The following is a 71,588-nucleotide window of genomic DNA, read 5'->3' as shown; positions in this document are numbered from 1 at the left end:
AGAAAAACCTATTAATTTTAATCCTAAACATGATATGTTTTTAGGAATGATGCAAATTATTACTGCTCATAAATGGTACATCAAATGTATTATTCTCATTAATAATAGTTTCTCAATTACAAACATTGCCATGATTGATAGTGAAGCAGATGTTAGCTGCATTCAAGAAGGTTTAGTACCTACGAAATATTTTCAAAAAACTACTCATATGGTTAGATCTGCATCCGGACATGCTTTAGATATAAAGTATAAACTTTCTAATACGGGTATTTGTCAGAATAAAGTCTGTATTCCTCACTTCTTTTTCTTGGTAAAAAACCAGTTATACCCTCCAATTATACTTGGAACACCGTTTATTAACGCCGTTTATCCTTTTACTAGCATAGACTCGAAAGGTTTTACTGCTACTTATAAGGATAAAGAGATAAGTTATACTTTTGTTACAGATCCAGTAACTAGAGATATTAATGCTTTAATTGATATGAAGCAAAAACATGTTGATTCTTTACAATTAGAAATGTTTAGTATGAATATATTTGATACTCTGAATTCTACTAAAGTACAGGAAAAAATCAAATTGATTTCCGAGCAGATTGCTATTGATATTTGTGCTGAGCATCCTAGTGCTTTTTGGAATCGAAAAAGGCATATTGTTACTCTTCCATATGAAGATAATTTCACTGAGGATGATATTCCTACTAAATCTTCGACCTTGTCAGATGAATGCAGAATTGGTAGAATTTTGCAAAAAAGAGATTGATAGTCTGCTATCAAAGGGTTTGATAAAACCCTCAAAATCTCCTTGGTCTTGTACAGCTTTTTATGTTAATAACGCAGCTGAAAAGGAACGTGGTGTTCCTAGATTAGTCATTAATTATAAGCCCTTGAATAAATATTTGAAATGGGTTAGGTATCCTATTCCTAATAAAAGAGATTTATTGTCTAGATTATATGACGCCAATATATTTTCAAAATTTGATTTAAAATCTGGTTATTGGCAGATTCAAATATTTAAAGAGCATACTTATAGAACTGCTTTTAATGTTCCATTTGGGCAATATGAATGGAATGTTATGCCTTTTGGTTTAAAAATGCCCCTTCAGAATTCCAAAAAATTATGAATGATATTTTCAACCCTTATCTAGACTTCGTCATTGTATATATCGATGACATTTTGGTATTTTCCAAAACACTTGAAATGCATATTAAGCATTTAGATATTTTCAAAAGAATTGTTATACAAAATGGTTTGGTAATCTCAAAACAAAAAATGAGCTTATTTCAAACTAACATTCGATTCCAAGGATATTATATTTGTCAGGGGAAGATTACTCCTATTCAACGATCGATTGATTTTGCCTCAAAATTTCCCGATGTTATTACTGATAGAACTCAGTTACAAAGATTTTTGGGAAGTTTAAATTATATTTCACCTTTTTATAAAGATCTGTCACGTGATTTAGCCCCCTTATATGATAGGTTAAAAAAGAATTATAAAAACCCTTGGACTGATAGTCACACTACTTTGGTAAAAAATATTAAACAACGTGTTAAATCTTTACCTTGCTTAACCCTTGCTAATCCTACATGGCAAAACATTATAGAGACTGATGCGTCTAATATTGGTTATGGAGGGATATTAAAACAGATAAATCCCAATGATAAACATGAATATCTGATTAGATTTTACTCTGGTAAATGGTCTGAAGCCCAGAGAAAATACGCTACTGTGGCACATGAAATGTTAACCATAGTAAAATGTGTTTTAAAATTTCAGGACGACTTATACAATCAAAAGTTTTTGATAAAAACTGACGCACAATCTGTTAAATATATGTTTAATAAAGATTTTAAACATGATGCCTCAAAAATGATATTTGCAAGATGGCAAGCTCAATTAGCCCCTTTTGATTTTGAAATACAATATAAAAAGGGAATTGATAATTCTCTGCCAGATTTCTTATCTCGTGAATATTTACAGGATGGAACCCCCTGGGGTAGGGGAAGAGGTAGAGGTTGGGGAAGATCATCCCCACAGTCTAAAGGAAGGTTATCACCTTCGGGATTGTCATACAGATCCTCATCAAACTCCCCAGTTATACAAATGGGAAGAAGGAGTTTAGTCAATGAGAGGATATCTCTCAGAGAAGAATCATCGATTGGACCATCCGTCCATCTGGAAGATATTCCAGAAGATAGTCCGTTATACGCACATTTGCAGGCATATTTGACTGCTCAAAAACAGAAAGATACTTCTGTTAAGCAAAGTAATACTTTTGCTTCCATTACTAAAGATGACAATGATGATATCAAGTCATACGAGAAAGTGCCAAAAAGAGAAATGATATTTCTCTTAGAAAATTCTGACATTCAGAGAAAAGAAGAACCATGGAAGATATTCCAAAGGTATTTAATAAATGGGTTATATTATCCGGGTGAGTCATACAAAACCCGTTCCTACTATGAAACGATACTGACCAGTACTGGAAGTGCAGATTTTCAGCACTTTTCTGGGTATAGCACAGACGAGAACGTTTATAACTTCTCGAAGATTATAATTAAACAGATTATATCTGTTGAAGACTGGGGTATATCCACAATGAAGGAAAGGCAGATAAACCTTAACAAAAATAAAATGAATTTTATTTATTGGGATTATATCCAAGCTTTTGATAAAGTATTATACTACAATAATGATAGACACAAACATACTTGGTTTATAAAAGTATGTGCAAAGATATTTGCAACAACTGTTCCTAATTGGTTTCTAAACTGGTGGTCATACCACGGTCCAACAATAAAGATTTTACCAGATCCATTTCTCATGTTATACAAAGAATGGATAAAAATTTCTCCTTTTATTAACGATTTATATCACGCAGATCATATCTGCTACCCAGAAAAAATTAACTAAATATATTTCTTTCTGGAATTTTCTATCCCTTGGATACAGAAATGGAATCCAGAAGTCGGATTCACTGAAGAACAAGTCCCCTGCTTATATAGGACTTTATACAACAATTTTTGGGACAAGTTAATGAAGAAGGATCCCAAAACAAAGACCTTATATGGTCAAGAGCTCTTGGATTCAATCGAGATGAAGATCCAAGAATATTCTAGGTTTATCAGCATATCTGCTATCTGCAAACTTACTATTTTTTTTGGGGTAACTTCTGAGTTTATTAAACTCTGATAAAACATCCTTTTTATAGTCAAAAGTAGAATCTAATTTATCAGCAAAATCATTTGATAAATCAATGGGTTTGATATTCAAATCGGATAACTTTTTATCAAGAAGTTCTTCTAAGTCTCCAAAAGATTTAAATTTAAAATCCTGAATATCAGGAGGTCTTTGAATATGAGTAACAACAATCTGAGGTTCTGATTTGCTTCCTGAAGAAGAGGCAATATCAGTCAAAGTCTTTTTCGTATTCATCTCCTTAATCAAGACTGTTAAATTATCAAGTTTTTTATTAAGAAAACTAACGTTTTCACCCAAAACTTTAACATATAAACTCAAATAATTATTTTGAGAAATTAATTTATTAATTTCTGCGATGCTGACTGCAGCAACATCTTCATCAATAAATTTTTGAAATGCAGTAAAAGTAATACCTGTATTATTAGGTAAAACAAAAGATGATTGAGGAGGGTAAATGGCTTTAGTAATATTGCCACTCCCGTCTTTATAAGATCTTTCCAAAACTTTTATAAAAAGTGGTAAATATGTGGTTATAAACCAAGGAACAAAATACATAATTTGATTATGTAAAGCACAAGTTTCATAAAACTCTTGTGAAATATTGTTTAAATCTTCCTTACTATAAGTATCAAAAAACCAAGTTTTAAACTGGTTCCATTTAACAGTAAAAAATTCTTTTTGAATATAACCTCTAGCTTGTGACCCTGGACTAAAATCAATTTGGTGTGGAATCATTAAGAATCATTGGGGTCAAAATCCATTTCGGACGCAGAAGGAATATCCTTATCAGAAATATTATCACTATCCTGAACAATATTTGTTTTGGGGTTAATCTTAATCCTTTCAACAGGTTTATCACCTACTTTAGTAGAAATTGTGTGTAAAGATGCAGCACGATTTCTAGCTGGTCCATAGACTGGTTCAACAGGAGAAATGTGTTGAATATCAGGCAACAGTCTACGACTAGTAAAGGAATGTCTGTTATAACTAGAACTAATAGTAGGCAACATTCTATTATTAGAAAATGACTGTCTACTATAAGTGGAACTATTATCGTCAAACTGAATGCAAATTTATCAGTAAAAAATTCTTTTTTACTATAAATGGAACTATTTATCAGTAAAAAATTCTTTTTAAATATAACCTCTAGCTTGTGACCCTGGACTAAAATCAATTTGGTGTGGAATCATTAAGAATCATTGGGGTCAAAATCTATTTCGGACGCAGAAGGAATATCCTTATCAGAAATATTATCACTATCCTGAACAATATTTGTTTTAGGGTTAATCTTAACCCTTTCAACAGGTTTATCACCTACTTTAGTAGAAATTGTGTGTAAAGATGCAGCACGATTTCTATTGAATTTTATAAGAATTTTTTACTGATAAATGGAACCAGTTTAAAACTTGGTTTTTTGATACTTATAGTAAGGAAGATTTAAACAATATTTCACAAGAGTTTTATGAAACTTGTGCTTTACATAATCAAATTATGTATTTTTTTTCTTGGTTTATAACCACATATTTATCACTTTTTATAAAAGTTTTAGAAAGATCTTATAAAGACGGGAGTGGCAATATTACTAAAGCCATTTACCCTCCTCAATCATATTTTGTTTTACCTAATAATACAGGTATTACTTTTACTGCATTTCAAAAATTTATTGATGAAGATGTTGCTGCAGTCAGCATCGCAGAAATTAATAAATTAATTTCTCAAAATAATTATTTGAGTTTATATGTTAAAGTTTTGGGTGAAAACGTTAGTTTTCTTAATAAAAAACTTGATAATTTAACAGTCTTGATTAAGGAGATGAATATGAAAAAGACTTTGACTGATATTGCCTCTTCTTCAGGAAGCAAATCAGAACCTCAGATTGTTGTTACTCATATTCAAAGACCTCCTGATATTCAGGATTTTAAATTTAAATCTTTTGGAGACTTAGAAGAACTTCTTGATAAAAAGTTATCCGGTTTGAATATCAAACCCATTGATTTATCAAATGATTTTGCTGATAAATTAGATTCTACTTTTGACTATAAAAAGGATGTTTTGTCAGAGTTTAATAAACTCAGAAGTTACCCCAAAAAGAATAGTAAGTTTGCAGATAGCAGATATGCTGATAAACCTAGAATGCAGACTTATTATTACAATCGTCCTACTCCTCAAGATGTTTTAATAGAGGAACGTGATTGGAATCAGACTAATACGTCTTACAGTGGTTCCGAAATTTACGAATGGAATCTTGATGGTTTGACTGATAGGCAGTTAACTATTCTAGTACATAGAATGCTTATGTATGCAACTATCTGTAAAAGTGTAAAAAATACAGATAGGAATATTTGCAGAATGATTGTTGCAGGTTTTACTGGCCAACTTTGTGGCTGGTGGGACAATTATTTGTCTGTCGACGAAAGGGCAATGGTTATTAACGCTAAAGCCGTTGACGAAGGACAGTAAAACCTGCAACAATCATTCTGCAAATAAAAGAATCATCGATTGGACCATCCGTCCATCTGGAAGATATTCCAGAAGATAGTCCGTTATACGCACATTTGCAGGCATATTTGACTGCTCAAAAACAGAAAGATACTTCTGTTAAGCAAAGTAATACTTTTGCTTCCATTACTAAAGATGACAATGATGATATCAAGTCATACGAGAAAGTGCCAAAAAGAGAAATGATATTTCTCTTAGAAAATTCTGACATTCAGAGAAAAGAAGAACCATGGAAAATATTCCAAAGGTAATTGATAAATGGGTTATATTATCCGAGTGAGTCATACAAAACCCGTTCCTACTATGAAACGATACTGACCAGTACTGGAAGTGCAGATTTTCAGCACTTTTCTGGGTATAGCACAGACGAGAACGTTTATAACTTCTCGAAGATTATAATTAAACAGATTATATCTGTTGAAAACTGGGGTATATCCACAATGAAGGAAAGGCAGATAAACCTTAATAAAAATAAAATGAATTTTACTTATTGGGATTATATCCAAGCTTTTGATAAAGTATTATACTACAATAATGATAGACACAAACATACTTGGTTTATAAAAGTATGTGCAAAGATATTTGCAACAACTGTTCCTAATTGGTTTCTAAACTGGTGGTCATACCATGGTCCAACAATAAAGATTTTACCAGATCCATTTCTCATGTTATACAAAGAATGGATAAAAATTTCTCCTTTTATTAACGATTTATATCACGCAGATCATATCTGCTACCCAGAAAAAATTAACCAAATATATTTTTTTCTGGAATTTTCTATCCCTTGGATACAGAAATGGAATCCAAAAGTCGGATTCACTGAAGAACAAGTCCCCTGCTTATATAGGACTTTTTACAACAATTTTTGGGACAAGTTAATGAAGAAGGATCCCAAAACAAAGACCTTATATGGTCAAGAGCTCTTGGATTCAATCGAGATGAAGATCCAAGAAAATAAGTTTGAACATTGGAAAGCTAAGTTCATAGATGGCCTTCCCTCTTTATTTGCCGAAAGAGTTAGAAAGGTTTTAAGAGGTAGTTATGGAGAAATTTCTTACGCAGACTATACCTATGGTAAATTAATAGGAATTTGCACACAGGAAGGATTAAACCTGTACAACGAATTAAGATTGTCCAGACAACTTAAGATGGATAAGCTTAAAGAAAGAAACCAGTTAGGGGACTTTTGCGCTCAGTTCGGTTTACCCGAGACTTCTACTCATAGGAAAAAGAAACATAAGTATCATAGATACCCCAACCAAGATAGTCCTTATAGGAAAAAGAGATCTAGATATAGATCCAAAGAAGAACGAAAAGCCAAGAAAGCACATCGCAAGTCTACTAGATTTACCAAAAATAGGTCTAAGCGAGATCTTGCTGACATTAAGTGTTATAAGTGTGGTAAATTTGGCCATATAGCTCCAAATTGTAAGCTTCAAAAGCTGAAAACCTTAGGACTAGAAGATGAACTACGTGATAAGGTTTATAGTTTGTTATACACTTCTGGATCGGAATCTGATTATTATTCTGAATCAGAATCCGAAGCTGAAATTGATTTGCTTGATTTATCTGATAGTGATAAAAATATTGATAATACTTGTACAACTTGCAAAGGTGATACATGTACTTGTGATGATGAATTTTATAAATTACAATCACAGTTTCAAGACCTAAACATGAAAACTATTACTTCTGATAATGTAATAGAACTTTTAAAAGAAGTTAATGATGAAAAACTTCGTGAAAAAATTATTAATTTGGCTGCTAGTTCAAATTCTAATTCAAGTTCTGGTTTTGCAAAACCTTTTGAAAAAGAATTTGAATATTCCCCGCCTTATTCCTTACTAGAGGTTAATAACCGTTTGTTAAACAAAAATGCAACTCCAGCAAGAGATTCTTCTTTCGATGATTTAAAAATTGAAGTTGATAACTTAAAACGAGAGATCAAATCTCTTAAACAAAATTAAATGATTTGTGATCATAGGATTACTCAGATTGAGAAAATCAATTCTCCAGCTGAGAAATCTAATGATAAAAACAAAGGTATTTTTGAAAATGATATTGAAGAAAAACCTATTAATTTTAATCCTAAACATGATATGTTTTTAGGAATGATGCAAATTATTACTGCTCATAAATGGTACATCAAATGTACTATTCTCATTAATAATAGTTTCTCAATTACAAACATTGCCATGATTGATAGTGGAGCAGATGTTAGCTGCATTCAAGAAGGTTTAGTACCTACGAAATATTTTTAAAAAACTACTCATATGGTTAGATCTGCATCCGGATATGCTTTAGATATAAAGTATAAACTTCCTAATACGGGTATTTGTCAGAATAAAGTCTGTATTCCTCACTTCTTTTTCTTGGTAAAAAACCAGTTATACCCTCCAATTATACTTGGAACACCGTTTATTAACGCCGTTTATCCTTTTACTAGCATAGACTCGAAAGGTTTTACTGCTACTTATAAGGATAAAGAGATAAGTTATACTTTTGTTACAGATCCAGTAACTAGAGATATTAATGCTTTAATTGATATGAAGCAAAAACATGTTGAATACACTATACTATATATACATAGTATATAAGTCATATTCGATAGTATACATCTTAAGATATATATAATATATATAGTAAGATGTATATATATTATAGTATAGTATAGTATATACTATATATACAACTTAAGATATATAAGCTATATTCGATATATTCGATATACATATATATATATATAAATATAAGCTTATATGTATACTATACTATACTATAATATATATACATCTTACTATATATAAGCTATATTCGATTTATATACTATATATACATCTTAAGATATACTATATATACATGTATATCTACTATATATATATCTAGTATATCTAGTATACTATGTATATATAGTATATCTTAAGATGTATATATAGTATATCGAATATAGTTTATATATCTTAAGTAGTATATATAGTTGATAAATTTTTCCACCCTCTGAAAAATGATCAAACAAATTTGCAAGTTCTGCAATATAAACTAAACAGTTAGAAATAGTAGGATAATATTGCCTAGAAAATTCATTTGTAGCAATATGAAATTTTTCTAAAAAATCTACAAACATTTTAACATTAGCCCAATCCGCATTTGTAAGGTGCTCATCATCATCACTTACATGAGCATTAAACGTTGAGTTTATGGGGTTTCTATATTCATATGCAATAATTAAACTTTCATACATGTAATTCCATCTAGTTGGACAAGGTTTAGGAACCTTTCTTTCTATTAGGCCAAATTCATCGTATCTTTTAAAATATTCTCTAAGTCTACTTCTACGGTTTGAATAAAAAAGCCAATTAAGAGCCATTTTAACCTTTTCAATTTTAACATTTAAAATTCGCATACCATCACCCACAATTAAATGGTAAATATGATAAATACATCTAACGTGAAAAATGTTACTAAATACAGGACTTAGTATAGTGGTAAGCAAGGCTACAATATTTGTGTTACTAGTAGCATTATCCATTGAAACTGACATTATTTTATCACTAATGCAAAAATATCTACAAATATCCGCAATCGTGCTAGAAATAAACTGCCCTGTGTGACGTGAATTAATTATTCTATAAGCAATAATGCGCTTTTGCATTATCCAATGCTCATCAATCCAATGACTGGTAACAGTAAGGTAATCACAGTCATTACCACTTCTACCAATATCAGTTGTAATAGCAAGACGATAATTTATATGAGTAAATAAATAGCGCAAATATTGTTCATATTCATGTTTATATTTATAAATATCACTCTTTACGGTTGTGCGAGGAAAACCTTTATAAGTAGGATTATAATTTTTTCTAATATAATGCACAAAGTGGGGGTTAGAAGGAAAACTATAGGGTAAGCACATAACAGTGACCATTTTTGCCAATTCTTCCCGATCTTTTTTTGGATCATAATATAAAATACCACCGGTAACAGTGTTAATTCCCGGTTGAAATTGATTTGACCCGGTACTAAGGTCAGCCCGACTAGGTGCACTTGTCCCCTCAACCAAAGCTTTCATACGAAAATATCTAGCTTTATCTTGAGGGTGTAGCAATATGTGTCTAGTCAAACTTTCCGTCCCCCCGACTTCCAACATATTGAAAAACTAACTCTTTGCCACAAGTTTTACACTTAGCCCTATTTTTTTTCTCTTAGTTGAGTAAAAAATTACCAAACAAGAGATGTTTCTGCCCGTTTAGGAGGTTGTCTAGAAAAAGTAGGGGCACTAATAGGAGGGTCAGACGGGGGATCATCTAGATTATTATTAGTTGGGTTAACTTCAGGAGCAGGACTAGTGGGTGTATCATCATCCGGTTGCGTTTCATCAAAATCTATTTCTTCATCATCATTTTCATCAATAGTTGGATTACCATAAAGAACATTCATATATTCATGGTTTAATTGTTCACCGGGTGCAATATTATGGCAAAATTGACTCTCGGTAAATTGTAATAAACTATTATCGCTATCAAGAATAGGAGGTGTAGGACGGGTAACATGTTTGGGTCGGGGAGCCGGGGGAAGTGGAGGAGGAACATATTGGCCACTAGATTCACCACTCTTCGATTTTCCCTTATTTTTACTAAACATATTTTTTAAGGAATAAGCCATCTTAATTAATCAAGCAAAGTAAATAAAACAAATAAAATTATAATATTAAAACTTAAGAGTTGGAACGAGTTTACTGAATTGACGAACAACTTGTTGGAAATTGATTATCGTTGAAGACTTCAATTCACCAACTTCACAATTATAACAATAAAGTAAGCAATAGTAGCAATTATAGAAGTAAATTAGAGAGAGATTGTGATAGATTGATGATTTTGTAAGAAAAATAAAATAATGATGGGGTATTTATAGTTGAAAATAGGAAAAAAGTGTAATTATAAAAAGTTTGGGATTAAAACAAAGTTGAGGGGTTAAATGGCTATTTCATAAATAGCCAACGGCTATTTTTGACAGCCCAACGGCTATTTTTTTTTTCCCGCTAGGCCTGCTAAGGGACTGGGCCGGTCCCGGGCCTGATGAGCCCAAATTATAGGACCGCCCCACGAGACCGGACCAGGCCCGCTAAAATCGGACCAAACAATCCTGACCCGTTTGCCCCGCGGTCCCGGACCTGGACCGGCCCACTTGCCAGCCTTACCCCGTAAACAAGTTTGAAGTAGTATTACTATTACCTTTTGAGGCCAACCTCAGTGGAAAAGTGTAATTATGGACCAGTAAATTACTGACACATGTTATTAAAAAAAGTGTACCACTTCAAGAAATAATTAGGTATTCTCCCTAAATATTATAATTACTTATTGTTATTGTAAGTCATGGTGTAAGAAAACATACACTATCGGTGCACATAAATTGAACTCAAATCAAATTACATCATACGATAGGAGTAAACCAATGAGAACAAGTGGTGCGAACACTTTCAGTCAAATAAGGCTGTGTGGTTGGAATTGGTTAAATTTCATTATATGGTTATTTTAGTTAGGCACTTGCACTATGCGAGGTAGTTCGGGCAGAATGTAGTCCAGTTATGGAAATTTCATTAGAAGATATAAGTTAGGCATTTGCACTATGAGTGCAGAGCTGTAGTGTAGTATTAGCCGTAACTGATGATCTCTATTCATTTCAAAAATAAAATTACTTACACCAAATCACATTAAATTATAGTCAAATGATAAATTGACGTTAGAAGTGTGTATAAATAAAACATATTATGTATTTAGTATTCATTAGTTTGGTATAAATATATAATGTTATGCGCTGGTTTGAAAGTTGCTTGCTTCCCTTGTAACAACTTTCTATTACAGTTCCGTGCACTCTTTATAGTTCCGTGCACTCGTTATATATGTATAGCAGATGAGGATGCTACTTTATTGTAATTCTCGTTGTTGACTTTCTTCAAATTCTTGGATGAGTATTTCCTCCCCTTTAAGCATGGCCTTCTCTTCTTGTTTTTGCCACTTTTTGATCTCACACAAGGTATGCTGCTTGTAACTTTATATCTAATTATATGACCATCTTTTGTTAAGTAATATCTAATTTCTGCTTTGGATCCCGTCTGATTCAATTCATATTATTTAAGAAAAAAAATGCTCATTTCTTGACCTCGAATCTGAGACCTCTGGTTAAGGAGAAGGGATTCTCTTTGTCCCACCATAATCTTTAGTGATAATATTTGTGAGTAAATTGGTGTTTTTGTTGCACAAAGTCCCTTGGGATTTTTAAGCTTCAGCATTTTTTTTCTAATTGGATATTTTAATTTTGTCTAGTTGTTCTACTATGAGAGATTATCATTTATTAGTTCAGTTTAAAATAGATCCAAAGTTGCAGCTTTGGGTTGATGTCTTTCACGATTATCATTTTTTATTAGTTTCGGCCTTTCAGGACACGCGTATTGCAGTGTATTCCATATCAACAACTCTAAATTTATAATAAAAAATATATAATTTACGCGAATATACATATATCGTAGCCGATGGTCTATCGAAAACAACCTCTCTGCCTCCACGAGATTTAGAACTATTGAACTTCTTTACCCATTTAAGCTTGAACTTCTACAGCTTTTGGGGCAGATTCACCTTCTTTTTTTTACCACTTATGAATAATTAAATCAAGAATGATTCTATACTTAGCTGCAGAGGAACAATGCTGCATCTTTTGCTCTTGGACCAGTGAACTCTGATCTTTCACGTCAAGAAGTTAAGGAATTAGGAAGCAAACTAAGCACTGGTTGGAGTTTTCTGGGAGGATCAAGAATCGTTATTCGTCCAAATCTTACAAGAAATCTTCTGCAAAGAAAGAGCTCAATGGTGTCTGCCTCATGTAATTATTTTCCTCCATATCATGCTCCATATAGTTTTAAATGTGTGCTAATTAATGAAAAAATTAGTTTAAACGTATGATGTGCAGTATAATCCTAGTTGGGATTTGCAGTCTCAGTTATTGCTTCTTTGATTCTTTAAAGAACTTGTTAAAGACTCAATTTTTTTCTTTTGCAGCAATGTAATCAGACTTTTGGGATAATATGTAGGCGTTTGAACATAAAAATTGTGATTTTTGAAAAAAATAAATATCTGAAGTTAAGTTGAAAAATCGTATCTGAAATTTAAAATTATGTTTGAACATGCAATTCAATTGAAAAAAAGGGTGAAGTTATGTAAGTAGGGTTGAAAAAGTGGTTTTTGGTTTGAAAAACTCATTTTCAAAAAATCTCCAAAAACTTACAAAATTTCATGAACAAACACATTTTTGACAAAAATTCTGAAAAAAAGAAAAAAATCTATGGACAAACGGGTCCTAATTGTTTATGCTATGTCTTTTGCAGGGTTGGAAAGTTCTCAAATTGCTACTAGTGTATTCCCATTGGGAACATTAGCAGTTCTTCCCTTTTATTTCTTCATGATTGTGGCACCTAAAGCTGCACTTGTAAGTTTTCTGAATTATTGTCGACCTAAATTAACCTGTTTTACTATTTACCAGTTTCTGTCATAAATATCATGAATAAAAGTAAATTGCTAGGTCACAAGTTCTCTCACCATCTTTTTCTACTTTCCTCATGTTATGTGATCACTGTATGATTTCAATCTATGTATTGATGGGTTAATTTCATGGGGTCGCCGCTCAATTTTTACTTTATTGCAACAAAGTTACTGTACTGTTTTGTAACAAAAGAGTCACTCAACTTCGTTTAAGTATCATGAAAGTCATTACACTATTTTTGTAACGAACAAATCACTCAACTTTGATCAAGTATCAAAGAAAGTCAGCAGGAGAAAATAAAGGAGTATTTTTTTATATATATTTAGGCAAAGTTTATTGGTTTTGAGGTTCTGATTTTGGATGAGGTAGCTTGTCCGAGAACATGAAGTCTGAAAATTCATTGCTTCACTTGCAATTAGTTAAGTTGTGAAAATTCATAATGCCAATTGCAGACCCAAAAAATGATGGAGAGCAGCATACCTTATATTGTGCTTGGACTTCTTTATGTATATCTCTTGTACCTCTCATGGACACCAGATACAATGCAACTATTATTTCCTAATAAATATTGGCTTCCAGAGGTATTTGCTCAACTACACACTCCCTCTTTTCCATTTTATATATAATACTCCTTTTTTTCGAAAATAAGACTCCTTTCTGTATGTTGAAATATTTAACTTTAAACTACTTATTTTATCCATAGTAATATGCTCTTAGGAGTCGTTTGGTAAGTGGGAGGGACAATAATCTCGAGATTAGATATGAGATTATTTTATCTCAAGTTTGATTGAATTTTCGAATTCGGGATTAGCTATCCCGGATTAATTTATACCATATTGTGATATTATTCTATGAGAGTGGTAATAATCCTGAGATTATTTAATCACGGGATAAAACACTACAATGACAAAAATATCCTTTTTCAAGGCTCTTCTCCATTGAAAATAAAAGTTGATCCCAATCTATCTACTATACATCAAATACATATTTTATATTATACCCCGTATGTCCCATTTTAAGTCTAATACACCAAACATCTCTCAGTAAAAATATATCAACTAAATAATCTCATCACTATTTAATCCCCGTTTATAATCCTGTTTGTTCCCCTACCAAACGACTCCTTATAGCCATTGGTATTGCACATTTAAAATTACGAGTTTCTAGAGATACTTTTGTATGTTAGAAAAAGTTTATCTTTTTTTTAAATTTTGTACCTAATCAAATTAAATTGAACATATGAAGTAATAATTTATATGAAATGATACTAACATTTGTTGTCATTCAGCTGTGTGGTATTGCTGAGATGTTCTCCAGGGTGATGACTTTAGCTTCTGCATGGATTCACCTCTTGGCTGTTGATCTTTTTGCTGCTAGGTTGGTCTCTCTTTGTCACACAGTTGTGTGTGTATTTGTGTCCATATATTGACAATAACAAAAAATATTAACACTGTCAAACCATTTTAAAAATAATTACAACTATCATATTTAAGTGATTAGTTACCTAGAAAATAGTGTTTCAAAAGGCGGGAGCAATGAGGCGGGACGTTTTACCTACTATGAGGCGAGACGTAAGCCCCGAGGCATGGGGCGAAAGTCTCATAAATCTTTATAATTTTTAATTTATAAATTAATAAAGCATAATAACATAAAATATAGAAAGTATATTAAAAGTTTAAGAAAATTATAAATGACTAAAAATCTCAGAGAGAATAAAATATCTAGCATGTTTTACCAGTAGAAACAATCAATAATGTTAATATTACTACTAAATACAAATTAATTAGAACGTCTTAACTTTTAAATAATAAAAAAATATAATAAGAAAATCACAATTTCTTCATAAATATTATTAAACTAAATATTTTATCTTCCTAAAAGTAAATAATTAATAAACTTCACCAGTACTGCAATTTAAAATATTACTCCTTCATGAGTAAATACAAAAATACTTTCAAATGATAAAATATGAAAAGTTTGATAATTTTGAGAGTAGTAGAACTAACACATGAACAGGGGTGGCCCAACGGTGTTGGGGGCCTAAAGCCAAACTTCAAGGAGGGGATCGGAGTTTTTCGGTATAAAAAACTCATTTAGTAAAATTTTATTTAAAGTTTATCTTTCTAATTTTTTGAGATGTAAAATTATTAATAATTTATTTATAATCGATTTCTTGACTAGGATTATATACGTTTTCACTTTCTAGGATTATTATTCAATTCTTTTAGGATTTCCTGATTTTCTAAAAAATCTGTGACTCACCAATTTCTTCTTCTTCTGGGATTCCATTGTCGTCTAACTCAACTATATTAGTGATTTGTTCATCTACCACAAAATTTTCCCTAATTTTTTATTTAAAATTTTTATTGTTCGCCAAAAAATTATCAAACGCTCCTTTTTGGGATTGTATTAAAGTTCCAATTCTTCCATTTTTTGGCATTTTTAATACGTGGATTCATATTTTCTTGTTGACATATTAAAATTCATAATAAATAAATAAAAAGATGATACATACACTTACAAACAAAAGATATCAAAAAATAACAAATTCTAGATGCAAAGTAATAAGAAAAGTACGGAACAATTGAACCTGGTTTAACAAACAGTTACAGATAACTTGATATTACTTTTGTTGCTTCAATATTTTTGGTATAATGCCGAGAAAACTTGACAAAAAAGGGTTGCAATTGCCTTTTGCTATCTTACTTGACGGAATGTTTTATGAGATTGTGGACTTGTAAAGAAAGACAAAGTAATCAAAGTAATATGGGCCTCATGATAATGATAATAGTGTATAAAGGAGTCAAGAAACATATTCACACCTAAAATTTAGGACTGAATCCCAAAAGTAACTATTTATATTACCAAATTATCTCTTATTTCCTTTTTCATGAAAAATGCATTTTTGTTTTGATATATTAGATATTTTTTTAAAAAAAATTATCACATGCAGCTATTTAATATTAAAAAAATTTGGGCCCCATAGATATGGGGCCTCAAGCGGTTGCTTGAGTTGCCTTACCATCGGGCTGCCCCTGCACATGAAGGTCAATAGCAAGTGAAGATATATATTTTGGTTATCTATTTTAGAAAAAAGTTCAAATTATATTCACCTTCACGTTGTTTTCAATTAGTAAATATGCAATATTATGACTCGTTATTGGAGTTACTTTCAATCTTCATATTCCTATAGATGAATAAAAGCTTAATCATTCATTTGTTAAAATATTTGAGGGTCAATAGTGCTAATTAGGAAATTTGACACATGATTTGAGTAATAATTGTTGGGCGATTTCCGAGTGTTGGGCGTTATGCGTGTTTAGGACGCACAATCGTGCGCTTGAGGCGTAAGCCTCGCAGAACTAAGTTCCCCCACATGAGTTTTATGGCGTTTTGATAGCGCCTCGCCTCGGGATAAGTCTCAGGCGAGTCCCAAAAAGCCTTTAAAAACGCTGCTAGAAAACAAGACTGACAATCTATTACAACATGTCACATAAGACTGTTAATGTATAAATTCTGGTCTGTCAGTATATATAAGTCGAATCGTTTTTTTTTTTGGGACAAGGAAGAATGATGCCTTATTAAAACTCTTAATTATTACTCCATTAATTTTTTTATGTGGAACAGGCAGATTTATCATGATGGATTGCAGAATGATATTGAAACTCGCCATTCTCTGTCATTATGCTTGCTGTCTTGCCCTATTGGACTTGTTTCACATTTCATCACCAAAGCTCTATTCAGTAGACGTGACATATAATTTTATTAACTCAGGATTGCAATTTGACTTTGTTCAGCAAACTATCAGCAGTTTAAATAGGTTTTCATTTAATGAAAGGTGACTTTCTAAGTTTGTATTGATGTGATGTAACATTAAGGCATATTTAGTACCAATTTTTACAATTATTCATTCATCAAATCTGATGTCAGGCTAATCTTAACTAAAAAGAGACGGCTAAAACTTGTGTTTTGTCATTTTTTTTAAAACAAACTAAAAGAAAAAAGTATTACATAAATTAATGAAACAGACACATCAAATAATAAAAAAGAATTGGTTGCAAGAGAGAAAAGACTTTGATTATCAAGTTTAAGTTATGTTCGTTGGAAAACTTGTGGGAATGAGAAAAAAAATTTCAAGTTAATTGTAAAGGAATAGTGGTATTGCATCTAGTTATGGACAATATAAGGAAGCAAACAGTACTCTAGCTATCAAATTTGTTTCAACTTCTAAACCATGGATATTAGGAAAAACAAGAAACAAAAAAAAATTACATAAACGAATTCGGCAATAGTCCAAGCAAAAGGGACTCAAAAAAGTTAACCAACCTCAATCACACATTCATATCCTCTTCCTACCCCATCTAGGATGAGATAAGATTACTGAGGTGCTTACACGTGGCACCTCCATTGTGGTGAATTAAAATGAAGAATGGCTTAGCTCCAAATATAATTTTCCAACCTTTCATATGTGGATATTAAGATTTGTATAATGTATCAAGAACCACATAATCCAATGGTTAGCTTTACTCCAAGATGAGGGGGTTGTTGATTTTTGTCCGTTAGATATGGGAAATATGTAAAACCTTATCATTATATATAGGGTGGTGGGCAACTATGCAATGACCATCTTGGAAGTTAAGGAAAAGGGAGAAAGAGAAATCTTTCTGTCTAAAGTGTAATTAGCAATGGCTTCCTCTGTTCTTTCCTCTGCAGCAGTTGCCACTCGCACCAATGTTGCTCAAGCTAACATGGTTGCACCTTTCACTGGTCTTAAGTCAGCTGCCTCATTCCCTGTTTCAAGGAAGCAAAACCTTGACATCACTTCCATTGCTAGCAATGGTGGAAGAGTGCAATGCATGCAGGTAACTTATATACATTCGACAATTTTCTTTTTACAATTATTGTCATAATTAAAAGTTGTTTTTGGTGGAGTATAGGTATGGCCCCCATATGGCAAGAAGAAGTACGAAACTCTCTCATACCTTCCCGATTTAAGCGAGGAGCAATTGCTTAGTGAAATTGAGTACCTTTTGAAAAATGGATGGGTTCCTTGTTTGGAATTCGAGACTGAGGTCAATAATTTTGCATACTCCCTCTGTTTTATGTGACTTTTTCTTTTTTATATTTGTTGTCCGAGAAAACAGACATATTTAGAAAAAATTTAACTTTAAAATTGCTTAATATGTGTAGCGCGGATTTGTCTACCGTGAAAACAACAAGTCACCAGGATACTATGACGGCAGGTGAGTCACAATTATTTAGTTAAATCATGAATATAAATGTTAAATTTTAAATCTTGAATGCGCAGATACTGGACCATGTGGAAGCTGCCCATGTTTGGGTGCACTGATGCCACCCAAGTGTTAGCTGAGGTGGGAGAGGCGAAGAAGGCATACCCAGAGGCCTGGATCCGTATCATTGGATTCGACAACGTGCGTCAAGTGCAGTGCATCAGTTTCATTGCCTACAAGCCTGAAGGCTACTAAGTTACATATTAGGACAACTTACCCTATTGTCTTGTCTTTAGGGGTTGTGTTGTTTTAATTTTTTTTTACTTCTTCCCACAAAAACTGTTTATGTTTCCTTCTTTCTATTCGGTGTATGTTTTTCGATTCCTACCAAGTTATGAGACCTAATAATTATGATTTGGTGCTTTGTTTGTATAATATTTTTGTTTCACATTCTTGTGCCGTATATGAGTTTTATTTTAGATAACATCCTAAATGCAAATGGTCCACACATTCACCAGAAGCATCCTCATCCCAACCACTTCCAGATGATGAAAAGTTATTCAATCATTCATTCACTTCCCAAAAATTTATTGTAGTTCATTTTTAGGGGTTGCCTTATCTATTACTTCTAGCTAATTTAGCAAAGGACAAATTTGGCATTGTTTCGAGGCAATATCTATTACTATTGAAATATCTCCAACTTTTTCTAGGCAACAGTTGTAGAAACAAAGGATAAGATTTCATTTTGGGTGTTTGATCATCATTTCACCTGCAAATACTTGAGTCAATTTACAAAATGAGGTTTGGTTATAAAATTTGAGTTTTAAGTGAGAAATCAAAAGTGATTCGACTGTGTATTTCAAGTGTAGTTTTTCAAATCTTCAACATCCACACCAAAACTTTCGACTTTCACGAACCTCTACATTCCAATGAAACAGACTGTAAATAGTTAGATGTGTGTTAATACCGAGCTTTAAAGGTTCTCATATCATTATGTTTCTGGAATAATTCCAACTTCATGACATTCAACTCTTCGAAGAAAAGCTGTGTCCCAACTAGTGTTACTTATGTGAAGATATCTATAAAATGGAAGTATGTACTTTACTTCAAAATTTGATCTTCATTAGGTGGTGAGTAAGCACGCCTTATGACGAAGGGAGAGCATCAGACTCGATCAAGATAGCGGTCTGCCATCTAATAGAGGGTGATATGGAAGAAATTAGGCACTGAACTGAGGTTTAGTAGTGCTTATCACTCAGGACGGCCGGAGTCCGGTCGTCGGTTTACTGGAAGACTTGCTGAAGGGCTTAGTGCAAGGGAGACCAAGCAAGGGGATAGGCGAAGTGGTGATGGTAAGAGGACTAACAATAAGGGGGAAGCGCAGTGATCAAAGCTTTGGTTTAGGGTTGGTTTAAACGAAAGAAGAGATCTTTCTAGCAAAATCCACCAAATTATGTGAACATTCTTACATTACAGTAATAGATATGTGAGGCACATCAAAATTTCTTCATCAAGCCTTTAGAAACAGAAACCACCAAGATAAAGCATATATTCGGGGAGAAAATGAAACTCGATCACCACTTCCTATTCCAAATTTCACATATATACAATACTACAAGTTTTCAAATTGTCAAAAATTTGTGGCACCAAAATCAATCGAGAGCATTTACAGACAGCACAAAAACAAAACTAACTCTCAACCACCTTATTTCAATAAATGTGCAACAGCCACATCGTTGCACAATAATATTAACGAAAAACCAGAACTTTCCCCTCTAACAAATTGCTAATAAATTCTCCAAAATCTTGTTCTTATTTTCTAGATATTCTATATACATTGTTGAGCTGTTGTCTTTATATACTTCTCGGTAAGGAAGATTTTTAAGCCGTAGCAGCCATGCGAGAGTTTTGGCAGTCAAAGCCCTCTACTCTATTTGGTGATTGAGTTTGCCCAAGTCTTGCCCTTGAACACCTTCCTTTAAAACTTGATGATGGAGAAGATGAAGCTGAAGTCAATGTACTTGGTGATGATGAAAAACGGGGTTGCTTTTCATTTGTAAAGCGAGCATCAGGGATTAATGGATTCATAGCCCTGCAAGGCGGTGAACCAGAGAAGAAAGGAGGGGATGACGACAAATCAGATGTGTATTGTGTTGCAGCTATGCCATCCTGTTAGAGCATGAAGATCATTTTAAGAAATGGCAGGTTGAATCAGTGGAATGTTTTATTAACCTTGCTCTTAAACAGTCAGCACATTTTGAAACAGACCGACAAACGATACAGCTATGCATGTACATAAGTCACACAGGTAAATTGACAGTTGAATATGATCACTAGAGCAGTACAAAAAACAAAATACTGTCCAAATTAATTAAACCAATATGCTAAAGATAGCATCATATCACTACATAAGCCATATTAGTTAAGTGCATCTCGCAAGCTTGCATTTCCAGAATATCATTAGACGACACAGAAAAGAACAAATAACCAGCAAATACAATCCTCTACCTTCTGCAATTGATGTAAGCTAAAAAATGACTTGAACTGAACATCTATTGACCTTTCTGTTTTTCTCTTCACCTAGCCTACTCAAGAATATGTGGCATGGGAATAAATCGTTGTACGCCCTAGAAGAAAATTCATGCTTTGGGAATGAATTATGCTTCATTAAGAATTTCTACAAAACCATAATTGTGTTTCCATAAGGCTCCTTTTAGAAATATTTTGCTAAGGCAAATTTAGGATTCTCAAAAGAGCTCCATAATAGGAAAGTTAAAAGGATTATAAAGTAAAAACAAAAAGTATGGACCGATGAGGCCAGGCTTAGCTGGCTGATAGAATATTGACATGTATTAAGGAATGGAGAGAGACAGCAAGATAGGGACATTGCAATTATGCCAATTATCATTTGATTGGACTCTCAACTACCCTGAACTTTCAATTTGTCTCATGAAAACCCATACTACCTACTCCTATGGATTGAATATTTTCTGTCCACTGATTATCTTTACACCTTAAAATCACTTAAGCATCAAAGCTATTTCTTGCCTTATGTAGTTTTTAATTCTACACTCTCCGATGATGAGGATGCTTTTCATACTGACGATATGCAAAAAGTCCAAGATATTTGCGATTATAATGATTCATGCGACGCCAACTAACTCATACAATGTGCAGCGTTTATCATGTAAACACCCTTCATGTATACATTGCTATAGATTCTGAAGCTTTGACAAACAACAAATGTTGACATAATTGCATGCAGAAAAGCTATAAATGATAAGTTTCATCCCTTAGTAGTTATGTCAATTCTTGTAAAAAAACTAGAGGCGAGTCAGAATTTCAACCATATGGGTTCTGTATTTTAGAAAGATGGCTTTAATTATTAATAATTGGGTTCTAAATTTAATATTTATACATATTTAATGAATTTTTTAACACAAATATGTTGTTTGAACAAAAGCTATTGCGTTCGTCCGAACCCGTAACCAAGCTACTAGCTTAGTAGCTCTGCCCCTAGTGAAAACAATATAGTTCTAATCAATTAACTTAGCCCTAATCCGAAACTAGTTCGGAATTAGCTACATGAATCCTCTATATCCATTATGATATATATCATGTTGAATCTAAAGGTGTGCACGTCATGGCGGATTCAATATTCAAAGTTAAGACTATTTCTACATTGACCGTCAACCTACCACAACCCCCTTATTAAAAAATCTTCCTTTTTTGTTTTGACAACATGTCCCATATTCATCCATAAAGAGAAAAACAAAGCAAACGAAAACAGAGTAAAGGAGCGAGTCCATTATCCACAGAGTTTTGAAGCCCTACCTCTTTGAAAATGAGATCAATAAGTTAAGCTCCACCTTTTGAAACAAAGGCCGCAGCTTGATTTCTTTTCAACCAAAAAAAAAAAAAAAACCATTAAAGAGAGGATCATGAACATTAACGGGTCATTAAAATCTTGAAAAATTGGGATTTAACAAGGATAAGAAATAATTACCTCAAGGGAAGGCAATTAGAATGGCTAACGGGATCCCCAAGACGACGAGGTTTGGGACAAATGAGCGAATCCATTGGATTAGTGCCGCAATTCATTGGTCGTGAATCGGCTACAATACAACCCCAATACTTCAGTCCGCACCAAGGCAACGGGAAACCCTTGAAGGTGGCCGGAAAAAGGAAAAGAAAAAGCTATTCCTACAATTTTGACAAATGCCTATTTTGCTAAGATGAATATACGTTTCCTTCCATATCCATATTTGTAGTTCTTATATTTACCTCCGTCCCATTTTTCTTCAAAACGCATATTGATCTTACGTTAATTCATTCTTTTTGGTATAACCTTTACCAAACTTTAATTGTGGATCAAAGGTGCTTTTCAAATTCATTTTAGCCAAACATAAGCGGCTACTATACTTCTGACTAAAAATACTTTTCAAAATTACTAAATTCTGAAAGCTTGGCAAATAATTTATTAGGCAAACACCCCAACTAATAGCCTGTTTTGTTCGACCGTGCTAAAAATGTTTCCTAAAAATGATTTTCAAAAAAGTATTTCTAGCTAGAAGCAATTTGTGTTTGACTAATTAATTTAAAAAATACTTTTAAGCAGCAATTAGTATTTGACCAAACTTTTAAAATGTACTTTTAAATATATTTCTTAAAAGTAATTTTTTTAAAAGTACATTTTGAAACAATCTATTTTTTTATGTTTCTCAAAAACTGTTTCCGTTTTTATTCAAAATAACTTTTTTTTTCTTCTAAAAACTTAACCCAACAATATAACTTTGAAAAAAAAGTGCTTTTGGCCGGAAAAAAATTACCAAAAAGAAGCACGACCAACAAGCTATAGCTTTATCCAAAATAAGCACTTTTGATTTCCCAAAAACATGATCAAAAAAGCAATTAGTGAAATATATCGTAAATTATTATAAATTTGATATCAAAATAGTAAATCTTTAACGGTATACATGTTCCAAGAGCATCTGTTTGAATTATTAGATGAATGAAAATGTAAAAAGCTGTTTTTTTTCCAAATTTTTAAATAAGCTGATATGATCTACTACACCCCTTTCACCAATAGTGTGTACTTAGCATCCTTCCATGCATATGATCAATATGTTACTCTACGTAAATGGGCCAATTTTTTTGTTTAATTGTATTAACTAAACTAAGAAGAATTAACTCAAATAGCCACCAATCTAACCTCTTAAACTCTAAATAGCCAGCGGATATATAATATATGTACAATACATGTATATTATATGTATAAATGTGTAGGATAGATAAACTGTTTCCAATAGACCATCTACGTAAATTGGCCAAAAAATTTGTTTACTTGTATTGACTAATGAGTAATGCTAATAAAGAAATGACATATGGCTATTTTCATATTTCTACTGCACAAACAGTACCTCAATCCCTATTCAAACAAAATAAACTCTTTTAGGAAACACAATAGTAAGCTATGCTCCATATTCATACATAGGATATAATATTACCTTATCTTGGGTTGGGGCTCTTCAAAGTCACTCAAGAAGGCATGAAAAAAATGAAGAAAGTGCACATGTATTAAAAATAATAATAATAATAATAATAATAATAATAATAATAATAATAATAATTATTATTATTATTATTATTATTATTATTATGACTTTATTATAAATAAGTTGGAATCGAGATATCACTGTAATTTTTAGACTATAAAATAATCCTTAATTCGAATTTACTTTTCTCTTATTGATATACCACTAGATCGTCTACTAATTTCAGCATATTCTACTAAGATAGTAAAATTATACTATTAAACATGGCAGATAATGATTCTAGCACACTCTTGTCAACATAAAGATTCCAGTACCATCTTATTCAAATTTTTTCTCCACATTCGAGCGTAGTTGAATAAGGTCTAAATCTTTTTAAAATTTTACCTTGTGATGTCCATTGTACGAATTGCAAAAAATAAAAAAGAAAAAAATTAGTTGTCAACAATAAAGTAACACATTTGTCCTTCAAAGAAATTGAATGACTTCTCCCCAAATATAAAAGTCTTCATTGCCATTTAGAAGCAAATGAGTAATAGTTACCAAAAAGATCATTAGTATATGATATTAATCATAATCAGACAAAAGTTAATTAATCAAAGTTCAACAAAACAGAAAAAGAAAGCCAAAGAGTAAATATACAAACGTTTATCTCCCTCGCTCCCCCTCTGCATCTTTCCTCACTGGCCTGAAGAATTGTATTATCCATATAATTTAAGATGGAGGAAGTATATACTGATCCATCAAAATTGTTTTTTTAAGAGCTTAATGCATACCTAATAGAAAATAAAGTATTTGTCAAACTAAAAATACATTTGAAAAGTCTCCTTACAAAAAAAAAAAAAAAAAAAAAAAAGGATAGAATGCTTACACAACAAAATTACATCATAGGACTTCAACCATCAAAAAAAAGATGAGAGCAAAATTGTATCCTCCACAAGCTAATCCACAGAATTCATGTCTTTTACTTCCTTTCTTTCCTAAATTCTACACCTTTGTTCCCCATTATATTTATGTTAGTATTAGCTTTTAATAGGTTGAATGCGGTAGTTCAATACAAATAACTCTCATATTCTCCAGATTTTTATGGCTAGGAAGAGACTGTTGGTTAAATAAATTTGATAATTTAGTCATTTAATTTTTGAAGAATATTTTAGTAAAATACAATAACAACAACAACAACAACAACCCAGTAAAATTCCACTAATGGGGTCTGGGGAGGGTAGTGTGTACGCAGACCTTATCCCTACCCCGAAGAAGTAGAGAGGCTGTTTCTGAAAGACCCTCGACTCAAAAAAAATAAAAAGACAAAATAACAAAAAGGAAACAATATTAGTATCACAACAACAATCATAGGATAAATAGGAACACCATGAAATCCAGAAGAAAGATGCAAAGCAAAGGGAGACAATATTAGTAAATATTAGTATCATCACAACAGTCATAAGAAAAATAGGAACACCATGAAATCTAGAAGAAAGATGCAAAGCAAAAGCGATAGCTAGTAAATAGGACATGCATTGAACATCGAAATAGTAAGCCACAACATTGCCAATAGCTATCTTAGACAAAAATCTTACATGGCTAGTCCCACAATGGTACGAAGTAAGGCACGACTCAACTAACTCCTAACCTACAACCCTAATACTCGACCTCCACATCTTCCTATCAAGTGTCATGTCCTCGAAAATCTGGAGCCTCGCAATATCTTGCCTGATCACATTTCCTCAATACTTCTTAGGTCGCCCTCTACCTCTTCTCGTGCCATCCACAACCAGCTGCTCACACCTCCGTACCGGAGCATCTGGGCTTCTCCTCTTAACATGTCCGAACCATCTAAGCCTCGCTTCCCGCATCTTGTCATCAATGAGAGCCACATGCACCTTCTCCCGGATATCATCATTCCTAATCTTATCCATCCTAGTGTGCCCGCACATCCACCGCAACATCCTCATTTCTGCTACTTTCATCTTCTGGATATGTGAGTTCTTAACGGGCCAACACTCAGCCCCATACATCATGGCCGGTCTAACCACCGCTTTATAAAACTTACCTTTGAGTATCGGTGGCACTCTTTTGTCACACAGGACTCCAGATGCTAACCTCCACTTCATCCATCCTACCCCAATACGGTGTGTGACATCCTCGTCGATCTCCCCTCCCCCCTGGATAACCGAACTAAGGTACTTGAAGCTGCCTCTACTCGGGATGACCTGCGAATCAAGCCTCACATCCACGCCCTTTTCCCCTGGCTCAGCGCTGAACTTACACTCCAGGTATTCCGTCTTCGTCCTGCTCAGCTTGAAACCCTTAGACTCAAGAGCCTGTCTTCAAACCTCCAGCCTTTCGTTAACACCGGCTCGCGACTCATCAATCAGAACTATGTCATCGGCGAATAGCATGCACCATGGCACATCCCCTTGAATATGGTGTGTTAACGCGTCCATCACCAGGGCGAATAAGAACGAACTGAGCGCAGAACCTTGGTATAACTCCATTACAACCAGAAAATGCTCAAAGTCGCCTCCTACTGTCCTAATCCGAATCTTAGCCCCATCATACATGTCCTTAATCGCCATAATGTAGGGAACCAACACACCTTTTGCCTCCAGGCATCTCCAGAGAATTTCTCTAGGAACCTTGTCATACGCTTTCTCTAGGTCAATAAACACCATGTGCAGATCCTTCTTCCTCTCTCTGTATAGTTCCACCAACCTTCTAACAAGGTGTATAACTTCTGTAGTCGAACGACCCGGCATGAACCCAAACTGGTTGTCGGATACAGACACTGTCATCCTCACCCTCGCTTCAACCACCCTCTCCCACACTTTCATGGTATGACTCAGTAATTTGATACCCCTATAATTGTTACAACTCTGGATATCACCTTTGTTCTTATACAATGGAACCACCGTACTCCACCTCCACTCATCCGGCATCCTCTTTCCTTTAAAAATTATATTAAACAACCTAGTCAACCATTCCAAACCTGCTCTCCCCACACACTTCCAAAATTCTACCGGAATCTCGTCTGGCCCGGTCGCTCTGCCCCTACTCATCTTATGCATAGCTCCCACGACCTCCTCAACCTCGATACGCCTGCAGTACCCAAAGTCACGGTAACTCTCGGAATGCTCCAATTTGCCTAGCACAATATCTCGATCCTCTTCTTCATTCAGAAGTTTATGAAAGTAAGTCTGCCATCTCTTCTTAATCTGGGCATCTTCCATCAATACTCTACCATCTTCGTCCATGATGCATCTCACTTGGTCCAAATCCCGAGCCTTCCTCTCTCTCAACTTGGCCAGCCGGAATAACTTCTTCTCCCCACCCTTTTCCCCAATTCCTCGTACATATGACCATAAGCCGCAGTCTTAGCCTCTGTGACCGCCAACTTAGCCTCCTTCTTAGCTGCCTTATACCTCTCCATGCACACTCGCCTCTCCTCCTCACCTATGCTCTCCACTGACTTCAGGTACGCCGCCTTCTTTGCTTCTACTTTACCTTGGACCACTTCATTCCACCATCAGTCTCCTTTGTGCCCACCAGATACGCCCGTCGAGACCCCTAACACCTCTCTCGCAGCCTCCCTAATATAATTTGCTGTCGCTGATCACATAGTGCTCGCGTCACCACTACTCCTCCAAGCTCCCATAGCCGACAACCGCCCCTCCAACGCTTGGGCTTTATCCTTAGTTAAGGCTCCCCACCTAATTCTCGGTCTTCCTCGAGTAGACCTTTTCCTCCTCTTTAACATAATACCAACGTCCATCACCAAGAGCCTATGCTGCGTCGCGAGTATCTCACCCAAAATCACCTTGCAATCCTTGCACAACCCTCTGTCACACCTCCTGAGGAGGAGATAGATTATTTGGGTCTTCGCCATCCTATTTTAGTAAAATAACTTCACTTAAAAGTTTTCATACTTATTATATAGTATGATATGATGATATATAAAAAAAATATTTTTATTTTATCGATTTGACCCGAAAATAATATATTGAGTTGAACTTATTAAACCCCAAAAAAGTATTTAATGCAAGATATGTTACTTTAATTTTTAAGTACTAACATTAAATTGTGATCAATATTTACCTAAAATGGGACGGAGGTAAATATAGGACCATGAAATATATACTGTGAATCCTGGACTTTTATAATCTTAGGAAAATAGACCATTTGCCATAATTGTAGGGAGAAAAATAATAGTAGCTGTTTTTTTTCCTTTTTCCGGCCACCTTCAAGAGGTGAGAGGGATTTCCCATTCCCTTGGTGCGGACTAAAATTGGGTTGTAGCCGATTCACGACCACTGAATTGCGGCGCTAATCCAATGGGTTCGCTCATTTGTCCCAAACCTCGTCGTCTTGGGGATCCCATTAGCCACTCTAACTGCCGTCCCTTGAGGTAATTATTTCTAATCCTTGTTTATCCTAATTTTTCAAGATTTTAATGACCCATTAATGTTCATGATCCTCTCTTTAATGGGTCTTTTTTGTTTTTGTTTTTGGTTTGATGGTTGAAAAGAAATCAAGCTGAGGCCTTTGTTTCAAAAGGCGGAGCTGAACTTATTGATCTCATTCTCAAAGAGGCATGTTTCCCTTCACATTTCTCTTTACCTTGTTCCTATTTACATATCTAGCCACAGCACAACAACAATATACCCAGTATAATCCCACAACAATGACGTGCCTCTATGTGGATATTTTAATAATTTAAGATAGTGTTTTTTTCTTTTTAAATGAATATTGGACATGCTGCCAAATGAAAGCAAAACGGGAGGACTTTTAAATGGGGAGGGTTGTGACAGCGGTGGAGGCAGGATTTTCAACGAGGTATTCAAAAAATAGAAAGAGTAAATATGCGAAAAAGCCAAGGGGATTCAACTTCTAATATATTTACATAAAAGAAAATTGACCTTGTATATACAAGTATAATATTCCAGCAAATGCTGTGATGGGTTAACGGTCGATGTAGGGATAGTCTTAACTATGATGAATGATTGAATAATGAATCTGGAATGAGGTGCAAACCTTTAGATTCAACATGATATAGAACATAATGGACCCAGAGGATTCATGTAGTCGATACGCGACTAGTTTCGGGCTTAGTTGCTTGGGTAGAATTATATTGTTCCTATAGGAATTAGCTTAACTTCTCAAGGATGTAGCTTTTATGCATGCAATGATGTCAACTTTTTCTTGTTTGTCAAAGCTTTAGAATCTATGACAATCTGAACAAAAAGGCAGCAGATGTACATTAAAAGCTACAGGTTCGGCCGAACCTAGTAGCTTTGGCTCAGTCTCTGTACATATATTAAGAATCTACTAGATATGTAGAAATATTAAATTTCGAACCCAGTAACTTATTGATAAGTAGGTTCAATGGCATCCCGAACGCATAAACTTCGTAAACTTCATGCCTTCATGAAGGATGTTTATATTATAAATCTTGCAGTGTTTGAGTTAGTTGGCTTTGCATTATCTTAGACGGTTCGCATACTGTCATTATGAAAATCATCCTCATCGCCGGCAGTGTGTGTAGAATTCCAAGCGACATAACACAATTTTACACTCTCAGCATAGCTATGTGAGTGGCATCAATGGGTATGAGCATCGTGGAGAGGTGCAAATGGACAAATGGTTCTAGTAGCTCAATGAAGGTAGTCTGCATGTTGGCCTACTTGGAGGCGATCTTGGTGGCTAACTTGAGCTCCATCCTTCTTGGTGGCTTTGATACCTAAATTATTTTTCTGAGAAGTAGCTTTTATTGTGATTTTAAGGTGTCAAGATAATGCGTAAGTGCAATGGAAATAGTCAATCTATAGGAGTAGGTAATGTGGATTTTCATGAGACAAACTGAAAGTTGAGAGTAGTTGAGAGTCCAATGGAATGATAATTGACAAATAATTGCAATGTCCCTGTCTTTCTGTCTCCCCATTCCTTAATACATGTCAATATTCTATAAGCCAGCTAGGCCTGGCTTCATCGGTCCATACATTATTTTACTTCATAATCGTTTTAACCATCTTGATATCAAAAGCTCCTTATGAGAATACTCAATGTGCCAAAATATTTCTAAAAGGAGCCATATGAAAACACAATTATAGTTGATTAGGGCAGATGAATAGGAAAAATAGAAAGGTCAATAGATTCAAGTTAGCTTATTAGCTTATACCAATTGCAGAAGGTAGAATTTTTTTCATTTGTTGGTTATTTGTTCTTTCTGTGTCGTTTAATGATATGTTGGAAATGCAATGTTGATAAATGCACTTAGCTAATTTGATTCATGTGGAGTGGTATGATCCTATCTTTAGTGGGTTGTTTTAACTGATTTGGACTGTATATTTGACCGTTCTCCTGATTACATTCAACTGTCAACTTATCTGTGTGACCCTATATGTACATGTATAGCTGTTTCTTTTGTCGCTCTTATCTCAAAATGTGCCAGCTTTTTAAGAACAAGGTTATAAAACATTCCACTGGTTCAACCTGCCATTTCTTAAAATGATCTTCATGATCCAACAGGATGGCATAGCTGCAACCCATTCTGTATACGATTTGTCATCATCCCCTCCTTTCTTCTCTGGTTCACCGCCTTGCAGGGCTATGAATCCATTAATCCATGACGCTCACTTTACAAACGAAAAGCAACCCTGTTTTTCATCATCACCAAGTACATTGACTTCAGCTTCATCTTCTCCATCATCAAGTTTTAAAGGAAGGTGTTCAAGGGCAAGACTTGGGCAAACTCAATCACCAAATAGAGTAGAGGGCTTCGACTGTCAAAACTCTCGCATGGCTGCTATGGCTTAAATCTTCCTTATTGAGCAGTATATGAAGTCGACAGCTCGACACTGTATATAGAATAGAAAAGAAGAACAAAATTTTGGAGTATAATTAGCGATTTGTTAGAGGGAAAAGTTCTGGTTTTTCGTTAATATTATTGTGCAACGATGTGGCTCTTGTACATTTATTTGAAATAAGGTGGTTGAGAGCTGATAATTTTATTTTTGGGTCTGTCTGTAAATGCTCTCAATTGATTTTGGTGCCACAAACTTTTGACAATTTGAAAACTTGTAGTATTGTATATATGTGAAATTTGAATAGGAAGTGGTGATTGAGTTATATTTCTTCCCAAGTATATCCTTTATCTTGCTGGGTTTTGTTTCTAAAGACGTGTGTAGAATGGTGAGAGGAAGCGAGAGACAAAATCGATCAATTTTGTGTTCCACGAGTCTCGTGCTTGAGCTGAAAATATTCTCTGTTTCATGCTACGTCTCAATTCGAAGTTGATGTATGACCAGAAAGATGGTGTAGACTGTAGAAACAAAACTTAGTATAAATGATGCTGCCCAGGGTTGAATTGAAGGACCTTCAATGTGTAATACCAACATGATAATCACTACACCACTGCATCAGTAGCTGAACTGAAAGTTCTGTTTTGCTCAACTCAAGTACAACCTTAGCTAAGATTAATACATTTCTTAACTACAAGCTACTGGATTATCTCCTGGTGTTTCAGAGAGTGAAATAAAGAAGATTGACGCCGCGCTACCCAGGATCAATTGCTTTTTTTTCTTTTGTGTTTCTCATCTGGTGTCCAGTATATGCATTGAGGCCCGTATAAATCTAAATTCACACTGGTAAGTCTCACTTTGGGGGATAAAGTCCTCCCTAATAAAGGTGATTCCATACCCGGGGGCTCGAAGCTGTGACTTCTGATTAGGGATTAAGGAGTACTTGCCATTTTACCACAATCCTGTTGGTAATTGCTTTTTTTTTTTTTTTTTAAACAAGACCATTGTACAAGCTAAAGAGAAATGGAGACCGTTTGTGACAGTTGCTGGAGTTTCATGAATTGTTTTAGTTCTTTACCTATCCAGCCCTTCAATTTTCTTCTAGTTTGCATCATTTTAAATTTCTAGAATTGTGGCCAAGAAAAGTTTGAGATATTTCAATGGTTTAAGATATTGCCTCGAGACAGTTCCTTGTCCTTTCTAGAGCATTGACGGTATAAAAAATATTTAAACAATCAGGTCAGTTAGAAAGTAATTGCAGTTTACTTTTCTTAATAACATTATTTAATAACCTAGAGCAAATGTTAAATGACATGTTATACTAAGTTAAAATAACAGTAATTGTTCAAAAAATTCATTACATTATCTATGTTTAACTTAAATTCTTGTAGAAAAGGAAATACTTAAAAAAATCAATGATTATTTTGAAAACTGAAGGAATGGTGGAATAACTTTCATAATCTCAAAGTAGTTGGGGGTTTGTATGGACCATTTGCGTTTCGGATAGGAGATATTACCTCAAATGCCAAATAAATGGACAACCCTTAAAGTTGTCACCAAGTTTCATTTAGATACCTTAATTGAGGCCTTTATCTATTAGACACTTATGCCTGTTTAGCCAAACTTTTTCAAGACCAAAAGCATTTTTGTTTTTGAAAAAATATTTTTTTTTAAAGTTAAGTGTTTGGTCAAACTTTTAGAATAAAAAAGTGCTTTTGAGTGGAAGCAGAAACAGTTTTGGAGAAGCAGAAAAAAGAACCTTTCACCGGAAGCATTTTTTTAAAAAACACTTTTGAGAAAAGAAAAAAAAACACTTAGAAGTACTTTTTTTACAGCTTGACCAAGCACTAATTGCCGCTCAGAAGCGCTTTTCAAATTAATTCGTCAATAACAAACTGCTTCTCATCAAAAAATATTTTTGAGAAAAACACTTCTCAAAATAAACTAATTCTAGAAGCTTGGCCAAACAGGCTATTAATGTATATAAAAAATGTAGCTAGCTATTATCTTGAAAATTTTCATCATCTGGAAGTGGTTGGGATGAGGATGCTTCTGGTGAATGTGTGGACCATTTGCATTTAGGATGTTATCTAAAATAAAACTCATATACGGCACAAGAATGTGAAACAAAAATATTATACAAACAAAGCACCAAATCATAATTATTAGGTCTCATAACTTGGTAGGAATCGAAAAACATACACCGAATAGAAAGAAGGAAACATAAACAGTTTTTGTGGGAAGAAGTAAAAAAAAATTAAAACAACACAACCCCTAAAGACAAGACAATAGGGTAAGTTGTCCTAATATGTAACTTAGTAGCCTTCAGGCTTGTAGGCAATGAAACTGATGCACTGCACTTGACGCACGTTGTCGAATCCAATGATACGGATCCAGGCCTCTGGGTATGCCTTCTTCGCCTCTCCCACCTCAGCTAACACTTGGGTGGCATCAGTGCACCCAAACATGGGCAGCTTCCACATGGTCCAGTATCTGCGCATTCAAGATTTAAAATTTAACATTTATATTCATGATTTAACTAAATAATTGTGACTCACCTGCCGTCATAGTATCCTGGTGACTTGTTGTTTTCACGGTAGACAAATCCGCGCTACACATATTAAGCAATTTTAAAGTTAAATTTTTTCTAAATATGTCTGTTTTCTCGGACAACAAATATAAAAAAGAAAAAGTCACATAAAACAGAGGGAGTATGCAAAATTATTGACCTCAGTCTCGAATTCCAAACAAGGAACCCATCCATTTTTCAAAAGGTACTCAATTTCACTAAGCAATTGCTCCTCGCTTAAATCGGGAAGGTATGAGAGAGTTTCGTACTTCTTCTTGCCATATGGGGGCCATACCTATACTCCACCAAAAACAACTTTTAATTATGACAATAATTGTAAAAAGAAAATTGTCGAATGTATATAAGTTACCTGCATGCATTGCACTCTTCCACCATTGCTAGCAATGGAAGTGATGTCAAGGTTTTGCTTCCTTGAAACAGGGAATGAGGCAGCTGACTTAAGACCAGTGAAAGGTGCAACCATGTTAGCTTGAGCAACATTGGTGCGAGTGGCAACTGCTGCAGAGGAAAGAACAGAGGAAGCCATTGCTAATTACACTTTAGACAGAAAGATTTCTCTTTCTCCCTTTTCCTTAACTTCCAAGATGGTCATTGCATAGTTGCCCACCACCCTATATATAATGATAAGGTTTTACATATTTCCCATATCTAACGGACAAAAATCAACAACCCCCTCATCTTGGAGTAAAGCTAACCATTGGATTATGTGGTTCTTGATACATTATACAAATCTTAATATCCACATATGAAAGGTTGGAAAATTATATTTGGAGCTAAGCCATTCTTCATTTTAATTCACCACAATGGAGGTGCCACGTGTAAGCACCTCAGTAATCTTATCTCATCCTAGATGGGGTAGGAAGAGGATATGAATGTGTGATTGAGGTTGGTTAACTTTTTTGAGTCCCTTTTGCTTGGACTATTGCCGTATTTGTTTATGTATGTATACATATATTTTTGTGTTTCAAAATATTCAAACTAAACTTAATGCAAATTATGTATCATCAAGGCTTCGATTCTTTATCACATGAGATGCAAACAAAGACATAATAAACTTTGTAAAAGTCTCAAGGAACTATATATGACATTGGAGTCGAGGCATTCTTTAGGAAATGAGAGCAAATGCTTTAATCAAAATGATCATTAAATATAGTGTTTCATGATTACAAAAACATTGTCAAAACGGACGTTGGCAAGCCTTCATCAGAATTAGACTGTGGAGGCTGGTATTGTTGTCTCTGCTGATTTTGAAATCATGTAGTTCCTTGTCCCTGGATCTCGAATGATTCTACTTCCATGAGTTCAAACTACCATTTGGTGAACTCCACAACAAACTTGGGTGCCTCTGTCCCATGGAGTTAAAATTATTACCACTTTGATAGTTACCTCTGTCAGTGCTTCCCATAATATTTACCACTTTATCTGCAGCTGAGGCCTGACACTCATTCGTTGGATGATGCATTCCACAAAAGTCACAAACTGATGATGGCTGGCTCTGGACCTTGGCTAAGGTCAACTTTCATATCTCTTTAGCAATGATGTCTAATTGGGGTTGCACTGATGTGTTAGAGTCCACCTGGTGAATCCCGTCTGATTTTCTTCTATCATTACTCTCAGCGGGCTATTGGTTAGCATCTTCAAATGGCTCATCGAGAACCACAACAATCTCCTCAGGGGTTTTCTTCATTAAAGGACCTCCAACTGCCGTACTCAGAGTTCGTGAGGAAGGTGTCAGTCCATTCCAAAAGTCCTGGAGTTGCATCCACAATTCGATTCCATTATGCTAACACTTTCTCACTATCTTTTTGAATCTTTCCCAAGCTTCGAAGACCATTTCAGTATACTTCTGGCAGAAGTTGTAGATTTCCCTTTTGAATTTCACTATTTTGCAGCTGCGAAGTACTTGTCCAGAAACATTTTTGTCATATCTTCCCATGTCCTGATCGACCCAGTTGGTAAGCCTCGAAGCCAATGCTTCACGTCATCCTTCAGTGAAAAGGGGAATGCCCTTAAGTAGACTGCATCTTTTAACACTCCATTGTACTAAAAGGTGTTCATGATTTCCTCAAAGTTTATTAAGTGGGTGTTAGGATCTTCGTTCGCCTTCCCTTTAAAGACACAATTGTTCTGGATGGTTTGAAGCAAACCTTGCTTCATCTCAAAATTATTTGTTGCTGCGGGTAGAGATCTGACACTTGACAATCCCTGATTGTAGATTGGTCTGACATAGTCACCTAATACTCTCCCAGGACTGGGAGCCATATTTTTAAACTGCTCTTCAACCAGAGGTCGTTTTAGATGGAATCTTCAATCCCCATCTTCTTCAACAGTTTCATCATCAGCTTTAAGTGCTGCTTCAGTTGCTATCCGTGCAGCTTATTCTCTCTATTACGCTGCCCCTCTTGCAGCTAAATCTGCTCCATCATCATTGTACTTAGCCATGTGTTCTTGGGATGAAGATTGCCCCAAGAAATTTTCGGTGAGTTCTTTCTCTTTCTTTAACTGTCGCAGATGCTTTTCCACCTCTGGATCAGATGGAATCACTTCTTTTGAAGAAGATTGAGTTACACACCAGAGAAGTTAAACTTGTTACATGCACACAAGTGAGAAAAACGTGAATACAAGAAAATAAAATAGGTTCCTGAATTAGTGCCAAAAATTATTCTGAACACTTTTGATTTCCAATCCCCGCAACGGTACCAAAATTTGACGAGCACAAAATAAAATACGAAATTGATGCTCACTAGCCAAAGATAGTATAGTTTAATTATCGTCTCCACAGGGATTGAATTCAAATAATGTTCAAGTAATTTCTGGTTTAACGCTATTCCGGATGATTAACACTTTGATTGGATGATTATGAACTAAATTTAACTATTAAAATTAAAACAATTAACAATTAATCAAAGAGAACTAGAGAGTAAGCAATAAATTTAATAAGGATTTTGACATGATAGGTGGAAGACTGTTATCCTGAATATGACACTGTTATATTTCACTCTTGAGGTTCTATCGATTCTCATGAATTCAATAGGTGATTAGCTTATACTTCTGATTCAGACTCCTCTCTCGATTAAATCTAAATCTTCCAAACAAATTAATGTGAAGTGCGGTGAAACTCGCAAGAATCTATTGATAGGAATGATATAAGAAAAACTTCTCGCAAATATTTCTTAATCTTAATTTAAATGGTAACTCAAAAAGCTCTCTCGATTACTTCAAAGGATCACCAAAATAAACTAAGGCATACAATACAATAATATTCAATAAGATGTTTCTCTTTCGATTAAACACTATAAAGAATAAAATTACAACTAATATTAAAGCTCTTCCAATAAATTCAAGCAATTAAACAGTAGTCAAATCCATAAACAACAATCAAGTTACCAAATCATGTCAAACCCTAAGGTAAAGTATTCCATAGATATGAAGAAAGTCATCACAAATAGAGTTAAAGAATAAAAAAACAGTAATCCAACGTAACAATCCAAACTCGCATATTGAATTGGTAGAAGGAGGATGAAATATTGAGTCTTTAAGCCTCCAATACTCTCCAAAAGCTCCCAAGGTTAAAAGTCCCTTAAAAAACGTATTTTTAATTTATTTATACCATGTAGGAACGGGTCCGGACAGAACTAGCCTTTCCAAGCTGAAGTAGGAAACTACTATGAGAATTTTGTACAAGCACAGCGCGCCCCGCGCCTGTGGGTTTTATTAAAGGCTTGAAATTTCTGTCAGCAGGCTCCACTACACTGCCGCGCCGCCCCATGCGACATGGCAGTGTAGTTATCTCGGAGTAACTTGTTTCTTTCACTTTTTGATATCCATGCTTGGTTATCGACCCCCGAACGCGATTCCGACTTAATTATCTGTGCTTCTACTCAGACTTCAAAGCTCCAACTTGTTCGACTTAGCTCCAAATTATCTTTTTTACTCGAAAGCATTTCCTACAAGGTATAAAATATGTAATAAGTACAAATCGCCATCATTTAAGCTCAAACGCAAATCAAGTACAGTAATTAGAGTGCAAAATACGACTAAAACACTGATTTCTAGCCTATTATCACGGTCATCACAATTATAATGGGCTGCTCTCAAATGCGAGGCTCACAATTGCGAAGGAGACCTCGCATTTTCAAAGTGTAGGAGGGGCAAGCCATCTTTGCAATTTGCAACCTTCGCAATTGCGCACTAGGTGTCACATTTGCGACTTCTGAGCTTATGCGGCTTTATCGCATTTGCAAATACTGGTTCATATTTGCAAGCTGTGCAATCGCGAATCTTGGTTTCCAATTGCGACATCTACAACTGGGTAAAAATAGGAGATTTTTGGATTAATTCTTTTTTTATTTTTGAGACTTTGTGGAGGCGATTTTTGAAGAGAATTTTCTTCTCAGCCTCAAAGGTTAGTAACTTTAATGTATTTTTGATCAATTTTCATTACTTTTCATATTTTTTCATCCATAGATGTAGATTTTTATAGAATAAAAATACGATTTTTGGGTAGAAGCTTAGGATTTTACAATTTAGAGATTTAGACCTCGATTTAAGGTCGGGTCTCGAAACAAAATACATAGTTAGATTTGGGTGAGTGGATAATCGGGATTTGATCTTGATTTCAACCAAGTAGGCCCGAGTTAACTTTTTGTTGACTTTTCCAAATATGTTAAAGCTCGAACCTTTTTGATACTAGGGTAGTTTCTAAAGCTTGTTTGACTTATTTGCATGTTGGTTGGCTAGATTCGAGTGGTTTGGAGGCTTGTGCTAAAGAAAAGGTGATTTTGGAAGGTCCGATTATTTTGGAAAGAGGTAAGTGTTTTGGTTAACCTTGATTTGCGGGAATTAGGATGTAATTGGGTCTATATATTATGCACTATATGTATTGGGAGCGGTGTATATGCAAGATGGAAATTACATATGCGTTTACAGTGGATAAAGCATGCGGGTAAAACTAACCTCATTTATGTCATGTCACTTTACGTATTATGTTTTCCATGCTTTTCTTGAGAAAAGAATCTATCGAAAATAGTCTCTCTACTTTCACAAAGTACGGGTAATGTCTGAGTACACATTACTTGTGCGACCACATTTGGTATGTTGGGAGAATCCATTTCCTTCCAAAATTTAGCTTTAGCTTCTACATTTAGTTTTATTTGTAGATACTGATAACATTGATTGTGTCCTTCCCCCACAAAGCCTTATTGTAATAATCCTATTCCCAATTTATTTTACTTCTACAACTTTATCTTTAAGTTCTGGTTTTACAATAATTCCCACTCCATTCTTATCTTTATCTATCCAATAATACTATAGTTTATTATTCGGGTAACCTGTCTCTCTAGCATTTTGCCCTGTCCATTAGTTTCTTGAAGGCATATAATATAAGCTCTCCTTCTTTTTAAGATATCCACTATTTTGTCGACTTTCCTCACAAAGTGCCTATATTCCAGTACCTACCTGAATCCGCATCTATTGTACTAGCTTTTAATCCTCATTGTCCATGATGCGAAAACTCTTTTTTATTTTGCACCACATCCGGGTACTATGTGACAGAACTAGCTTCTTTACCCACACTCGTACATGATGTGGGAACCCTTTCATATTTTTCACCATATTCGGACGCTAGCATGGCAAAACTAACTTTTTTACCCATACCCATAGTCATCCATGATGTGGGAACCCTTGCTCATGCTTTCTCACACCCAGGCGGCGATGTGGTGGAACCCCTTCATCACATTCGAGTGTCAACATAACAAGTGCCTAGGTGGGCACTTTCCAACAATATCTGTATTATGAGAATTTATCATGAATTGACATGTTTTATATTGACTGTCAACTTATCGCTCCTCTTCCTTTATACGAGTATGGGACCGACAATACGTGCAATCCCAGACATGCAGAGCTACGCTAACAAACAGTGACAGAGCCACCTTATAGGAAGGGGTGTCAAATAACATCCATTCGCTTGAAAAATACACTGTGTAGCTAGGTAAAAAAATAAATTATATGTATATATACTATGTATTGACTCTCCTTAATTTCCTGGTATGTTTACTTTTATATATTTTGACACCCCTTAACGAAAATTTTGGCTCCGCCACTGCTAACACAACTAGTACATATCAATATAAATGATAATCAGGCATGCTTTCCGAAACTTCACAGCATGGACGATTCAACACACTAAAGATATCTGAAAAAAGACAGTTCGCAATATCCAATCCATGGAGTTAAAAGTACAAAATATCTCATAAAGATTCATTAGCAGGGGTGGCAAACGGGGCGGGTCGTGTCGGATATGGGCGAGTTGAAAATGGGTAATGCAAAAACGGATAAATTATCTGACCCGACCCATATTTAATGCGAATAGAAAATGGGTTAACCGGCAGATAATATGGATATCCATATGATCACTTTTGGGAAAATACTCAGTCTCTCAAACTTGAAGAACCCTAAATTTGAATCTTTGCAAATATAAAAGCTAAACTCATTGGTTATCCATTGATTATCCATTTTTAAATGGATATTATGGATCAATGGATCTTATCTATATTTGATTAATTTTTAAAAAGTTAATTATCCAACCAATTATTTAGTGTATAACATGAGTGGATAACTATTTTTTTTTTATCGGTGTCACCGCTAGTTACATGCATGATGCATGCTGATTAATTAGTGTCGCATGGATTTGTTAGCCTTTATGGATTTTTTGTTTCTTTTCAAGCAGTGCCACATGAATATTATGCAATTTAAGCTAATAAATGGGCAGCCGACTTGATTTTCCAGAACTAAATTTAACATTTTCGCATTTATATTTTCTATAAAATCCAGATATAGTTGAGTTAATTTTTCATTACAAACTCCGGCAATGTTTCATAATTTCTTACAGTGTATGAAACAAAATCATAATGAAAACAATAACTGCCAGAATTAGTTTGGAAACCAGTAAAATACCTTACCTAGTAATATCCTTTCACTAATATCCCCACTAACAGTATACATTTTCTGATTGATAACAAGTTCTTTACCGTTCTATTGAAAGTTTACTTGTATAGAGACCTCTCCAAAAGGTAACTTTAATTTGACCGATCTCCCTTCTTTTGCGATCAGTTTTACTACAGCACACGCTGCTCTAGCTAATTGTCCACCCGTACCAAGGGTGTTTTGATCTACATCTACAAGGCCGTGTAATGTACACGATCCTATTACAAAGTGGTGCAGAAAAATTAGCAATAAGAGAGAAATCAATACACTATTTATGCCATAGGATATGTCACTAACCATTACTCAAACAACCTGCTGCTAACTCCTGCTCTATATAGATGCAAACCAGACAAGGTTGCAACAGTAATCTTGGTATTTGCAGATGCAAATAAAACATCGCCTTCAGTAACTACCTTGTCCGATGATGTGGTCATCGTCCCCTCTCCTCCCATGACCAAAAAAATGGAAGGACCAGGAATGGATGGAAATACAGTAGTTGATTGTTGAGGAAGAATGCAACGATCAACCTCGAATTCATCAAAAGGAGGGAGGTATCTCATTGTGTATGGATTAACTACAGTACCCTTCAGAATTTCGGGAAAGCCCTGCCCAAAAAGAAAAAGACAGATTCAGATTCATTGGTAAACGGATATCCAATGCCATGTATTGCATTTTAGAGAATAAATTGGCGATAACCCAATAAAATCTCCTCATAATGAACAAATGGGCGACCTAAGCGCCCAAGTAGAACATTTCCCTGTGAAATCTGGGCTCTTAAACGATATACACCTTCAGCACCACCAATCATCTCATTATTGTTGAATCAATTCTTTGATGGGATTCATAATGAATGAATATCTCAACCAAATCCAGCCACTATATTGAGCTTAAAACAATTCAACTCTTGCCTAACCTATAGTTGGTCAAACTCCTAAGAAGCACATAATAAGGTTGCTGCTTTATTCAAGGGTTCAGTCTGCAATACCTGTCTGTAAGTGAGCATTGAACAGAGAATTTTAACATCTCGGTGCTTTGGAGTCAGACCGGCACGTATCACGTTGTCTGAATTTGCCATGCATTCAACAGACTCACCATATAAATATGCATGAGGTTCATTTGAGCCTAAATATAAAGCTTCACCAGGGTTGAGTTTCACATAATTTAACAAGTATGCAGCTAAGACACCAACATCAGCTGGATATTGCTTCTCAAGTCTTAAAATCAGTTGTTCTTTGTCCGTTAGGTGCCTGGCCTACAACACGGAAGATAAATGCAAATCCATATAAATAAGAGACAATGAGCAAGATGAACTTAAGCAGCAAGAGTTACATCTAATATATTTCACGAGACCATAGGCAGTTCAATTCCACCACATAATTTACATAAGAATAACATATGCATCAACAGAAGTACTAGCAACTCAAATCCAAAATGTAACCCGTAGTTTCCAGAATGACAGAATTTGATGCAGATAAAGTCAAGTGTCACTTTCGTGGCAACGAAAAAGGTTTTGACGCATCCAAGGTTCAACCATATAGGAAATAAAGGAAAACTGAATCATCAAATTTGCAGTGACGCATATAGCAACTGAGATGGAAACAAATCCAAACAGATCAGCTCCTTGGTAGGAATTGCACAACAAATGCAACTTGATGGAGGTTATAACAGTTACGTTTCAGCTGATCCATACACAGTTAATGTGGAAGAGAACAAGTCACTTTTCTTATTTCCGTTTTAATCTGGGAATGAACAAGGGTAAGATAGATCAGCTGTATCTATAAAATACAGAAATCCCATGATCAAATCAATAAAACATTCTGATACTCTCAACCCTCACATTTTCACAAATCGGCCTTACATTTTCTGCCAGTGCAAACCACCACCATGTAAGAACGACACATGTAAGTTAGTAGAGGCACGCAAGCATGTCTTTGTGTTAGGAGATAGGATTAGGACAAAAGCACATAAACTAAGACAACAAAGATCAAACCTTCCCAAAAACTCAAGAGAATTACTGTCCACATGAACGAGTTTACTACCATGCAGAAGCACAAAAAGGAGACCTCCAATTAATGCCCAAGTAAAACAAAAATAGTTATACTTTCACTTGATCATGGATCAATTTGGATTACCTGATCTTCAATGTTTAGGCGACTGATCAGCTTGGCTAACACTTCCGCAATCACATCCTTGCGCACTGACATTATGTCAGTAAATGCTGATTGTAGCACTAATCTAACTTCCTCCTCCCCATCATCCTCATTCAAGTTTAAGATTTGCTCCGCTTTTGCATTACCAATCACTTCGACAATCTCGGGCGTAGTTTTAACAGCCACCTTGAGCTCCTGGAAAAAATTCAATATACTTATCATCAAAATCAATTTTTTTTTCTGGAAAATAGTCATGCAAGTTAAATCCATTCCATCAACTCAAGTCAAGGAGCACAATAACTTTGCTTCTCAAGAAAATCAACCACATGAATAAGGTATACAACTGCCCCACTGACTATCTTGGTTCTTGGATCCCGCTCTATCAACCCTACCCCATTTCCAGATCACTCAATACAAGAAGCTTGTCAACCAGAATAAACTTGTCTTCTATGTAGCTGTTTATATCTGCAGTCTAACATAAATTCCAAAACTTTTGAGCACTGAAAAAGAAAGCAAAGTATGCTAGTTTCTTAACATGTACGCCAGCCGGAACACCTAGTTAGCAGCCTTTCATTTCACCTAGAGAAAGGAGGGATGAGAAAAGTTATTTGGAACTCATTTTCCATTCTATATTTTTTCTCCCTTAAGTTTTAAAGTTTTAACATCTGGTTGTTGGGGAAGGAACAATAAGCTCAAATTTATTTTTATTATTTCTTAAAGGGAGTGTTCAAATAGTACAAATGAAACAAATATCTAAGCTCAAACAATTCATGATAAATTTTTTAATAGGACAGGTTTACAATCAGCTTAGAATACACCAATGTGAGCTTCAAACTCATGACTTTGCCAATGAAGAGGCCTGGCAAAATATTAGATTCCACAATGAGAGGTTATGTGTAAATTTCAGCAACCAAATGATCTTATTATCTATCATCACTGGGGAATGGATCGGTTGGGAGTAAGAAAGAATAATAATAAGCTTATTATTAACTAAACGAACAAAAACTACAAGAATGTACCTCAAGACTGACAAACCCACATAAAGCCTCAAATTCTGTCAGTGCGAAAGCCATCTCGGGTTTGTGATTGTCATCCTTGTAAACAAACGGCTGCTCTTTATGTAGAGAAGTGGCCAACACCTTGTCTGGATGGGCCTGTATCGACAAAGCTTTGGCAACAGATAATACCTAAAAAGCAAGAAATGTTAAGAAATCTACTTAACCATACAGAAACACAAGTATAAAGACATCTAAAACTGATGAAATTAATCTGAATTGTCCCCTAATCTGGATTTTCTGAGAAGCGGACCATGTCAATATCAAAGACCATATTTGGTGTCGCACTAGTAGTTATTATGCATTAGTATACTGCTACTAGAGAGCTGATAAAAATCACAACTTTATAGATTTGCTAACAGAGCAATCTAGTATTCCTTGATTTATATTGAATTGTATGAACCATCTCATCCAAAAATTAAGCATGATAAAATAGAGGTTGGGTTTCAGTGGCACCACGAACCCATCAACAAAATATCCTATGTACTACCCAAGGGCAGAGGCGAACCCAGGATTTGAGCGCGACGGGGGCACTAATGTCTTTTACATATGCCAATTAGTAGTGATAAAGTTCAGCGTGTAACTCTTTGAAAACTTAGCGATTATGATAGCTTATCATCAAAGTACAAACTCTCAGTTACCATTGTCAAAGTCGACATATGTTGCTGCTTCGTCGAAAGTGATTGTTGACGGGACATAGTTTGTATTTTTCTACTTGTTGAGAGAGGAGCTACACTTTGAGGCTTTCTATTTTAAGGGAGGGATTGGGTTTTTTGTTGTTGTTGATGTTGTATTATCAAGTAGTACTAAATCATAATTGAAGTCAAAAAAGTAATTAATAATAAAAAAAGTAAACCAGTTGACTATTAAGTACTTATAAATTATGGTAGGAATCAATGAGTGAAGCAAACAATAACAACAACGACCCAGTAAAATCACACAAGTGGGGTATGGGGAAGATAGTGTGTACGCAGACCTTATCCCTACCCCGATGGGGCAGAGAGCATGTTTCCGATAGACCCTCGGCTCAAGAAGACGGAAAAGACGAGAAGAGACAATATATCAGTACCGTCAACAAAAACTATAAAAATAATAACAGTATCATAAGAACCAAAAAATATATGACATGCAATAACAATAACCAGTAATTAAGGCCCGGTGCTATGAAAAACGGAAAGATAGTGTGAACACAACATTAACCACTAGCCGACTAGGATCTACCCTATCAAACTAGCCTCACCCCCGGTTCGAAGTAGAAAAAAACTCGACTACCTCCTAGCCTACAACCCTAATTCTCGACCTCCACACCTTTCTATCAAGGGTCATGTCCTCGGAAATCTACAGTCATGCCATGTTCTACCTGATCACCTCTCCCCAATACTTCTTAGACCGCCCTCTACCTCTTCTCGTATCCCCCAAAGCCAACTGCTCACACCTACTCACCGGAGCGTCAGGACTTCTCCTCCGCACGTGCCCGAACCATCTGAGTCTCGCTTCCCGCATCTTGCCATCCACAGGAGCCACGTCCACCTTATCCCGAATATCTTCATTCCTAATGTTATCCATCCTAGTGTGTCCGCACATCCACCTTAACATTCTTATTTCTGCTACTTTTATCTTCTAGATATGAGAGTTCTTAACCGACCAATACTTTTCCATACAACATGACCGGTCTAACCACCGCTCTATAAAACTTACCTTTGAGTATCAGTGGCACTTTCTTGTCACACAGGACTCCGGATGCTAGCCTTCATTTCATTCACCCCACCCATATACGATGTTCGACGTCCTCGTCAATCTTGCTGTCCCCCTGGATAACCGACCCAAGGTACTTGAAACTACCTCTCTTGTGGATGACTTGTGATCCAAGCCTCACATCCATGCCCACTTCCCTCGACTCGGCGCTGAACTTGCACTTCAAGTATTATGAAACCCTTAGACTCAAGGGCTTGTCTCCAAACCTCCAACCTCTCGAATAAAGTGAAGCAAAAATGTTAATAATTTTAGCTACCAAGTTTTGATCCTAAGTCCCCAAGCACGTAGTGAAAGTTCAGCCATACACTCTACCAAAGCTACCATCCAGCCTTTTGTGTTTTTTGGGGCACCAGTATATTGTTAAAAGGGTCCTCTATGCAGTGGCGAAGCCACATGGTCACATTGACCACCCTTCGTCGAAAAATTGCATTATTTATATAGATAAAATATTACGTTTTAGAGTTATATAACACATATTGAACACCCTTTATCAGTAATTATTTTTTACTTCTTTTAAATTTGAATACCCTTGGGAAAATTTTTAGCTTCGCCACTGCCTGCCTCTATGTATACACTATTTTTGCCGAGACTAACGAGTTCCGGTTACCCCTCTACCTCATATGTAGGTCCGCCCCTGCCCAAGGGTGTGGACTAGTGGTAAACAAAGTAGATGCGGACCTTGAATATAAGTTTTTTCTAGGGCTAAAACACTAGGTAGTTTCTTCCCACCTGCCTAAGCCTTGGTGCGTAAAGTTATCCAGTAGCAGGTACTCGTGGGAGTAAGTAGTCAAGATATGTGCAAGCTAGTTCCAACAATGCAGTCACGAAAAGTACCATATGTGCTGCTTAAGGGTGTAGTCTAGTGGTCAACAAAGTGAGTGCAAACCTTGAAGATAAGGGTTTAAATCCCAGATAAAACATCAAGTGATTTCTTACCATCTGTCTAAGCCTTGATGCGCAGAGTTATCCGTTAACTGATATTGGTGGAGGTAGCAGGTATCCAGTGAAATAGTCAAGGTGTCTGTAAGTTGGTCCCGACACCACTACGTTTAAGTAATATATACTATTAGTGTAAAGAAATTTTTACACTATTAAGTCATCCAAAAGATATCTGTAGGTAAGCCTCCTTAAAATGTGAGATTTGTAATCTTGAAAATAAGACAAGCTACCTGCTATAACGGGTAAAGGCTGCATATATAACTTAAAACATTAAAAATATACCCGAGTTTAAGTTATATACTATGTTAGTGTAAAGAATATCTACAGGTAAGCCTTAAGACAGATTACCTGCATCAGTAAAGAATATCTACATCAGGTAAAGTTGACCTTATATAACTTAAACTCTAAACAACCAAATATAATGGAAATCCGCGAAAATGAACCAAAAAAGAAAATAAACATTTCAAGAACAGAGCAAACCTTGAAGAGAAAGGGAAGGTTGGTACCCCATTTCTTAACAACATGATCTCCAAGAACACGAGGATTCCTTTCAATCCAATCCTTCAATGTCACCTTTTCACCTTGCACAACGTACGATGGGCCGGATTCATGGGTGCCCATCCAAAACTCAGCATAGGGCTGGTCCAAATCAATTTCGATTCCAGTATTTCGATAATAGAGACGTGCGACAGTGGATTCACGACCAATGCGGCCCCAATCTGAATTCTTAACGCAACAGATCAACTTGATTAACGACCCATCCCCATTCACTCCCTCCATAGAATAATGTTTGGGGCACTGTTGAAGGTTTCATTGCGCTATTATTGTAGAGTCACGCATGGCGTTTAATTAATTTATTATGCAAAAGATTTGAGTAGGTGGGATTCAGATTAACAGTTTTAATAACGTGGAAGAAATGGGAATCGTGTGAAATATGCAGAAGTGAGAACCAGAAAAATGAAAAAGAAAGAAAGAAATCAGATAGTCTTAAATTGGTTATTGGCATTAACTAACTCGGAAGACAAGTTTTATCTTAGTACAAAATGTTTCATGAATAATATTTTACTAACTTATACTCAAAATTATGAATATATAATATTGGTGATATATATAGAGTAAATCAAATATGGGGCATTCAAAGTAGATCCACACTTCTAAGTTTTATGAGTTATGATGTCGTTTTGTTAAAAACTATTGAGTTAATGTGAATATGTAACATTTTACTAGATTAGCCTATATGCATACATTGGTGCATCTAGTATAATTTGTAGGTTTATTGAACAAAATAATTCTCACTCGAACTTCATATATGTTTAAAAAATTCGCTAAATAATTACAAAATAATACATTTATAACTTTGTAAATCAAATAAGTTATGATAGTATCTTGAACTCAAACTCATAAGATTTAAATTTTGGTTCCGTCTATGAGGACACAAGTATACTCCCTCCGTCTCAAATTAACTTTCGTGTTTCTCTTTTACACTTTCCTTAAGAAAATATTAAATAGGAAAGACTTTTGACTATTTTATCCTTACTTATGTCTTAAAATATAATTTCTCTTCATTTAATACTTACTCATAATTAAAATATTTGTACTCTTCAAGAACAATTAATATTAAGGGTAGAATAGAAAAAAATAATTAATTTACTCTTGAACTTCTAAAATGACAAATAGTAATTTGAAATAATTATTTTTAGAAATAATGACAGTTAATTTGAGACAGAGTATAATTAAGAGCAATTTCACCTATTAAGACGTTATACTCACGTGACTTTTAATATTTATTTAGTCGGTATCACCTCGAACCAAGTCTTTAATTGTTCAAAAATCGAGTTTAGTCCAAGTATTTACTTGTTTACAAAATTCGAGCTAGAGTTGTAAAACAAACATTGGTCAGATTCAATAGCACATAGAGATTCTCAAGTTTAATGATTTTGTTTTTTGTAGGTTGGAATTTGGTTTCAAGTGCCCCAAGCATGTGACTTTTCCAGACCATTAATTTAGATGTTCACAAGTTAAATCAGATCTATCTTTTAGTTTAAAGAATTGATCGTTCTTCAAATCAAATCAGAATATTCTTTTGCAATCCAAAATTAAAAAAAAAACATAAATAAATCTTACCGAAAAGGTTATGCAAAATTTCCCCAAAATTATAAATACCTTTTCTAGTTTTAATGTCTAAAATGTCTATAAAGCTATTAACTGAAAAATATAAACTAAAAAGTACTTCTACAAGGAGGGCGAAAAATGAAAAATAGAATAGACAAGGCATTATGTGTTTTGTTTTGGGAAAGGTATTTCCAAGATTACACCAAATATTAGTAATTACTACAAATAATAAAAATCTTGATTAATCCAAAAATGCATATAAACTTATAAGTTTGGGGGTGACCTATGATTCTTTTTTGTTTTGCCGATTGTGGCTCGTAGGCACACGAGTAATTAGCAATTTTGGTGTCTACCAAAGGGCGTACACAAGCTTAAAAAGTGTGTATGACCTAGTTTGACCAACTTAAACAACATCATAGGAGTTACGCTCCCGTTTGACCATAAATTTTGGTTTCACTTTTTCAAAAAGAAATTTAAAAATTTTGTTTGTTTACGAAATATTATCATATTTTGGGAGAAAAAACTTCAAATTTTTTTAAGTTCCTAGCCAGTTTTTGAGTGAATTTTTCTTCCACTCATAAAACTTCAACTTTTCTTCAAATAAAATGCATGTCCAAACCAGTGTTGTTAAAGGCGCGCTTAAGCCCTGAAGCGAGACTCAAAACATGTTGAGCGCTCCGCCTCGCTTTGTGGGCACTACAGTGTTGCATCAAGACTCTAAACCATATTTGTCCCTGCCAATGAGTGTAATCCTGAAAAGACGATACTAAATAATTGATACTTCACTTTATCATAATTTTTTTCCAATTTCTTTGTCCATATATTTGTTATTCATGCTTATAATTATTGGTGTTAGACTACATATACATATTTTTACTCTTTCTCTAGTTGCGCCTTTTTTCATTAAAACACACGCTTTATTTGCGCTTTGCACTTAATGCCCCAACGGACCTTGGAGCTTTTTTTGCGCTTTTCGCCTTTGATAACACTGGTCCAAACACAATTTCTAACTTCCAAAAATTATTTTTCAACACAATTTCAAAAACTTTTTTCAAGTTTCAATGAAATCTATCTCCAAACACTAACTGTGTATCATATTCAAGCATTAAAAACGTGCAACAAATGCTAAACTTGATTACAATGCTAAATAATCAATTTTCAATTACCTCAACTCATGACTATGTTAACCACATCCAAGAAAGGGTGTGAAAGAATGAGGCCACTGGTTTAGTGATGGCAAAAATAAATGTCTGAATCTAATGGTTGATGTCTAAAAGCTATACAACAGCATTGAAGGAATGGAAAAGAATGTGTGATTAATAACTGCAACTATCTTCAGGATTTTAAGGCCCTCAAACTCATCTGAATGAACCTGAAAAGATGAACATAATCAGAATCAGATCGTGAAGAAGTCGAACGAGGAAAATAAGACAAAGACTGAATGAAAAACTAAGCAAATAAGGTTCCTACCAAAAACTATGTCTCTATCCCAAGCTAGTTGGAATCGACTATATGAATCCTCAATATACATTTCACTCGATTTGGACACATTCCAGTATTAAATAGTTGAGTTTTTCTTACGATAAAGGTGCTCCAAATATTTTACTGGTATACACAGACATGTAAACAGAATATAAAGGCTCATAGCAAACACTGTCAACATGATTAAGCATTGGTTCATGTTAAATTTAGACTTACAAAGGAGTTCAATAACAACCTTGACATTCAACAACAAACTGACATGAGAGAGTACCAAAATGGTAAATGCGATGAAGAATGGAGGAAAAAATGACATATCCTGAGGTATCTGAAATATGTTAGAAGTTAAGTTTTAACAGCTTTTAGGAACATGGGATGGTTTAAGATGAATCTATATGGAGTTAATATGATAGAAACAGTAGCTCAGGATTCAAGAGATGGATTAAGCGTGTTGACAATAATCTTTCTCTTTAGAATGACTTCACAAAATTAAAATGAGAAATTGAGAATGGTTAACGAGGAGGTAACAGCACATCGATTCATTTCCTATTAGTTGCTTATTGCAGAAATAAACTACCAAACACTGTGTACCAAAAAAGATGAAGCTATAAATGCAATCATTCAACACTATTTTTTTTCCACCCAATCATTCAGTAGTATAATTACGCGCAAACTACCCAGATTCTGGAGAAAGTAATAACTGTTAAAACTATTTATCAACACAAAAAATTATCAATTGTCTGAGAACCTGGTAAATTATTAGTATCTAATTATAAACTTGAAGGTTAGTGTTGTATCAATAAACTGGAAGCTTAGCACGTGGAACTAAATAAGACCAGATAACAATCTGATAAAGTCATAAAACCAGAAGGGGGTAAAGGGATAATTAAGATCACCAACGAAGACAATACCTCATGAGAGAATGACAAGTCCAAGGTACATCGCTCCACAAAGAAATATAAAAGATATCATTCCCCTGAAAAATAGTCCAAGAAACAGAAGGATTTGTGATTCACAAATGACGACAAAAATTCCTCACATTCTTTAGTTAAGATTCGCATTGAAGCCAATACTAACCAGATAACTCCCCAACCAACACCATTACAAGGACAGGGACAGAGTTCAGCAAACTTCTCAGCATCACTTGAGTGCACTCTTCTAGATATTAAGTCATCATATATATCTGCAATGTCATATATAAGTCAGATAATATCATGCTACAAGAGAAAAATTAGATACTAGAGAATGGATAATCTATACCATAAACTGAAAACAAGCTGTTCATAACACCTGCAATTCACCAGAAGGAATATAAGCAACATAATAACTAAAACTAAAATGGAGAGAGAGGGTGGAGGACAGGATAAGTTCATACCTATGAAGAGAATTACATATCGAAGAATGCGAACTTTTGTTAGTTCTTGAAGAACCCATATTACAGCAATGAAAATGATAAATCCTGGCAAGTTGAGTCTCTGGGGATCAATGACTAAGCATAAAAGCAAATGTATATCAAGTATTGACATTAATCAAGATCTGATGTACAAACCGATGCAAAGTCCTCGCAGTGTCCACTGTTCAAGAAAGTAAAGCATGTAAGAGTCTGGAACTTCCTTTTCTTTTTTAAACTTTAGACAAGATATACAACGTAAAATTTGTGAAATTATACATATTATCCTATCTTGTGAAAAGTCTAATTTAAAGAGTGAACTATCTGCAGTCATTGTACAAGATTGAATTCAAGTTCTTTTACTTAGCCCCGTACATTTTTGGCAATGAAGAGCACAACAAAAAGAGCAGCGATGAAACAACCAGCGGCAATCTTTGCAGTGAGAAGATTTGTCGATGCAAGTATGAGAGCCATCCCCCAAAAAGACGAACCAAGATCTTCAGGAAAGTACAAAATTAATCAGCAAAACAAAAGGTAGGCAGAGGTTAAATTAACAAAGCAATCAGCATCTAGAAAAATAGCTTAATACGCATCATCAACTGAGAACTTGTGTAGGGGATACTTCATTTTATCTTTTGGAAAACAAAATAAGGAAGCACTTGAGATTTTGGAACTTTTGAAAACAAAGTAATTACATCCAGCAGGCAAGATCAACCAATAAACACCGCCACGTGTTTGTGTCACTCCCCCTTCATTGGCATGAACTTGCATTCCTTCCACCTGTATGTAATGGCAAACGGTAAACCATAAAACGAGTCGTTTAGAATACGAATTTACCGGTCTCAGCATTTAGTAGATAGTTTTGAACTTGAATTGACCAGGGAAACCAAATCATGTGCCACGATTTAGCATGGAATCATAGCTAAACCATGCCCCATCATTCTCGCTGACTTAGCCATATGGAATAATCAGACACTACTTTTTCTTGACAAGTTGCATGGCCATTATGTTTTAAATAACATCAATACATATGTGAGCAACTTTATCATTTTAGTATTATTTTTATCAATTTTTAAATTTTAGCACTATATTTTAACTTGAACAAGTGTGGGAGTTTTACGCCTATTAATACCAAATTAGATTATGCTTGAGTTTGATAAATTGATGATTGGTACCCAAGTAATCCAGGAACTCCATAACCTCTAGAAAGCTACAACTCAATATCTAAAGGACTTCTAAACACTAGAAGTCTAGTCATTTTCCTGCATCTCATAAATAACACATGCAAAGACTCAATGAAAGAGCAAAATAAAGAAACTTGAAGCTAAAGAGTAAAAGTCAAATTCATCTCCATAGATTTGAGCTTTATGAAGTGAATGCATGTCATGTGAATTAAGTAAAGTCTCAGGGGTGGATTCCTGTAAATATTGACATCTTAAATCTCTTTATTAGAACCAAAGAGCAGAAAAATTCACCCAATCGTACAGAACTGCATTCCATCTATATTAAAAATAAGGAAGTACTTTTGCTACCAATTGAAGCAGTTGAAGGCATAAACCGTCATATAAAATGATAGAATAAATTAGACCGATATCCACCAAATGTACAACTAATCTCTTGAATTATACATCTATTGCATCTAAATACATGACAAGAGAGAATTACCTGACCACATGTGAGCTTACAAGCGATTGCATGGCTTGCTTCATGAAGAAATACAGTAATGAGCTTGAAAGGTGTCAGGAGAAATGTCCTCCATAACTGTTTACATAGTTAGGAGGAAAAAAGAAGCAAAATGAATATGCAAATTTTTTACATAAAAGACAGACAGGAAGTACAAAAATGTTAGCAAATGCATGCATGAGAACATTTGTGGACATTCTATGGAAAGTATACAAAGTAAAACTAAAATCTAGTATATCATTTGCACATGACATGGTATTGCATTTTGTTAATGCTAGTAACCTCAAAGGCTCAAACATCTTATTTTATTCCCAAGACGACCAGTAACAACTCACCATAACAGATGAGGTGTTATGATGATCATCAGAAGCATATCCCGTAGTTAAATTTAATGGGTTCAATCTTGCATTGAATTCATTGTATACATAAAATTATGGGTCCAAATCTAACATTCGTTGAGATTTTATTAGTTTTTTACATGTTTATCCATACTCCATGTTGAAAATTCTGGACTTAGATAAACCTATAGCTAAAAGGCTACATCCGCCTCTGATGAACATATAGATATATCAAGGTTATCTTCTCAATTGCATATACCACCTCGAAGCAATTTACACATACGCTTCGGAGATGAATGCAGTGTTGTAACTTATAATCATTTGTAGGAATAGTAACTTACTTCGCTAAATAATTTTAACAATTACAAAAGCTCAACTACATGAGGATATTTCCGAGCAAGTGATCCTCGATGCTAAAGTATATTTGGTTACACACGTGGATGTACCTCAGCACTTTGGTTTTCCTAAAAAATGTAGAACTATTTTATGTAATATATGACTTTGAACAAACAACATGTGGACAAGTTCTCCCATCTAACAAAAATTATTGGATTAGAATTTTGAGTTATAACTTATAAGATACCTTTTGAAAACTTTGACGATACACATCGTGTCAGCCAATCAAAATTCTTGCTAAAGAGATTCATGAATTGCGAAGCAATAGCCACCTAAAGCCACTCTGACTTAATGAAAGAACACAAAATTCTAATCAAGTGATATTATTTCTGTATTTTTTCAATTTTGTTATCCTCATTTTGAGTTTTCATCTCTTCATGCAGTGTTGTAAAAGAGAAGATTACGACTAACTACCTATTTGAAAACCTCATGAATCATTATATCAACGTTTATACTTACATACACACATAATACAGACACTGATATTTATATATACATTATGAGGAAGTGGAATGAATGGAAAGGGGGGAGAAATGAAGGCATAGGGGTGAAGGCTATGTTGATTTTAATAGCTAAATTCACTCTCTATTTTAATTTATAAAATGTGTGTACACCTCGACAGGGCTCGACTATTTCATTGAATGCCTACATCCTCCAACGAGTATGCGTATCAGGTAACACTAGCCACAAAGGTTCCAACAAATGGAAAAAGATCACAGAGCTTTTTTTCTTCTCTACTGAGATTCGAGTCCTTGTCTTCTATGACTTTATTCCAGCTTCTTTAACCACTAGGCTATACCCTTGGGTGCTAGCTAAACTGTTCACTTAAAAGTAAATCCTATCAATAATTCCATAATTGGGAACAGAGTCCTAGACTAACCATTTCCTAATAACCACCGCTCCATTAGTAATTTCATAGGGTGTCAACCGGTAAGGACCAAAGCAAAAAGACACAAAGATAGACTACACTGAGGACATAAAAACATGCTCCTCTTTTCAAACTGAATCCTATTTTCATAATCATTTTCAGACATTCCCTTTTACCCCTGAACTTCATTTTGTGGCCAAGAATATGATTCTGAAGCTTTGAAGATATCGATATTGTTTATACACAGCCAACTTAAAAATGTCAAAGTCTAGGCTCTAGAGTGACTAATTTTTTTTTTATAAATTCTCTTTGTCACTTTTCTATCAAACAATACCAGTAATCTTGACAGGGACGGATATCCTGTACCAACTACGGATTCAGCTGAATCCAATAGCTATATCTCAGACTCTGTATATGTGTTTAGGAATCTACTAAATATGCATAAATCTCAAATCTCAAACCCAATAACTCAAATGGTAAGTGGCTTCGGTGGCATTTTAAACTCATAAAGTTTAAATTCTGAATCCGCCTCTGAATCTTGAAAATGTGCATTGCTCCTAGTTAGTCACAAAAGCCAGGAACATATAACTACCAAAAGTTAGCCTAAAGCTCTTTCCTTTCAGGTCTCAATATACTAATTAAGAGCAAAATTTGATCCAAAAAGAAGGGACAATATTCCATGCTCCTAAAGCAAAAAATGTAAAGAATTTTTACACCATCAAGTCACATTTACTTGTTGTAGCAGGTAACTTTTTTATTTTCAAGATTATAAATCTCACATTTTAAGGAAGTTTACCTGTACATTTCCTTTAGGTAACCTAATAGTTTAAAAAATTCTTTCTAGAGTGACGGTATATACAACTTAAACTCAATGTAAAAACCAAAAGAAGTGTATAGAAAAAGAGACTTACGACAAGAATGACGACGGTGAAGACACCAATGGTAACAAGAAAGATCTTTTGATCACGGTTACAACAATCCCTGAGTTCCCAATTCGGATTCATCCTTTTTTCGCCAACCCCAATTGCTTAAACCCTCCAACGCTTCAACCTTTTCTGCTCCTACAAACAAACTAAACCTCAATTCCAAATTAGTTGGTATCGGCTATAAAAATCTCAAAGATTTTTGGTTCCACCAAACAGTTGAAAAATTCAGCTTTTCAAACTGAGACTTTGTTTAATGGGTTTATTCAACAACCCAGTTGGCAATTGCGCGTAACCGTTCACCACTGTAACAGTGACCGGAGAAGATTAAAACGACAACGTCTTGTCGTTTATTTTTTTAGAGATTGTTAGGTGAAGTTGTTAACTGTAAATGGATTTTTTCAATCAATCATCTCTTCTTCTTAACTAAGTAAACACAGCAGACTTTTGTCGTTTACTCTGTCAATGTTCTTTCCTCGTTAGGCCAATATTTGATTGCCACGTGGATCGTTTTGTACACTTAGGCCCAATAGAAAGGCAACTTTATATTTCAACTTTGTAATTCAAATTTCCTGGACCCCATTCAATTAAAGAAAGGAAATGCAGAAACGAGTTGTTCGTCCGGAAAGGGAAGGTACAATCAGTTTGAATTTTTGATTGCTCATCTAAAATACCGGAAATTGTATAATAATGTTATTTTTGTTATAAAATATAGCTCAAAATAACAATATAGAACAGAGAAAAACAAACTAAGAGATATAGAGAGAAATAGAGGATAGATTCTTATTCTTTTTTCAATTGTGTGTCTTTTCCAATCTATTATAAGGCTTTTATATAAGTATGAAAAGTGAAGAATCACTATTGTAAAATATGTCATTGAACATATCATTAAATATTTGAGAGGAAGATTATGGAGTAGGTTATGGAGTTACAATCATAACTCCATAATTATTAGAGTATTGGGAGTTATGGAGATAATGAAGAAAAATAGACATCCACCATAATTTAATTTTCTTATAACACTTCTCCTTGGATGTGCATAGATAATGTGTCTCGTTAAAATCTTATTAGGAAAAAACCCTATGGAAAAAAAAATCCAGTGAAGGAAAAAGAATACACATGTTTAGAAATACGCCTTTTGGTTGCCTCGTTAAAAAACTTGCAAGGAAAACCTGTGGGACAAAACCTTGTAAGGGAAAAAGAGTACAACACGTATTAACTCCCCTTGATGAAAGCATCAATTCACATCCCTGAGCCTTCGCATCCCAATCTTGTACACTAGTTTCTTGAAGATTGATGTCGGTAGAGATTTGGTGAACAAATCAGCCATATTATTACTTGAACGAATCTGTTGCACATTGATATCACCATTCTTTTGAAAATCATATGTGAAAAATAACTTTGGTGAAATGTGCCTTGTCCTATCTCCTTTTATGAATCCTCCCTTCAATTGGGCTATGCATGCTGCATTGTCTTCATACAAAATTGTGGGTAGTTTGTCATACTTCAAACCACATTTGTCTCGAATAAGATGTATTATAGATCTCAACCATACACATTCTCGACTTGCTTCATGAATAGCAATTATCTCAGCATGATTAGATGAAGTGGCCACAATTGATTGCTTAGTCGATTGCCAATATATGGCAGTGCCTCCACATGTAAACACATAGCCATAAAATAAGGCCATATCAGTAGTCCCTTTTAGATACCGCAATATGTGTTTGATTCCATTCCAATGTCTCCTTGTAGGAGCAAAGCTATATCTTGCTAAGACATTAACTGAAAAAGTTATGTCATGCCTTGTAGTGTTAACAAGATACATTTGTGCACCAATTACACTAAGATATGGTACTTCAGGACCAAGAAACTCTTCATTATTTTTATGAGGTCGGAATGGATATTTATTTATATCGAGTGATCTTACAACCATCCGGGTACTCAATAGATGTGCTTTATATATCCATATAGAATCGCTTTAAAATTTTTTCAGTGTATGCTGATTGATGGACAAAAATTCCATCTTTCATATACTCAATTTGTGGACCAAGACAAAAATTTGTCTTTCCAAGATCTTTCATTTCAAAATTTTTCTTTAAACAGTCTACTACTTTAGGAAGCTCGCAGGAGTTCCAATGATATTTAAATCATCAACATACCCGACGATTATAACAAATTCAGATCTTTTTATAAGGACAAATTAAATCATTCTTGTACCATTCTTTCAATAGGTACTCACTCAGGCAGTTATACCACATGCGCCCTGATTGTTTCAATCCGTATAAGAATTTTTGAAGCTTTATTTAATAAATTTCTTGGAAACTTTAATATGCTTCAAAACAATTTAATTCCTTCAATGATTTTCATTATACGCATATCAAGTTTTTCATGTATTGCCAGATTAAAATCTGAAATGACTACATCCACCACAGGAGAACATGTCTCTATATAATCAATGCCAGGATATTTACACAAGTCGTGTTTATATCTATCGACTTGAATTTGTTTTTTTTCGCACAATAACACATCTATACCTCCACTGGCTTTATACTTTCAGGTGTTGGGACTATCCGTCCAACTTCACATTTTTCTCAATTTTCATTGCGTATTTTTCATTTGGCCAATCATTTATGTGTCCAAATTTCATGACAGATTTGAGCTCAAGATCCTCGTCAATATTAATAATATTGAGCGCTACATTATATCAACAATATCGTCGACGATCATTTTTCATCGGTTCCATCATCACTCAATAAAGACATAACTTATCGAGATCTTATTATTTTCAGGTACTTGAGCCTCTCCCATGAGATCTTATGAAGTTTTATGTCGTGGTGCTCTTCTAGAGCACTTGTCTCCTTATTATGACTATCTTGAATATTTGCTCCTCTCCTTCTTCAAAAAGTTTTATCTTTGAAACCGATTGGTCTGTTACGCTTCTTGCATGCCATAGACTCTGTCCCTCATGGACTTTATTCTATTTGGAGTATTAGCAGCTGAAATATGATATTTAGCTTTGGGTCAGTATATGCGTCTGGCAATAATTTGCAAATGAATTATCACTTGAACTTCAGGTTCATATTTTCTTGTACGAGGATCTATATGTATTCATAATAATTCATTCCACGTATCACTTTCTCAGCTGTCCATTTTCTCCCCATAATGTTGGGACCACCAACACATTTCCCAACCTTCTTTGGGAACCCATCTTTGTGCATTGTGGTGGCATAATTAAATCATATAGCACATCCATATTTCTAGATGAAAATTATTTGGTTCCTGACCTTGAACCGATTGTGATAGGGAGTATTTATCATAACTTGTTGGCTAGATGCGTACAAGTTCTACTGTCTATTAAATAATACACCTCATACCAAATTTCTTTTCATGAGTTTTGTTCTCATAACCAATGATTTAGCTATAATTGGAGGCATACAATTTCTGCTAAACCAACTTGGATTTAAACCAGCATTATCAAGATAAATTATCATAATTTATATTCTGGAATTATGCTCTAATAATTTGAGCAAACAACCTTGCAAGAACCAAACCGCAAGTTGGTAACAAACGCACATGTGACCATACAATAGATGCATCTATTAAAATCATATAATAGTAAACAGTCTTCATGGCAGGTGACTGGGCCCATATATATATCACCTTTTATTCGTTCCAGAAATCGAGGGATTCAATCCCAACCTTAACTGGTATATCATGAGAATAAGCAACATAAGAAAATTTCTCAAGAATCTTCCATTTCTTCAATATATGCCAATGTGAATTTTCAATCAATTTTCGCATCATAATTGAACCGGGATGGCCAACCGGTCATGCCAACTAATATTTATTTCAGTAAACCTCTAGTTTACTTGTGGCATGTGATTCCATCATCATGCTTATACTTGTGTAGTACAAATATGTCATGACCCAAAATCCCACCACAGGCGTCGTGATGGAACCTAGTCTCTAAGACTAGGTAAGCCGATTTCAATTATATTTTTGAAGCCATTTGTTTTTAATTAAATAAGTAATCAAAACTAACAGCGGAACAAATATGAATATACAACCTCCCAAGACTGGTAGTACTGAGTCACGAACTCTAACTGAATACATGGAATTATCACAAAGACTGAATATACAATACTGTTTGATTAAAAATTAACAGTACAATGAAATGAAAAGACTCCAAGGGACAGCGATGACCAAGCAGCTCTACCTTGAATCCTTACGATCCTACTTTAACTCTGCTCAAGTCTGATATCTCCAATACCTGGCTTTGCACAAAAATGTGCAGAAGTATAGTATGAGTACACCACGGTCGGTGCCCAGTAAGTATCAAGACTAACCTCAGTGGAGTAGAGACGAGGTACAGTCAAAACACTCACCAGTCTAATAACCTGAGCAATATAATATAAAAAATAATAGGAAACAAGTAACAATAAGGGCAACATAAAATAATCAGTGATATGCACAGTAGACAATAAGAACATCATTAATATCGCTCAATAATTAATAATTATAATTACACCCAATTAAATCAATTCCTTCAAATAAATGTCTTTCACATAAAATTCTTCCAAATAACTATTTTTCAAATATAATTCTTCAAATAAAAATTTTTCAAATATACTTCCTTTGAATAAATTTCTCTCAAATATAATTTCTTTAAATAAATATCTTTCGAATGTAATCCTTTCCAATAAATCTTTTTGCATAAAAATCCTTCCAATTAAATATTTTTAATATAATTCCTTCAATTAAATAGTCACTATGTGACACTTCATTTCATAATCATTCAACCATGGGTCTCAGCCCATTTTCATATTTTTCATATTTTCACGGCACTTCGTGCCCATAATTAAATCATTATATTTCCCTGGCACCTCGTGCCCTCATTTCATATCACAACTGCACGGATAATTCCCGTGTCAATATCCTCATTATCTACTCACGGCACCTCATACCCATATTTCATTTTTATAATTCGCCTGGCAATAGCCACAGGCTCCCAATTTTAACATAAATCAGATTATTATAAATTTACCAACAATAAGACAAATTGCACAAGTTATAAAAATAACACAAGAAAAATCACAACATCACATAAAAATCACCAATGCAACCACTCCTCATCATTACATACCATCCCTGACAATAGCCACCCTTATTTCTCATATAGCCACCCTTATCTCTCCTATAGCCACCCTTATCCCTCCGCCATGACAATACCAATAGCCACCCTTATCGCTCATATTTCCACCCTTATCGCTCCTATAGCTACCCTTATCGCTCCGCCCAGACCATATTCCAACAAACACAACAACAGTGAAATGCCACCCTTATACCCACATAATATCAACGGTGAAATGCCACCCTTATCTCCTCAAAATAATAATTCACACAACACAATAATTTATACGGGAAATTATCATGGCAACATAACAAAATCAATTCATATCACAATTTGCTCGATGGCCACAACAAAAATTCTAAAGATACAACCAAGTCAATTAATTTCACAACAAATAGCCGAAAACTCCACACAATGTGTATAACACCCCCAAAACAATCAACAGAGATAAAAATTACTCAACATAAAGCAAAATCTTCATCAATCCAAATTTAGATAATTATATTAACCCTTCTTTTTAAAATTTCTTAATTAATTATTTGCATAGGGAAAATTCATAATAAAATTAAATTTTAAGAAATATTAAACCAACAATACTCACAAATTTCATAATTATTTCAAGTAACAATCACATCAAATCGTCATATAAAAACAAATTTAATAAATGTGATTTGAGGCATGGCAAATAGATAATTAAATATATGCCAACAATTATCCAATTTACTACATAATATTCCCTAGACTTTAACTCAATAACTTTTGTACATATAAACCTGAGTACGTACTCGTCACCTCGCGTACTTGGCTTTTCACATATCACAAATGGCACATAAGACTCGATGTCTAAGGGGTAATTCCCCCACTCGAGGTTAAGGAAGACACTTACCTTTTTGAAGTTATGTCGATATTCCAAAATCGTCTTCTTTCTTGAATTGACCTCCGAACAGCTCAAATCTATCCAAATTAATTACATAATTTTATTAAAATTCATATTCATCGGAAATAATGACGGATAATAATACGCCGACTTGAAATTTTATTCCAAAAAGACAATAAAAGTCACCGCCTCTCGGAACCCGACATAATTTTTATAAAATCCGAACACCCATTCCGATACGAGTTAAACCATACCAATTTATCGAATTCCAATAACAACTCGACCTCCAAATCTTAAATTTTTATTTTTGGAAGATTTTACAAAAATTTTGATTTTCGTCCATTAAAATCCGAATTAAATGATGGATTCAAAGGCATAATCATGGAAATTAATCAAAACTGGATAAGAATCACTTACCCCAAATACCCACGCAAACATCTCTCCAACAATTGCCTTCTACCGAGCTCCCAATTTGATTTTTGTGTTATGAACTCAAATCCCTATTTTTGGAACTTTAAATTTTGCCCAGACAATTTTCTTCTTCGCGAACTTGGCCCCCCTCTCACGTTCGTGTAGCACAAATCAGTCTGCTGCCTCAAGTCCTCTTCGCGAACGCGATGCCTATCTAGCCCTTAACTTTGCGAACGCGTAACACCTTCACGAACGCGAAGACCAAATGCGCAGGGTCCCAGCTGCCTCTTCTTCCTTTTCGTGAATGCGATGCACATCTCTCTACACCTTTGCGAACGCAGAACCTACATCGCGAACGCGAAGGCCAAGTTCCAGCAGCACTCAAGCTTCCTCTACGCGAACGTGTAGAAGGAAACCAGCACCAGCAAAATCTGATGCTTCCGCTATAACACCAAGGCCGATTCTAGTCCGTTAACAATTCGAAATTACACCAACAAGTCTTAAAACATCATGTGAACTTAGTCAAATTCTCAAATTACCTCAAATAACATCAAAACGACGAATCGCACCCCAAACTAAAATCTATGAACTTTGAACTTTCAAATTCTATATCTTGTGCCGAAACACATCAAATCAATCCGGAATGACTTCAAAATTTTGTACACAAGTCATAATTGACATAACGAAGCTATTCAAATCTCCAAAATCGGATTCCGACCCCATTATCAAAGTCAACCCCCTAATTAATATTTTCAAAAATTCATCTTTCGTCATTTCAAGCCAAATTCCTCTACAGACCTCCAAATAATTTTCCGGACACGCTCCTAAGTCCAAAATCACCATACAGATCTATTGACATCATCAAAATTCTATTCCGGAGTCGTTTGCTCGAAAGCCAACTCTCCGGTCAATTATTTCCATTTAAGCTTCTAAATAAGGATTGTTCTTTTTACTTAAATACTGAATCTTTAGTGAATCAAACTCGACCACACCCGCGGGTCATAATACATATTGTGAAGCTACTCGACACCTTAAGTCACTGAACGAGGCGTTAATTCTTAAAACGACAAGCCGGGTCGTTACATTCTCCATCTCTTACACAAACGTTCATCCTCGAACGTTCTAAGAATTATTCCGAGGTTACCAAATCGATGATTTTACTTTTACCCATATACTCATGGTTGATCCCCCGTTACCGCATTTGAGATAAGCCCGACAACACCATCTTATTTGAGATTATTTTTTTTACCCATATTTGTAAACTTTAAGATCAATTTCTTACACTCCAACATTTTTAAAAGGCCTGATTTTTTACACCAACGCACGGTATTAGTCTCAACTGGCTATAGCAACTCGTGCCTCCGCACACATCAACTTTCTTGATAGTATTGAAGTACTTCAATTTTTGTTTCTTGGGTGTTACATTCTTCCCCGCTTAGGATCATTCGCCCTCAAACACAAAACATAATTTATCTCTTCTTTCGCACATATCAATCTTCCATTTTTTTTAACTCTCAAATTTTTTTCAGAAATTCTGGCAGAGTCTCCCTTGTAAATGGGCCTAACCACCTGCCAGAGTAACACCAAAATAACTCCTAACAGCACATCCACAACCCAACAAAACACCATAATATATGTATCAATAACACTAATCTCAGTATTACAAGCACTGTATTATCATAATGATATCAGGACATGAAGCACATTATATGTATGCTCATCACCATTTCTCTGGTCTTAAAAGCTGTTCATTATTAATTCCAGCATCATCAATTAATCTCATATTAACCACAACCTCATTTAGAATTTTCACAACACTGACAATAAAATGTGAGGCATGAAGACCTCATGATTACTTACTCGGATTAATGAGTCACATTTAACGCCACATGGGCACTCATCTCATAGGTTAAAACTCAATGTTTACAGTACGAAAATGTGATGACCCAAAAGGTCATCTTATGTTTTAGAACTCGAATCTGCGCTTTTAAGCCTTAAATATCTCATTTCTACCCTCCTCGATTTGCGTGCGTAGTCCGGGCAGGTTTTCGGAAAGCTTTTATGTTGAAAATTGATAAAAATAAGAATTTATGCCTTAAAAGTTAATTTTAGTTGACTTCGGTCAACATTTTTGGTAAACAGACCCGGATCCATATTTTGACGATCGCGGTGGGTCCGTAACAAAATATGGGACTTGGCCATATGCTTGTAATCGAATTCGGAGGTCCCTAACTCGAGTTATGAATTTTTGATGAAAATTAAAAGTCTGAAAATTTAATTGTTTTTAAGAATTAATTGATGTTTGGCATTGTTAGTACCGGGCCCGTATTTTGGTTCCGGAGCCCGATACAAGTTCATTATAATATTTAAGACTTGTCTGTGAAATTTGGTGAGATGTGAGTTGGTTTGACGTGATTCAGACGTCCAGTTGAGGAAATAGAAATTTTAAAGTATTTTTGAGAATTTCATTTGGTTTGGTGCTAAATTCATCGTTCTAGGTGTTATTGTGGCGATTTGATCGCGCGAGCGAGTTCGTATGATATTTTTAGACTTGTGTGCACCTTTTGTTTAGAGCCCCGAGGGCTCGGGTGAGTTTCAGATAGGCTACAGAGTGAGATTTGGCTTGAAAAACACTGCTGGTGCATCTGATATTATTGCAGGCCTCTGATCTCGCATTTGTGAAATCAGGCATCGCAATTGCGACCTCTGAGAGGTTTTCATTTGCGAGCTTCTCATCGCAAATGCGAAGAGAAGCTGGGTCAATAGTTTTCGCATTTGCGAGTTTTCTTTCGCATTTGCGAAGGGAGTCGGGGAAGGGCAGTGATCGCAAATGCGATCATTTAGTCGCATTTGCGAAGATTCAAGGTCGCATTTGTGAAGGCAGCAGAAGTGTGAAGGGCTTCACATTTGCAATGACTCCTTCGCATTTGCGAAGCTCATGTTGCAAATGCGACATCTGCAGCTGATCAAAATGACTTATGGACGAGAATTTTCATTCATTTCCCAAATTTTCAAGACATAAAACACAAGAGGCGATTTTTCAAAGACCATTTCTTCCCCAAATCATAGGTAAGTGATTCTACACTGGTTTCTTTCAATCTCTCACTACATTTTACAAGATTTCAACCTAAAATCTAAGGTTTTCATGGTAGAATTAGGGGTTTTGGGTAGAAACTAGGGATTTCGGAAATTTGGGAATTTAGACCTCAATTTGAGGCCAGATTCCAAAACTAAATACATATTCAGGCTCGGGAGTGAATGGGTAAAAGGATTTTGGTCCGAACCTCGGGTTTTGACCAAGCGGGCCCGGGGTCAATTTTTCAACTTTAAGGAGGAAAATTTGGGGAATTTAATTTATGCAATATAATTGATTTCTTAAGCAATATTTGATATTATTGAGTCATTTTTGAATAGATAAGAGTGGTTTGGAGGTGAATCCAAAGGAAAAGCTGTGATTGAGAATTATGTGGCCTTCAAAGTGAGGTAAGTGTTGTATCTAACCCTGACTTGAGGGAATTAGGAACCTTAGATTACTTGCTAAGTGAAATTCATGTGAGCGGCGTATATGTGAGGTGGGGAGTACTTATGCGCCGCCAATTTACCTGTTTTCCATGTTTCTTAGTTTTTCTTATATTGTCTCATTCCTAAACCTAATTGCGATGTGTTATACTAGTGTTGTTCAATTTATCGTTCTTATCATGTTTGCAGATTTTCTGGTGATAATTGAGTTTTTATTTCAAAGTTGAGATTGATGTTATGGAACCAAATGTTAAAGTAAGGTTTGTACTTGTTATTCTATCTCCCTGTTGATATTTATGCATTGCATTATGGTAAGGGAGAGTGTTAATGCACGAAGGGTAATGCCGTGCCATATTATGAGTGTTAATGCACGAAGGGTGGTGCCGTGCCATATTGTGAGTGTTAATACACGAAGGGTGGTGCCGTGCCATATTGTGAGTGTTAATGCACGAAGGGTGATGACGTGCCATGATATGAGAGTTAATGCACGAAGGGTGATGCCGTGCCGTTTCTATTTATTTTATGGTGAGATTGAGAGTAAAAGCACGAAGGGTGATGCCATGCATTTTTCCTTACTGTATTCACTATTCCTGTTGATTCATGGTATATTGACTGCTCCGGTGATCATTATATTGTAGTTCTTTATCTTGTATTCCCCTCAGTATGTTCCCCTCCCGACATTTCGTGTTTAGTTCTTCATTTATGTTATTTGTATATACACTATTAAATTGTACGGGTTGATTTGTAGGTGCCTTGCCTTAGCCTCGTCACTACTTCGTCGAGGTTAGGCTCGACACTAACCAGTACATGGGGTCGGTTGTACTGATACTGCACTCTGCACTTTCTGTGCAGATTTTGATACCGGTTCGGGTTGATCGAGATTTTGCTATTGGTCCAGTGTTCGAAGACTCAAGGTAGATCTGTCGGCGTTCACAGACCTTGAAGTCCCCATCTATCTTTTCTGTTCTACTGTTTCTTTCATTCAGACAGTTGTATTTCTTTTAGACTATTACTTGTAGAAAATTCTAGAATGCTCGTGAATTGTGACTCCAGATCCGGGTGGTAGTAATTAATACAGTTTTATAAAATTCCGCACCTCTTATATTTCATCTTAGTTAATTATTGTTATTTACTGAATGGAAATAAGGAATTAGTTTAATGATTTTCTAACGTTGGCTTGCCTAGCAAGTGAAACGTTAGGCGCCATCACAGTCCCATCGGTGGGAAATTTTGGGTCATGACAGTTAGTATCAGAGCACTAGGTTACATAGGTCTCACGAGTCATGGGCAAACTTAGTAGAGTCTGAAGGATCGGTACGGAGCTGTCTGTACTTATCTCTCAGAGGCTATGAAGTTTAGGAACAATATCACTTCTTTCATTCCTTATCGTACGTCATTGGTTTTTGCTTGAAACCTATATCTCGTATTCCTTTGTATCCACTCGTGTATGACATTGTGCACTTGGTATCAACTGTGCGTCGACGGTTTGTGATTCCACAGATGAACTACGAGGGAGCCAGAGATGCTCAAACATTGCCTCAACGTGTGATTCTGACTGAAGATACGGACGTATTAAGAGATCACCTAGTGAATCAGGTGGGGGATGCAACGAACCTTGGCATCTGGTTGATTTATACAAGCTGTGAAGGTTAATATTGTGGACCATCGGACGTGGTGAACTATGACTTCGTGCCGAGTTGGGGGGGGGGGAGTCCAATATCAAATGATGGATTGCGGGGTCATGTGTTATATCCGTTTTGGCCTGAATTGTATATATGTGGTACTGAAAGGTTCCCCAAAAATTTACACATATTTAAGGCCTAAGATTTTGTAGAGGATAAGGTTGGTACTTGCAGTATGTCCGCCTACTTAATAATCATATACTTCAGTACCAAAGGAGTTAGAGAAACAACTTTAAATTTACAGAAGATCTACTCAATGTGGACGTCATGGTTGCGGATTTTGGGATGCTTCGGAGGAAGTACAATGGTTGACGAGATTCTGGACTATGTGGTTTGTGCCAAGATTTGTCTGTATGGAGCTCTACTTTTGTGATCGTTGTGTATAAATAGGGGTAAGGGTTACCTCTGTGAAGAATCGAAGAATATGTTAAGAAATGGGTCAGCTCAACAATGTTGAGTCAGCATAACAAAAGAAGAAATTGGCCTTGGGAGATATAATTCTCCACAGGTATCCGTGGCAAGCCTATGAAGAGGGCAGGCCAGCCAATGCAACACCGCCCACTTGGCTCAGTTCTCAGAAATGCTTTTGAAAGAGTTTGTTCCCAGACTCTCCGTAATGCGTGGCGCATAGTGTTTGAACGGTAGCGTCAGGTCACCAAGACTGTGTCATAATATGCCATCAGGTTCAATAAGTTAGCCCGTCATATTCCTACTTTGCTTCCTACAACTAGAGAGTGAGTCCACAGACTCATTGAAGGACCCAATTATAATTGTAAAATTTAGTACGACTCGGGAGCTACAGGCTAATACTTCATTTACGCTAGTGGTAGAAATTGCTAAGATATTAGAACATGTTCGGGGTGAGGAAAAAGGAAATTAAGGAGACCAAGACGTCTCGAGGTTCTAGGGGATTCAGTGGATTCTCCTCAGCGAGTATAAATCACTATGGCAGGGGCTCGGGTAGTCGGCCAGCCCAGTTCGCACATCGGATTAGTCGAGGTGCTCCAGTAAGTTCTTTTAATGCACCACTGACTTAAGTGTCCTACAATGGTTATTCTATTTAAGTGGCACAGACTCAGTATGAGCAGCCAAACCCGCAAAGGGGTTGTTATGAATGCGGTGATACTAGGCACATCATGAGAAAATTGTACCAAACTTGGGAGAGGCATATTTCATCAAAGCACTCAGGCTACGTGCCCTATTGCAGTTACCACACCACCCACACGACCAGTTAAGGGTGGAGGACAGACGGGTAGAAGGCGTCTTAGAGGTGGAGACCCAGCCGTTGTTATAATTGTTTTGTGGTATGGTGGAGGTCGTTACATCAGATGGTGTCGTTATAGGTTCGACCTCGATTTAAAATGAAGGGATAATTTCCTTAACTTGATTCGATTCTGAGTATCAAGACGAATCCTCCTATTGTGCTCCACTTATGAGTGAGCTTCGTAACTTTATAATCTACTTATGTGTCTACATCTGTAGGGAGGTTTTATGGAGATAACTACACCTATCATTCCATGATGGACTCTAATAAGATCTATGAAGCTAAAGGTGCCTTTCTGGTACTTATTTCGGTATGTTTTGATGTATTTTCGGATAATTAATTATAAATTGTGAATTATATGCCCTACCAGTGTGGGGTTCATTATGTGTTGTGATTTTGTTTAACGAAAGTTATTTAAAAGGAGAAAATGGAAAGTTTCGATTGGCAAGATGTGCATATTACTTGTGATTCAGAACTGAGGCTGAGGTCCTCTTATTTTAAAATAAATTGATATGTTTAAACCGAGCTATGAGCTGCGGTGGAAGTTATATAAGGACGAGATCCTTGTGATAAAAATTATTGTGTTTAAATTCGTACTAATAGGGAGTCATGCCTGCTAGGCTTATTTAAAAATATTTGTATGAAATTCTTTGTGCATACTTGCCAAATTCGTGTTGTAATATTGAGTTGTAACCTACGAGGTAGGTGCCCTCCAAGGTGGCATTAAATGTGACTCGTTAATTCGGGTAAATAATTATGAGGTTTTCATGCCTCGCATCTCATTATTAGTATTGTGAAGGCTTGAAACGAGATTTTTGTTAACCTGAAGTTAATTGACGATTTTGTAATTGATTATGAACAACTATTAAGATCAGATTGACCCAAAAGGGTGCCCCATTTAGATGGTCAGACGAGTGTGAGTTGAACTTTCAGAAGCTCAAGACTGCTTTGACTACGATGCCAGTGTTGGTATTACCCACAGGTTCAGGATCTTATACGGTCTATTATGATGCATCTCACATTGGGCTTGGTGCAGTATTAATACAAGATGGTAGGGGATTGCATATGCGTCGTGATAGTTGAAAGTTCACCAGAAGAATTATCCTGTTCATGACTTAGAACTGGCAGCCATTGTTCATGTGCTGAAGATTTGGAGGCATTACCTCTACGGTGTCTCGTGTGAGGTATTTACTGATCATCGTTGCCTTCAGTACCTGTTCAAACAAAAAAATCTTAATTGAGGCAGAGAATATGGTTGGAGTTGTTGAAAGACTATGATATCACCATTTTGTATCAACCCGGAAAGGCCAATGTGGTGGCCAATGCTTTGAGTAGAAAGGCTGTGAGTATGGGCAGTCTTGCGTAAATCCGGTTGGTGAGAGGCCATTAGCTGCATATGTTCAGACTTTGGCTAATCAGTTCGTGAGGTAAGATATTTCAGAATCTATTCGGGTTCTAGCTTGCACAGTCGCTCGGTCTTCTTTATATGAGCGCATCAGGGAGAGACAGTATGATGATCCTTATTTACTTGTCCTTAAGGACACGGTACGACACAGAGATACCAAATAGGTTGTTGTGGTGGAAGATGGAGTTCTGCGAATGCAGGGTCGTATTTGTGTGCCTAATGTGGATGGACTTCGTGAATTAATTCTTGAAGAGGCACACAGTTCAAGATATTCTATTCATCCAGGTATCGCCAAAATGTATCAAGATTTCCGGCAACATTATTGGTGGAGGAGAATGAAAAATGATATAGTTGCATATGTAGCTCGATGTCTGAATTGTCAGCAAGTTAAGTACGAGCATCAGAGACCTGGTAGGTTGCTTCAGAAGTTAGAAATTCCTGAATGGAAATGAGAGCGTATCACTATGGATTTTGTTGGTTGACTCCCACGGACTCAGAGAAAATTTGATGCAGTTTGGGGTCATTGTGGACAGGTTGACCAAGTCAGCACATTTCATTCCAGTGGCAATTACCTATTCTTCAGAAAGGTTAGCTGAAATTTACATTAGTGAGATTATCCGCCTTCACGGGGTGCCCGTGTCTATTATTTCAGATCGAGGTACGCAGTGTACCTCGCACTTTTGGAGGGCAGTACAGCGTGAGTTGGGTACGCGGGTTGAGTTGAGCACAACATTCCATCCTCAGACGGACTGGCAGTCCGAGCGTACTATTCAGATCTTGGAGTATATGCTCCGCGCCTGTGTTATTGACTTTGGAGGTTGTTGGAATCAGTTCTTGTCGTTAGCGAAGTTTGCCTACAATAATAGCTACCAGTCGAGCATTCATATGGCTCTATATGAGGCATTATATGGAAGGCGATGTCGTTCGCTAGTTGGCTGGTTTGAACCGGGAGAGGCTCGGTTATTGGGTACCGATTTGGTACAAGATGCCTTAGATAAGGTCAAGATTATTCAGGATCGACTTCGCACAACTCAGTCTAGGCAAAAGAGTTATGCTGACCGAAAAGTTCGTGATATTGCATTCATGGTTGGAGAAAGAATATTGCTTCGGTTATCGCCCATGAAGGGTGTTATGAGATTTGGGAAGAAGAGCTAGTTGAGCCCTAGGTATATCAGGCCATTTGAGATCCTCGAGAGAGAGTGGGGGAGGTAGCTTATAGACTTGCGTTGCCTCCAGAATTATCCTCAATTCATCCGGTATTCCATGTGTCTATGCTCTGAAAATATCATGGTGACCCGTTCCACGTGTTAGATTTCAGCTCTGTTTAGTTGGACAAGGATTTGACTTACGAGGAGGAGCCGGTGGCAATTCTAGCCCGGCAAGTTCGCCAGTTGAGATCAAAGAGTTATCCTTCAGTTCGAGTGCAGTGGAGAGGTTAGCCTATTGAGGCAGCTACTTGGGAGTCCGAGTCCGTTATGCAGAGTAGATATCACCACCTTTTCACCAGCCCAGGTACTTTTCTATGTCCGTTCGAAGACGAACGATTGTTTTAGAGGTGGAGAATGTGATGACCCAAAAGGTCATCTTATGTTTAGAACTTGAATCTGCGCTCTTAAGCCTTTAAAATATCATTTTTACCCTCCTCGATATACGTGTGCAGTCCGGGCAGGTTTCCGAAAAGCTTTTATGTTGAAAATTGATGAAAATAAGAATTTATGCCTTAAAAGTTAATTTTAGTTGACATCGGTCAATATTTTTGGTAAACAGACCCGGATCCATGTTTTGACGGTCCCGGTGGGTCCATATCGAAATATGGGACCTGG

At 35.4% G+C, this 71,588-nt stretch overlaps 6 protein-coding genes and 1 long non-coding RNA gene across 8 annotated transcripts; 3 read left to right on the top strand and 4 right to left on the bottom strand.

Annotated features, from left to right (window-relative positions):
• The first annotated feature begins 11,383 nt into the window (after positions 1-11,383).
• On the top strand, positions 11,384-17,163 carry LOC107771726 (protein ABA DEFICIENT 4, chloroplastic-like). Of its 2 annotated transcripts, none has more exons than XM_016591169.2 (6): positions 11,384-11,734; positions 12,394-12,577; positions 13,080-13,180; positions 13,687-13,815; positions 14,523-14,611; positions 16,862-17,163. In XM_016591169.2, the coding sequence occupies exons 1-6, from the start codon at positions 11,666-11,668 to the stop codon at positions 16,992-16,994; spliced, it is 705 nt and encodes a 234-aa protein (XP_016446655.2). In that variant the 5' UTR covers positions 11,384-11,665; the 3' UTR covers positions 16,995-17,163. The 2 variants fall into 2 exon arrangements, with proteins under 2 accessions (XP_016446655.2, XP_016446654.2); XM_016591168.2 differs by having other exon boundaries at positions 11,392-11,734; positions 12,388-12,577.
• Positions 17,164-17,764: 601 nt separating this feature from the next.
• Positions 17,765-18,900, top strand: LOC142169107 (ribulose bisphosphate carboxylase small subunit, chloroplastic-like). The gene is made up of 4 exons (XM_075230329.1): positions 17,765-18,096; positions 18,172-18,306; positions 18,425-18,477; positions 18,543-18,900. Exons 1-4 carry the CDS (start codon positions 17,920-17,922, stop codon positions 18,718-18,720), a joined length of 543 nt encoding a protein of 180 aa, XP_075086430.1. The 5' UTR covers positions 17,765-17,919; the 3' UTR covers positions 18,721-18,900.
• On the bottom strand, positions 18,539-22,928 carry LOC107771725 (uncharacterized). Its single transcript, XR_001644868.2, has 3 exons — positions 22,472-22,928; positions 22,300-22,363; positions 18,539-20,634 (listed from the first exon to the last, which is right to left on the bottom strand). It is a non-coding gene; the product is annotated as an uncharacterized LOC107771725 (long non-coding RNA).
• A 5,249-nt stretch (positions 22,929-28,177) lies between these two features.
• Positions 28,178-31,142, top strand: LOC107771724 (uncharacterized). The gene is made up of 3 exons (XM_016591167.2): positions 28,178-28,422; positions 28,543-28,606; positions 30,543-31,142. The coding sequence occupies exons 1-3, from the start codon at positions 28,349-28,351 to the stop codon at positions 30,828-30,830; spliced, it is 426 nt and encodes a 141-aa protein (XP_016446653.1). The 5' UTR covers positions 28,178-28,348; the 3' UTR covers positions 30,831-31,142.
• Positions 31,143-32,949: 1,807 nt separating this feature from the next.
• Positions 32,950-34,090, bottom strand: LOC107771723 (ribulose bisphosphate carboxylase small subunit, chloroplastic-like). The gene is made up of 4 exons (XM_016591166.2): positions 33,754-34,090; positions 33,544-33,678; positions 33,373-33,425; positions 32,950-33,307 (listed from the first exon to the last, which is right to left on the bottom strand). Exons 1-4 carry the CDS (start codon positions 33,928-33,930, stop codon positions 33,130-33,132), a joined length of 543 nt encoding a protein of 180 aa, XP_016446652.1. The 5' UTR covers positions 33,931-34,090; the 3' UTR covers positions 32,950-33,129.
• Positions 34,091-40,275: 6,185 nt separating this feature from the next.
• LOC107771722 (mannose-6-phosphate isomerase 2-like) lies at positions 40,276-47,263 on the bottom strand. The gene is made up of 5 exons (XM_016591165.2): positions 46,768-47,263; positions 43,558-43,725; positions 42,521-42,733; positions 41,374-41,640; positions 40,276-40,993 (listed from the first exon to the last, which is right to left on the bottom strand). The coding sequence occupies exons 1-5, from the start codon at positions 47,065-47,067 to the stop codon at positions 40,688-40,690; spliced, it is 1,254 nt and encodes a 417-aa protein (XP_016446651.1). The 5' UTR covers positions 47,068-47,263; the 3' UTR covers positions 40,276-40,687.
• A 2,231-nt stretch (positions 47,264-49,494) lies between these two features.
• Positions 49,495-55,869, bottom strand: LOC107771721 (uncharacterized). The gene is made up of 10 exons (XM_016591164.2): positions 55,465-55,869; positions 52,934-53,029; positions 51,964-52,048; positions 51,644-51,765; positions 51,428-51,452; positions 51,254-51,337; positions 51,139-51,168; positions 50,956-51,061; positions 50,790-50,854; positions 49,495-49,771 (listed from the first exon to the last, which is right to left on the bottom strand). Exons 1-9 carry the CDS (start codon positions 55,555-55,557, stop codon positions 50,791-50,793), a joined length of 705 nt encoding a protein of 234 aa, XP_016446650.1. The 5' UTR covers positions 55,558-55,869; the 3' UTR covers positions 49,495-49,771; position 50,790.
• Positions 55,870-71,588: the final 15,719 nt, after the last annotated feature.

Source organism: Nicotiana tabacum, chromosome 14, assembly GCF_000715075.1.
Source record: "Nicotiana tabacum cultivar K326 chromosome 14, ASM71507v2, whole genome shotgun sequence".
NCBI classification, from domain to species: Eukaryota; Viridiplantae; Streptophyta; class Magnoliopsida; order Solanales; family Solanaceae; genus Nicotiana; species Nicotiana tabacum.
The sequence above is the reverse complement of the archived record's forward strand: the minus strand, read 5'-3'. Positions and strand labels throughout refer to the sequence as shown.

Excerpts from the sequence above, each read along its gene's own strand:
- LOC107771724 (XM_016591167.2), top strand. The coding sequence starts at position 28,349 with ATGGGTTCGCTCATTTGTCCCAAACCTCGTCGTCTTGGGGATCCCATT. Across the intron at positions 28,423-28,542 it reads TCTAACTGCCGTCCCTTGAG|AAATCAAGCTGAGGCCTTTG; the intron begins GTAATTATTTCT and ends ATGGTTGAAAAG. Across the intron at positions 28,607-30,542 it reads TTGATCTCATTCTCAAAGAG|GATGGCATAGCTGCAACCCA; the intron begins GCATGTTTCCCT and ends ATGATCCAACAG.
- LOC107771721 (XM_016591164.2), bottom strand. The coding sequence starts at position 55,557 with ATGAATCCGAATTGGGAACTCAGGGATTGTTGTAACCGTGATCAAAAG. Across the intron at positions 53,030-55,464 it reads TCACCGTCGTCATTCTTGTC|TTATGGAGGACATTTCTCCT; the intron begins GTAAGTCTCTTT and ends CTATGTAAACAG. Across the intron at positions 51,766-51,963 it reads GTTGATCTTGCCTGCTGGAT|ATCTTGGTTCGTCTTTTTGG; the intron begins GTAATTACTTTG and ends ACTTTCCTGAAG.
- LOC107771723 (XM_016591166.2), bottom strand. The coding sequence starts at position 33,930 with ATGGCTTCCTCTGTTCTTTCCTCTGCAGCAGTTGCCACTCGCACCAAT. Across the intron at positions 33,679-33,753 it reads GAAGAGTGCAATGCATGCAG|GTATGGCCCCCATATGGCAA; the intron begins GTAACTTATATA and ends GGTGGAGTATAG. Across the intron at positions 33,308-33,372 it reads CCAGGATACTATGACGGCAG|ATACTGGACCATGTGGAAGC; the intron begins GTGAGTCACAAT and ends TTGAATGCGCAG.
- LOC142169107 (XM_075230329.1), top strand. The coding sequence starts at position 17,920 with ATGGCTTCCTCTGTTCTTTCCTCTGCAGCAGTTGCCACTCGCACCAAT. Across the intron at positions 18,097-18,171 it reads GAAGAGTGCAATGCATGCAG|GTATGGCCCCCATATGGCAA; the intron begins GTAACTTATATA and ends GGTGGAGTATAG. Across the intron at positions 18,307-18,424 it reads GTTTGGAATTCGAGACTGAG|CGCGGATTTGTCTACCGTGA; the intron begins GTCAATAATTTT and ends TAATATGTGTAG.
- LOC107771722 (XM_016591165.2), bottom strand. The coding sequence starts at position 47,067 with ATGGAGGGAGTGAATGGGGATGGGTCGTTAATCAAGTTGATCTGTTGC. Across the intron at positions 41,641-42,520 it reads GCCTAAACATTGAAGATCAG|GCCAGGCACCTAACGGACAA; the intron begins GTAATCCAAATT and ends TCCGTGTTGTAG. Across the intron at positions 40,994-41,373 it reads CAATGCTCACTTACAGACAG|GGCTTTCCCGAAATTCTGAA; the intron begins GTATTGCAGACT and ends CTTTTTGGGCAG.
- LOC107771726 (XM_016591168.2), top strand. The coding sequence starts at position 11,666 with ATGAGTATTTCCTCCCCTTTAAGCATGGCCTTCTCTTCTTGTTTTTGC. Across the intron at positions 13,181-13,686 it reads TGGCACCTAAAGCTGCACTT|ACCCAAAAAATGATGGAGAG; the intron begins GTAAGTTTTCTG and ends TGCCAATTGCAG. Across the intron at positions 14,612-16,861 it reads GTTGATCTTTTTGCTGCTAG|GCAGATTTATCATGATGGAT; the intron begins GTTGGTCTCTCT and ends TATGTGGAACAG.